Below are 72,089 nucleotides of genomic sequence, written 5' to 3' on the forward strand. Positions count from 1 at the left end.
GAAGGTATTGTGAGAAGTTGTAGGGACTGTGGAGCTGATATCAGCTGTGAAAGACTGCTGAGGAGGGTAAGCTCAGGGAACCAGAAAATGATGTAACAAGAAATGCAAAAAGTATGAGATGAATTCAGAAAGGTCCGTAAAGAAAACCTGAAGGATGTTCTGAAGCAATTTCAAAATGTACAGGGGACATTGTATAAATTCAGAATGAGACCATGCTAGCTCAACAGAATATCTCAGAACCTGAAGAGTTTCTAAGGGGCTATTTTAAGCTGCTTTTGAAAAATTAATTTCAAATGTGTAAGTATAAATCTCTCCAAGATCTGTCTTAATTCCAGCACCACTGGTGCAGACTCACAGTGCAAAGCTCATGTCAGTCTCCAGAAAGAGGCTTCTATGTGCACCTCATGTTCTGGGCAACCAGCAAGACTCATCTGCCACGCAGGGACAATATTTTAAGGTGTACTTTGGTTTCATTTTTATGCCAGCAGGCAGGATGGTGTGGTGCTCTTAACAGCTATGTGTGACAAATTCATCCAAAATTCAGAATCAGCTCTAGATTAACTAGAGCACTCTTGCTCTGCATCACAGAAGAAACACTGCATCTTTAATACTCACCTGACTACAGTGTTATGTGGCAAGAGCAAGAAGCTGACAGTAATGGGAAAAAATTGCAGGGACCCTTTATTTTTTAAAAAAATTAGCTATATGGATGTCTGTTGGGATGAATACACCCACACATGAAGACACAAAAATTGAGTGTTCTGATCCACCAGCTTAAATATGATGACACCTTTACAATGGTTTGTTTAGACATTTTAAATTAGATGATTCTTCCTTTCTCGTACTGTGGGGATCTGGAACTGGAAATAAGATTTTTTTTTAAACTTAGAAATCTAACTAAAATATGAAACATGTTTGGTTAAGGGAAAAGTATTGTGGAAAGAGAATATAGGTAGAAGAATGAAAGTTTTGGCAGAAATTAACTAAGATTCTTTTCCTTGTGTTCAAGTTATTTTTCTCTTCTTTTCCTGTATTTCCTGAAGAAATAGTTAAAATAGATCTAATTAATCTTGAAGAAAGTATGGGCAAGTAATTATAACATGGGGAATGTGTGATTTTCCCATTTGAAAACTGTTTTGGTGCTGTTTCTTCACAAGTGCCAGGTTCTTCTGCAGTTTAATTTCTAACTGAAATTTCTGGTTACATTTTTAATTTAGTCTAAACATGTATTTGAAGACATTGGAATTGTCAGATTTTTTTTTTTTTTTTTTTTTTTTTTAAATGCAAATGATTCATTTCAGTTTGGAAATATGGGATTAGAAAACTATCTGTGGGCAAAAAAAAACTTGAAGAAGAACAATAACTAGATCTTCTGTACCAACCACAGGCTGTTGACTCTGCTCAAAATATGTCAGGCACTATAGGGCTGCTCTCTGAGGGCTGCTGTACCTTTCCTACACCTCAGCCATATGCCATGCATTCCTTTCCACCCTCTTGCATGTGCAGAGCTGATCCTTTTCTGCAAGCTGGTCTGCCCAAAACTTAATCAGCGATTCTGTAAGGTTTCAGCTGGAACTGGCTATTCACTGCTTCACTCTGGCAATAATTGGTTCACACAAGTTCCTTCTCTTACTGTGGGGAGTAAAGACAATTCTAGGTCTTAAAAACTATATTAATCACAGGGAGAAGGAATATTTGGAAAAAGCTGAAAGGACAAATTCCTGATTTCTCCTCTTTACAGCATTTCCTTTTCCAGCATAATCAGACATTTTTGTAGGGTGGAGAGAATGCCACAACACTATACATAGTTCCACTCTGCAGGTGAGCGACATCAATACCAAGCAGTGAGTGGAGTCATTGTCACAAGCTCATTCTTTATCACAGTGGTTTCAGACAAAATGAAACACCTTCAGATGGGGACAGGGGGAAAGCAGTGCCTTAAAGTAAATTGCTAGTTAATGGTTATGATGCTCTTCAGCCAAGTGCAAGCTCTAGCTCACATCCTTCAGGCATGTATTACAGCATGTGGTTGTATAAAATGCCTCATCTCTTCCTAAACAGTGCAAATACAGCAACAATTTTGTTTAGCAACCAAATCCAATGAATTATCCATTATTTCTGAAATAATGGTTGTAATAGGGCTAGGTGGAGAAAAATCTTTGATGTGACTTTTGGATAAATCAGTAGTAAGATTTTTTTTTTCCTTAAAATGCCTATTTTTTCTGTTTCTTTTTTAGTGAAATAGTGGCCTAATAGTGAAAAATGTCAGCCTGAAGGCAAAAAATTAGAGGATTTAAAAAATCAATACTCCCTAAAAGGTAGAAGCGTATCTTGGTGTTAGGAATGACTGCAAGTATTTTCAAGGTATAGTCAGAAAAAGAGGATCCAAATTTTTAAAAAAATAAAAAAAATAAAAAAGGAAACCTATTCCAATGTGAAAGAGATGAGAAATGTAGAATATTTTTCCATTATTTCCAAGGGTGATAGTGAGGAAAGTGACATTAAAAATTATATCCTGCAACAAGAGAAAAATATCTGAGGTGTTTGTGTTCTTCGTCTATTATCCTGTGATCATTAGACTGTGTAGACATGTTTAGGAGATGGTCTAAATTGATTCCTGCTATTTCAAGTATACAGAGGGTAAGAAGGGATGAGTAAGAAGCCAGCTCATCTCAATGGTCAGTGTTCCATTGAGTGCAGTGGCCATCAGATTAAACTCCAATCATTTCTTTAAGACAAAAAAAAAAAAAAAAATCACTTGGTAGGTGTTTTTATCAGTTTAGGTCTATGATGTGTAACCTAACGTTTGTAAGTTATTTGTTACACTAAGGAAATATTTCCCAGGTTGCCTGCAACCTACTCAAAGAAAGACAATGATGTCTTAAGTTTTAGCTTTCATCTTTTCCAGCTTCTGTGCTGCCTAAGTGTGTAGTTCTGAGCCTCCTATTGAGTGTTAGTAAGCTCTCTTCACAGAGTAGGTGGACAAAACAAACCCTTTTCCTGCTGGAGACCAAGGACAACGAGTACAATTTTCAGGCCCAAAAGCATAAACAACGGGGCATGGAAGATGGAAAACAAGGAGGATGAGATCCCACAACCTGAAGCTTCAACTGCACAATTAGCCCCAATATCCAAATGGACCAAAACTTATAAAAGTGTGAGACCTCATGACCAGTTGTCTGTTTTGTGACCATTCTAAGTCCACTTTGGGTGTAGCCCTGGTCAGGCTCTTGTGCTGCCCAAGGTGTATCCTTAAAGGCCTTTCAACAAACACCTACTTTATTCTCTAGCTTTGTTCAGTCTCTCTTTCAGGTCAGCCTTCCCAAGGCATCAACAAGACTTGTACATTCTCTGTGTGTAGTGTTTCCTCTGCATGCTCTGCCCATACAATGTGAAATTAGCCTAAATGATCGGCTGGAACTCTTCACAATTACCCAGAATAACTGCACAGCTCCTCACAAGAGAATGGACTTGGATCTCCCTGCTAAGAAAAATACAGATGCAGTTACATTGCTAGAACTTGGGACCATATAACACATAGCTGGGGTTGATTCTCAACAAAATTGTAATAAAAAAAAATCAGTTTCTAGTTATGTGCTATTTATTGTGATCCTGCTTGATATTTTTTTTTTGTTGGTTCCTAGAGTCATGAGAGTAAAGACAAACATTATTAAATGAGTGCAGATTCTAGTAAACATCAAGGGGGGCCCAAATCCTTTCAACTTTTTCTAATGAAGCCAATTTTAGGCATCTTGGTGGGGCTATTTATTCAAGACTTGCCCCAGAATATATATATATGAAAAATGCAAAATGCAATCTGATTTGAACAAGACATTCCTCCTGGGAGCAGGGAAACAGCAAAATAACTGAAAATTCCATTCTTTGAGGGGAGAAAAACAAAATCTTATGTATTATGTTCTTTAATTTAAATTGCAGTTGTAATTAAAAATTATATTCCTTTAATCTGAAAATGAGTCTCTGTTTCAATAAAATGAGGTGGTGTGTCTTTGAAAGTGTGCACTAAAAGTTTGTTTCGTTGCATCATTTAATGTAAAACCTTACTATGTGTGTCTGTTTACTTCCCATTTGTACTCTTTTCCTTGCCTCTTTTGCATAATATATTGGTAAGTAATAAGAAGCAGCGCTGCAGCTACAATTTAATGGGAAACACAACTGTTTATTGAACCAGATACCCATTATTAATTTAACAACTGAATACAAACGCTTCTGGCAATCAGTGCAATAATTCTGTTTCCTTGATTACTTAGGCTTTGCCATTGGCTCCAGTGGAAGCTTAATCCAACCCTCAGAGGGGAGAAGAGCTGCCTTTTAACACTTGTAAAAAAGAACAAGTACCAGCCTAGTTCAGTTACTGTGCATGCATTTCCCCTGACATATTTTAAAGACACACACATTTCTCATGTAGTTTTAGGAAGACATCAAAACTAGTCTCTTTTTCATATTTTTTCTAATATTTTATGACTCAAAATGAGAAATTTGTGCAGCAAAGAGGCTACAAGTATTTCTTTTTTGCAATGAAGTTATCACAGCTCACAGTAAGTGAGAACATTCCCATCTTTGTCTTGAATTATCTACTTTTTTGAAGTGGCCGTTGTATCATTCAAATTTCAGCAGTGCATAATGAGCCCTGTAAAAATATGTACATTTCAAAGATATTCCGGAGATGTTACACCACAGATTAATTTGGCCCAATGAGACTCTAGAGGGCAGTCTTGGTATAGTGAAAGAAATATATATTTTACTGTCATTAGAAACCTCAATCATGTAGAGTCAGTACAAAATGTTAGTGCTAAAAACACACAAATGTTTTTGAAGATGATCTTAACAAAGCTGTCTAATTTTAGCTGAAATATGAGTATCCTTTGATGTGAGATTATAATTCACTATAATATAATGTAATTTAAAATTCCATGTATTTTTAATATGGCTTAGTTGGATAGCTATGGGGTATAATGGATGCATCAGAACCAAAAGGACAAGAAGTTATGGTTTGCTTCTTAGTTTCAGCAAGAACGCAAAACTACTCAATTCAGACAGTGCATTTCTATCAGCAGTATAAAACTTTACCAAAAGTCCATCAGAAGTCCTTTGCTTAAAGAGAGTAGAATAAAATCCAACACACAGTGAAGATGCAATTTTAATGTCAGTTTTTAAAAGATGTGTTTTACTTTATAAGTAATTAATCTTTATACACAAGTTTTGACTATTGTCGGCAGAAATCAAAATTGCTTGCCTTGTAAATTTTTAATTGAGCAGTTCTTAGATTAAAAAAATGCATTAGTCACTTTGACTGTGTTTAATATTTTAGAAGAAGTTGTTCTGCAAGAAAACAAATCATTGGTAATGAAAAACAATGTGCAGCTTGTAAGTACTTACTGTGCAAACTTTTGAAACATGTAACCTTTGTTTCTTTGCAGGCAAACAATATTGCAGGCTTGTTTTAAAATGGGAACTTACTTCCTGTGCAAGACTTTCATCTGTATGGTTCAAAACATCTAGAAGGGAAAAGAAAGTCGTTATTCCCATTTGATGGAGGGGCATTGCCTTTGTTGGCCACAGCAGATGTACTGTGAACAGGTCAGTGTAACAGCAGTTTCTGGCTTGGGTCACTCACACAAGGAGGATGGAAGATGGGAAAAGGTGTTAGACAGACCACAAGCCAAGATGTAATCCCAAAAACTGATCAGGTGTCCCTCATCTTGAAGCCTTGAAACATCCTTAGTGCCTCTGTCTTTGACTCAGAAAATTTAGAGGAGCAGAGTGTCTTCTGCAGCTTCTCCAGGCAGGAGGGACTTTTCCAAATCTACTTGTTTATACTCATTGTCTTCTCATGCTGAAGCAAGACTGAAATTATCGCTTCTCTGCCCACATCACATGGCTGGTCAGCAGCAGTCTTGGGGACTCGCCATAGACTGGGTTTGGCAGCCAAAAATATAGCCACATCCATTTAAAGCACAGTCAAACAAAAAGAAGCCACATTCAAGAAAAATTACTGCCTGGATACAGACATTTTTATAATCTGCCAAGTAGAACATTTGCTCAGAATATGGAAGTTGGGTTCTGTACCTACACCAGCTGGGGAGGCTTTAAATTAACATTTTGTGCAAAGTTGTTCTCCATACCTCCCTATTTTGTTTGTCTGACAACCTCTGCTTTAAAAAAAAAGAAAAAAAAAAGAAAAAAGATAGAGAGAAAAAAAGAAAGAAAATTGTAGGACTAGTGGGAGAAATAGGGAGGAGCTTAAGAGCTTAAAGAAGGACTCATTGTAGGTGTCTCCACACTAACCATAGGCAGGCTGGCATGCCCTAGCTGTTAGACCAGGTAGCAAATACACGCTGAACATTCTGCATTTTCTACAGTGTTGTCTCCATTTTTAACATTTTGTATCCATCCTTGGCTTTAGCTGATGAAATGCATTAATATTAGAATAATAATGACTTGATCTGTTGGAAACCCTGCTATTTTTCTGTTTGAGGATGTGTCTTTCACCTCTCCCTGAAAGTATGCAAAGAAGCTTCCTCAAGTGACGAGTATGTTTGCTATGGTATTTAAATTTAGACAGTTCCTAGTGATAGTTACTTATGCTATTTTGCAGTCTCTCTGAAACTAAGATTCTTTTTCTGACAAACTGAAAACAAAATACATAAAAAAATCAACAAAGCAAGAACTCTGTTACTCTTTGTGTAACCAGACAATGCCTTCAGAGTCCTATTGAGGAAAAGGGCTTTTAGAGATTCTATTATGATATCTAACTTCTTAATTAAAATTTTTACTGATTTTGTGCAATGCTTGATTAAGATTAATACAGAAGACCATATTTTTTAAAATAAAACAAAACTTACAGTATTCTGTATTCTCAATTTCCTGCAAAGTTTGCTAAGGCATAAACTGTAAAGTGTAAGCAACTTCATATACATTTATGGTTTTGATATACATATATCACATGAAGAACCTAAAGCCTTTGTTGATTTTGTTGTTTTTGAAAAAGTGTTTATTAAAGACCGAGTTACTTTATAATATAAGGATATGAAAATAACGTATCTAAGCCTTCTATGTAAAAGTCTCTTCCAGTGACTAAGGAAAAAAATCTGTAGGAGTATTTATAATTTCCACTAAGACAATCAATAGAATTAAAAAAAAATTCCAGGCAAGAAACACAGAAAATTTACTTTTCTGTTACAATTAATAGAATTATTAATAGTGCTTGTATGCCTAAGTCTCATAGAAACTCAAGGAGTCAAGTACTTAACAACTCTTATTATAGATAAATATAACAGACAGTAGTATATACAGAAAGCAGTTTCCTTTCAACAAACACTCATTCTCATAATGGAAGTCTGCACTTTTAAAGAATGTTAAAACATAGCAATTTCCTTAAAAAAAAATAAAATTATTATCTTACAAGGATGATGTCCTTATCCAAATCAGAGCTCCATGCTTTATTCTCAGTTTCCAAGGCACTTTTGTGAATGACACCATGAATATTATGTGACAATCTCAGTAGAAGAAGTACCTGAATTTCACTGTTGTGAAAATTCAAGTGGAAAAAATATAAACCCTCAGAAATCATTTGATATTCTCTTATGGAGAAACTGTCAGTAAAATGACTGCAATTCTTGTTTTCAGTCTTAAAGTGTAGACTTAGAAGTTTAGACTGTTGTTACCTCTTACAAGCTTGCTGCTGCTCTTTTCCCATCAAATGATCTTTACTGAGCTTGGTGGTAGATCTGTAACAGCAAACTTACACATCAACTCCTCTCTCCTAGACATACATGTAGTTTGCATTAGATATACACATGATATTAAAGTTCATATAATTATTTCACACAGATGCATCCTCAGTTCTTGTAAGCATTTAGAGCACACTAATTTCTAAGGACAAACTTCATGGAAGTCTACAGCCTCCAGGTGCCATAAATTAGTATAGATGGAAACTGAAATGCCCAAATCCTTGTCCACAGTTTATGCCTCTCCAGATGTTCTCCTACCACTTGGAAAAGTATGTGGGAAGGGAAAGTATATATGCTGATAGTCCCTGAAAGGAAAGAAAAATGCATTTAGATACACTGGATTAAGTATAAAAAATGTGAAATAATTTAATCATATCTAAATGAACCTATCTAAATTTTAAAAAAATATATCAATATTATAGTACATCACACTATCTGACAGCACTTCTGTAAAATTAGTGGTGCCCTATGAGGCAGTCAGTCTCTGCTTCAGCTTCTTCTCCAATATGAGAAACAGTCCAGCAAAGTTTGCAGCATTTGCAGATGTTTCTGCTGCTTGCTGGTTTAGCAGCCCATCCTTCCAGAGACACTGTCAGTATCTCCAGGTAAGAGCAACCAGAACTTGGCAGAACTGAGGTGCTGACTGCTGTTTGTGTATGTTATGAGAGTACACTGAATAGTTTTAACCACAAGTGTAACTGTGTAGGTTTTGTCAGAATATCATCAGGCATAGCCTTGAACTTCCAATGTTTTTTTCTAGTCATTATAGAAAAAACACATGAATGTAGATATAGATACTGTTGACTGTCTCATCTGATTGTACATGCATACTTCTCTATAAAGGACAATCATTTGTCTTCTTTCAGGGAAGAAGAGAAAGATTTTAGAGTTCTAGGCCTAAGTGAGAAATGAAAACAATATACAATGCACCTGACTTCTATTACACATGCACCTGGGTACCAACATGGGCAGAAAAAAATGGGTGCTCTTAGGCAAGGTCATTTCCTCAGCTGGATGTGTTGACAGCTTGTGCTGAGGCAACGAGTCCAGGATTTTCCCTCTTGAGTGGAATAACTAACAAATAGCTACAGCTGAAGAATTCCAGTATGAATTAAGAGAGATGTAAATCACTGTCAAATTAACAAGGCTGACAAAGTGGTTCAGAAGTTCAGCAATGCTCTCTGAAAGTGTGAAAGCATAATGTGGAGAATACAAATGAAATCTGCAGGACTCCTCTAAGGGTCATTAATCTTCATGCAGTACTAAAGCTCTACCCAAATTGTGTTTACAAAAACTGCAAACAGACATTGGTTTTGATCAACAAAAAACCTCAATAGTATTTAGATATGCTTTTCTTTTAGCTACTGGGGCAAGGGCACCCAGCAGCCATTTGAGGAGCATTTGAGACTGGGCAAATGGGAAATGCTGGATCTCAAGTGCAAGGGTTATCATTGGTCCAAAGTTAAGATAACTCTAACTGGCTCATTTCTGTACAAGCAAAGTCTTAGCTGGCAAAGGCCTAAAGAACAATCTTTCTGAGCATAAGGGAACTGTCTGTGATAATGATTAATTGGGAAGGAGTGGCAATTCTTCTATCATGAACATGCTAGAGGATTAGGTGTCTTGCTCTTCCCTGTCAGGATGGAAGATTATTTGCGGTTGAAAAGACTTGAGTGCTAGCAAGGTCAGCATTATTACTTTTGTTAATCTTGATGTGGTGTGATGTTTCTTATTTAATGCTTGTTATTTGTATATCTTTATGCTGTGTAAAAAAGAACTGTTGCCTTACCTTCCAATTACAGTGTGTGACTGAGATAATGTGAATGGGACGACAGGAGTGGGAGTAAGGCAGCACTGATGAGTTCTCACTTTCTGCCTTCTGCTACTAAGCAGTTGTAATCTTGTTTATTCTCTAAAATTACTAATTGCCCCACTGCAATCACATAAAAGCCAAATGAAAACACCACCTAAGCACTTCCACAATTTTCTTTTGCTGGTGCATTCAGCAGATGCATGAGTTAGGGCTTAAGGTATTTTGGGGTACTGAACTCCTTGGATCCTGTGCCTCCAAAGAAGAAGTATTTTTAGGGCCAATGACAGATGATGATCATCAGCAGGCATTTACCTGTAGCCATCACTCCTGAAAAGCCTGTAACACCTCACAGTGTGCTGGTCCAAGCAGAAAGTGGACCACATAAAATGTTACATTTAGTTCACTTTACAAATAACAGAAACATCACAACAAAGCTCAAAGCCCTTTTATTAAGGGGAAGTAACTCATACTTTGTATCCAGAATGGGTGATATATCTCCTGTCTAAGTGAACTAAAATGTCTGGACAGCAAGCAGTGGTGTAGCCCATATGAAACAGTAGATCTGTGAAGAAATTCTATTAATAAATTATACTTTTCTAAGGCAGTTATAAATACAAGAACCTATTTCCTTCAATTTCATAGTTGCTGTCCAAAAATAATGGAAACCCACTGTCAACCTTTCAATAAAATCTCATCTTTTTATTTATAAGAATTTTCAAGCATGTATGCAGGAAAGAAAATGTGCTATAAAGTTTAAGAGTGGCTTCAAATAATTAATTTATTAAGTGGAGAAGTTGTGACCTAGGAATTTTTAAAAGTGTATACATATATGTGCGTGTGTAAGTATATAATTTTTGAACCTGCCCAGAAATTAGCTTTATTCATTGATGAATGAATCAGATTTTTAATGCACATTCAAATGCAACTGTTGAACAGTAGGAAAGACACCTGTGGTTATTCCTCATGACGGTGCTGAAGAGAAGCCAAAGGCCTTGGATATGCAGCAATCAGCACTTCCATGGCTGCAAGGGGGAGCACAACCTGTTTGATATTCCATTAAACCAGAGCAGGAGTAGCTGATATGTTAAAAAGGCTAACAGTTAGGGAATTATCTTTCCTTTCATCTTTGTTTTTAATTACTGCTATGGAATGGGGATCAGGGAGAACACATGTGTTTCTTTCTGTTCTATCTTGGTACCATCAGTATAATACCTTCTTTTAATTCTGAAGCAATTAGTTCACACGGCAAAATAAAGATAAAATCTACATTTTCTACAGTCTTGTTCAAAGTATTTCCACTGACAACTAAGATACATATAGCTGGTTTGCTTTTTTATTCTGTTGTATTAAAATAATTTTAGTTTTTTTTAATGTTGTTGTTATTTTTATCTTCACTTCTGTTATTATCAACTTTTATCTCTTTTTTAAATCATTACCTGTTGGGATTCTTGGTGTTTCTTTTTTTTTTTTTAACTGCTTTGTCATTGTTTTCCAGCATGCTCCTCAAAACTCAGATGACAGTATTTCAATAATACCTGCTGGAATTTTATGTGTCATTAAAATACACCTGTGTCAAATATATTCATAAATTTCTTGTAATTCCACTCCAGGAAGAAAATATGCAGGAGCCTTTGGAACTGCCCAGATGAATTCCCCTTCCAGAGGCCTTTAGCTCAAGTGCAGGAGGCTTCTCCATGTCAGACAGGTCCATGGAGACATCACCAACACAGAGGTGTGCTGTGCTGTTCCTCTCAGTGTCTCCCTGGCTAGGACAAGCACAGAGGAGTGCTTGGATCCCAAAAGCATGTGGTAGGGCATTGGCCCATGGATGCCTGCCCTGATGACACCAGGGAAAGAATCATCCTGCACAACAGCTGAGGCTACTTCTGTGCCCTCTGCCACACAGCATGGTGAGATCCACCAGGCCAACCTAGCCCATTGCTGCAGTCCCAGTAAGCTTTGAAGAAGGACTCTCACTGCTGGCTCTTGGTTCCACAGTGACACAGTGTGACCAGACCTACCTGAAATGATGACTTCACTCTCAAGCCTTGGAGGTCGTCTCTTGGGTGCTCACTAGGAAATCCTTGGGCAGTAACCATGGCTCCCCAGTCCTGGGCACTTCATGTCCTGGCTAATTCCTCAGTATTCTGCCCACTGCTCCTCCCACGGAGCTGGGCTGTGCTCACCCTGCAAGTGAAGGTGAGCCTTCATGAGCTGACTGGGTGTCACATGTGACTTCTTGGCATGACTTGTAAAAGCACAGACAAGTCAGGTCACTACAGTGTGAATCCAGTTTGTGGAATGTGATCCATTCAGGTCAAACGTTTACTGTTTTTCCAACTATTATGATGATCTGTGCTGCTTCCAAGATCTCTAATTGACTTGTTGGGATCATAGAGAGGCTGCTCACAATAATCTTTGAAAGGTCATGATGATCAGAGGATGTGCCTGAGGACTGGAAGAAATCAAATGTCATCCCAGTTTTTGGGTGAGCAAGAAGCAGGACCCAGGGAACTACAAGCCTGTCAGCCTAACCTCAACCCCTAGAAAGATGATGGTGTGCCTCATTCTAAATGCAATCTCTATCCACATGGTTGACAAAAAGGTGATCAGGAGGAGTCAGCCCTGGTGAGGCCATATCTGGGATGCTATGTCCAGTTCCGGGCTCCTTAGGACAAGAGAGACACAGAGCTCCTGGAGTGGGTCCAGAGATGGGCAGCAAAGGGTGATTAAAGGACTGGAGCATCTCTCTTATAAGAAAAGGCTGAGGGAACATGGCCTGTTCAGCCTTGAGATAAGACAACAGAGAGGAGACCTCACTGATGTCTAGAAGTATCTGAAGGGAGAGTGTACAAAGGATGGAGCCAGGCTCTTGGTGGTGGCAAGCAATAAAATGGGCAAAACCCAACACACAGGATCTTTTACCTCAATATGAGGAATAATCTCTTCACTGTGAGGGTGACCAAGCACTGGAACAGATTGATGAGAAACAGTGTGGAGTCCCCCTTACTGAAGATATTCAAGAACCATCTGGACACAATCCTGTGCCATGTGTTTCAGGATGACCCTGTTGGAGCAGGGAGGTTGGACCAGACGACTCACTGTGGTTACTTCCAACATGACAACGTCTGTGATTATGGGATTCTAAGAGATCTTTCCAACCTGCTTCACTTTTATTATCACAAATTCTTCAATCCTGGAAAACTTTTTCTGATCAGGTTCACTATGGCAACTGAACCAGAAAATTAAGGATTTTAAAGAAAAAGTAATCTTCAATCTAATAAAGTAATACATTTATTTATCAAAATCCTTGGAAACATAAAATACCTAACAACATGTAGACTTTAGTAAAAATAATATAGCTAACCTTCTGCTTTTTTTTTTTTAAAAATATACTTCTTTATTTCAACAGGAAGGAAATAGGGAGAAAAGAAAATTTCTATTTTAATTTCAGAAATGTGTTGCTGAAATACTTTTTGCCTTGAATGAGTTTTATTTTTCTTGACTGTGGAGTCACAGGATTTGGGGTCAATCAAGTTTCTGAAGGAAGAGAATTCCACATTAAGAAGACTCATCTTTCTCTTAGCTCGAGAAAGGCTTTTAACGCTTCTGTACTTTTGGCTATAAAATATGGAGCAAAAGGGTGGGAACCTTTAATATACTGGAGCTGAAACTAAAACCTGGACAATGAAGCATGAAATGAAGTATGCTTGATATCACAGAGAAACAGAATTAACGAATAGGTAAGACAGAGAAAGTATGTAAAAGAGTAATCGTTATGAATAAAAGGACAGTGGGGTGATTGTAACTTGAAGAGGGCAAAATTAAAGACAGAATGAGTTTATGAAGAAATGGGTTACAGCATGTCTAGTAATCAGAACATTTAAGAATGTATCATAAAAATATCTTTTCTGACCTATTTCAAAACAGATGGATTACTGGATTGCATCAAGAGTGCTTCAGAGGGGTGGGAATTTAAATTATTGTAAAACAATTAAAAATTACATTAATTGCGCTGCTTGAGAGTACTATATACTCGCCTCTTTTGAATGAAGGATGCTCTTATGTTTCCAGTGACAAGCTTTCTTAAGGGGAAACCATAACAACTAGAGAAACATAAAGAGTTTCTATAACCTTGTAATCACACATGTCATACACAATGTACTATTTTCCCTCTTTATAGCAGAAATGCGCAGAAATAAAGTAGATGGTTCAAACTGTGTTTTCTGTGACAGAAGTTAATTCTAAAGTAAGTATTCCATGAAAGAGAAACAGAGAAAACATTTTTACATGTCTATCATTTGTCCTTAGAGGACATAAAACAAATATGTTTTTTAAAGCTTGACACTGGTATTATTCTGCGTGGCCTGCGGCTATATGCTTTTTCCAGTTTGTAGAATTGAAGGATAAGAAAACAGCTTTGCATTAAGAGGAACACATTGTACAGGTTAATCATAACCATGCAGAAATCAAAATGCTGCCAACAAAATAATGGCGTACTAGTGCCAAGGGAGTCACCAGGATGACTGTGAGGGAAGCTGTGGGAGAATAACAACTCCTTTGCATGTGGGGAAGTATTTCAGGCATGTGCTTCTAAATTAATTATTGATGTGGTTGAAACAGAAGTTTTTACTACTGTCGACAATAGCAAATACTCGTAAAAATTTAATTGGCTAAAAGTTAATTTCAGTGTTTCTCAATCATGAAATGCATTAATTGAGAAGAGCCTTTTTTAAGATGTTTAAATTTTAAAAGGAAATAAAGCAGAAAAGCAGAATCAGGCAGGGGAATTTAACAGATGTAAAAATGTTGACAGAAGTGAGAGTCATTACCTAGTCAATATTGTATCAATTAACCAAACTAACTCTAGTCCCCAATGTGAACTAAGTAAAATGGCATGATTTTCTAGTTAGTCTGACTCATTCCCATTATCCATTATGTGTGTACATTAGTGTGTACAAATCAGACAAACTAAAAGGCAGTGCCACATAAAATGTGGAAGAATTAGACAAAATAGTGTTTGTAAGAATTTTAAATGCTCTAAGTCCATTAAATAATAAATAAATCATAATTTGTGCCGGTGACAGTTGCTACTTTTGAAGGAGAGTGGCTAGTCTGCTGCCAGCTACCAGCTCTCCTCAGGCTGCTGTGGGAACATCTGAGAATCACTTATCTATATTGTAAACAAATAGCATCTTGAGACATTGGTAGAAGTACTTTCAGATTTTCAGTTTAGCAAGTTAAAGTGTAATTATAAAAAAAAAAAGTAAACACAATTTTTTTCTGTTAAGATGTGCAACAACAGAATGAGACTGACCTAATTGCAACCATAGACTCTTTTGGTAATACTGACACTGAGATTTTAATTCAGCATAGCTGAATAGCATAATATAGCCATATTTAAATAATTGGAATGGAAAACTACATACACTATCAGAGGGCTAAGCTTATAAAATATTTTCTCTTCATTTACAGAGTTTGTATTTTTAGCCCTAAGCATGTAACATCTCAATACCTCTAAAAAGCTGTTAGAGAGAATCTTTTCAGAGAGGATGACACAAAAAGTAAGCGCATGCAATTTTATCACTGGAGTATCAGGACAGCCTTAAGTTCCCTTTGAGGGACTTGTGGGTAACCCAGGAAAAGCTCGTATATTTGCTATGCCTGTCAAGCGTCTGAACACAGCGGTAAATTCACAGGAATACCTGGGAAGGCCACTTGTCCTACAAATTCCCCATATGAGAAACTGTGTGTTGAAACTTCCTTTGACACTGCTAGGAAATCATGGAAGAGCTTATGAGCCAGTGTTCAGAATTCTGTGAGGTTCACTGTAACCTTTGTATTTTCTCTTTCTGGACAGCAGCGAGACTGAAACATTTCAGTGAGCACCACTATTGGCACACAGGCTCATCTGATGTGTCACCACTGTTTATTACATAAAGTAGCACCCAAGAGAAGAAATAAGTAAAACTTATTTAGTTGTTTTAATACATAAGGAGGCGTTTTTTAAAAGTTAACAATCCTTTCTTATTGAACTTACACTGTTAAAATACCAAATACTGTTGATTGGTAAGGGCTGGTTTTTAGCTCTGAGCTATAATTACACATGAAAAAATTATTTGGATTAAACTGTTCAGGAGGTTGTCCTGAGATAATTTCAGCTATGATGTTTACATATATAAAAGATAACCACCTCTTATGCTGTATTGTTTTGTGACAACAATGGTCATTGACCAGGTTACACAAAGTTCTTTCTCATCATAGTTTATGCAAATAATTACCTGAATGCAATAAATTTGACCAAAATATATCTAGATCCCAGGTGGGTAAAAGTCTCATTTGCTTTCATCCTGCCGCTTGTAGACCTGTACATATAATCACTTGTAAGATAATTAAAAAATTCAAACCAGATAATAAACTACAAAAGATGAACTAGTGGATGATCTTTCATCTGTACAATTTTACCAATACCGATAATACAATACCATTATAGCTAGATCTAATGAACAATATTATCCATTGAAAATACATTACATACTGTGTGAAGTTTGCATTTTTAGGAGCAAATTTTTCTGTTGTGCTAGTGAAAAGGCTGCAACACATATAGCCAGTGGCAAACACTTTAAGAAGTATGTGTTCCTGTTTAACTGAGGCTGGGATAGTTATGAAAAGTCTTATGAAGCAGCTTATTTGTACAGAAGCTCAAGATTTTGTCTGAAAAGGCTGCTTCATGGGTTAATGTATTCACCTATAAATAAAAGCAGTGACAGCTCTCCTGTCAGTACACACTGATGAACGGTTCCTTTTTCCACCATTACAGCCTTGTGAATGTGGGAAAATTAATTTAAGTGGTAGTTAATTTCTAATGAATTCCATTCAAGCGGTTAATATGGTCCCTTGATGTTATGGTAACCTTCATGGATCATTGCATTATGTAAATAAATTCTACTTTATGCTGGTTTATTAAAAAAAGAGGAAGATTGGTGAGTCCAGTCAAACCTTCACGTATACAAACCTGCACAAAATTTCTTAAGAAATTGCTAAAAATAGACTGTTTGAGAAGAATACACTTTATATCCTACGAAGCATACCATTCATCTTTATAAGACATCTAATTTTTATACACTTTTGGCAGGATCATCTATTATTTCGAGCTGAGAATAAGATTTTTGGGAAGGAAATCCTCTTCACTCAAAATGGTATTACAAATGCAGCTTGTGTGTCCTTGAGGGACTCTCCAAGCCCTTAGATCATTTGTTTTGCACAAGCATGAATCACTGGACCGGTTTCACACATCCCAGCTCCTACCTTATTCCCTTTTCTGGGGGAAGACCTCTGACAGGGTGTGCTCCGAGGAGGACATATCCATGGCATCTTACTCCCTGAAGTCATTCAGATGGCCAGTGAGTTGTTCAAAGGCAATCCTGAAATATGTAGGGTGAGGTATGTTTCCAAGAAACATAGGGTAGATGTTAATCCGCCATTCTAGCAAACACAAAATATCTGTGAGGACAGACCTATGTAAAATATATCAGGAAATATTAATTCAAAAGGTGTATGATGTAGCCAATCGTGGCCAAGAATGTATGAGACGGAATGATTGTAGGCAGTATCTTTTAAAAGACAATTGAGACAGCTGGAAAACACAGCTGGTAAGCTTTGGCATATGTGAGAATAACTTGTCTACTCAAAAGCTTTATTATTTTTTTTCTAACAATATCAGTGATCTCATAAAATATACCTTTCTCACAAATTCAAATATTACACTGAAGTGTTATTAGGATGATGAGAGGAGCAGAAAGTCTGTTTCATGAGAAAAGACTAGGACTTATTCAGCTTAGGAATACAAAGATTTGACAAAGGACATGGGAACTACCTAGAAATAAATATCAAGCAGGTAAATTCTCCAGGAACAGAAGTGCTGTTTAACAGAAAATACAATGTTGGCATACGTATAAACAAGTTGTGAATAAATGTAGAGCTGGAGTGAGAAGATTAGGAAGACGAGGGAAGTTCTAGACTGTTTGAAGTGCCATTGTAGCAAAAGACATTTAATATTCAATGCAGAATTCATTGTATATATTTAAATAATATTAAGTAGTTGCCAGCATAACAGGGATTTGTAGTTTATCCATTGCCTTCATGACTTTTTCCATTGATCACCATTCTGTGGACAAAGTGTCCTAGAGCTGATTGTCACCATAATCCTCACAGGCAGCACTTTCCATGCCTTCAGAGACTACAGCTATGTCATGGTTAAGGAGACCTTAAATGATGGATATTTCAAAGGCCTGAACACCAATGGCTCCTACTTTATGGCCCTGCCATCACAGCTCTCTGCCCTCCTGCTCATGGCACACAGAGAGATTTTCTGATTCACACTTGGCACCCAGCTAAGCCACCTCTTCCTGTGAGCCTTACTGTCAGATCCACTGAGTTTTGCTCTTCACTTTTTCAAGCAGTATCAAGGGGTGCACCTTAAACTCTCCAGAAAGGATCTTTCATAAAAAATGTTTTTGCCTTTCCTCGCCTGTTTTTCCTCCTGTAGTGGTCTGAAAGTAAAACGAGTGAGAGGCTACAAGTCAGAATTTAATGGGAAGAATTAATGCAATTTAATGGGAAGAAAAGGCGTGGGGGGGGGGGGGGAAGGTAAAATAAAATAAATGCAATAATACAAAAAGACCACTGACAGAGTCAGAATACAACCTGAGCAGGGTGATGGAAGCAGTCCAGGTGAGGTGGTCTTCCTTAAGCAGTGATCTTGTAGAAAAGGTCTGGTAGCTCTGGTCCTCTGGGAATCCAGTGGGTAAGAGCTGCCTGTACTGTCCCAAATCCCAGCTTATATCCAGGTGAGAATGTTTGGCTCCTCCCCCTGGGTGGAGCATCTCACAATGGGAAGATGAGTCATACAGGAGGTCCTTGATGGCCCATTAAAGAGAGATAGCTCCTGGAGGGAGTTATCTATAAGTCATGCAGCAAGGCATTGATGGGCCATTAACAGAAGGCTCCCCAGAGGGAGGGGGACCTGGGAAGAGCACTGCTCCAACAATTGGATTCATCAGTTCATGAAGATGGTGATGGAATACATCCTATACTACAACCCAAGACACCTCCTGACCATTCTTTGAACATTACACATTATAAATCTTAAGTCCTTTAAAAGCCAGCATTCTTTTCAAGGTGCCCAATACAGTGAGATGGGCAACTTGCAGCCTTCCATGGCTGTGCTTTTGTTGGATAATTTGCTGGATAACACTGAGAATGTATACTGTGTGCAGAAGGCCATGGTATGAAGTAATGTGAGACATCAAGGCCAGCTGGAGTAGTACTGGAGACCTGGGATGGGCTGAAGGAATCAGCCATACTGAATATAAGACTATGACACTAGTCTTGAACACTGCTAATGTCTAGACTATGTGAGTCTAGACACTGAACTGTTTCTGAGTCTGGATTTTGTCTGAAGAAAGCACCTCGGTCACAGATGCAGGGCAGATGATCAAGTGAACAAGATGCAGGAGCAAAACCAAAGTGGTTCAAACTGACTCATGATATGCCTTATGTTTCAAAACTAACTAACTAACTAATCCTAGTATACATGTATGAATTCACAACTGTTTGAGAAATTTGTCAAAATACAACTGCAAATGGGAACCACCATGAAATTTGAATGTCTTTCACTGTGGTTTCAGGGGTATCAAGACAATAATAGATACTCTGTTTTTTTATGAGTGATTCAGTAGTTATTTAGATCAAACACCCATAAGTTCAGGTTAAAAAAATCAGCAAAGTAGTAATAATGATAATGCAGCAATGGGTAAAATTTTGTGACGTTTAACATACTGAACCAATTTTCATTTTGTTACCTTCAAATGCAAAATCATACACCTAGAAATCAGATATTGCAGCTACACCTGCAGAAGTGAGGACTGTGGTAAGCAGAGGGGAAGTGTTAAGCAGAGGGGAAGTGTTAAGCAATGTAAATCTTTTAAGGTCATTAAAAAATCACAGCAAACAATTTCTTTACAGAAATCCATAGCAATGACATGATCTTCAAATGAAGGAAGCAGAAGGTTACTGAGAACAAAATCCAGGAGCATTTTAATCTCAGTGAGCAGTATCACTAAGGTAGATTCTACCTATGGTTCCTGTGTCCATATTTTTAAAAAGAAATCAGAGGAGGGTACAGGAAACAGAAATATCCAAAGGTTAGACAAAGTATTTTATACTGAGAAAGATGATTAATCCGATTATTTTAACAAAAGATAAAAAGGGTGATTGAAATTTAGTGACTGTCTTTTGAAGGAAAAAAATAAGAATCTAAGAATGAAAGGCTTAACAAAATTCGGTAACTGCAAATTAAAGCAAACAAACCTTTTTAAAGTGAAGTGATGCTATTTTGTAACATAATCATAGCTGTGTGACTGGCTGCTGTGGTCTCTGGCTGCAGCTGTGTTTTAGGTTTCATGTCCTACCTCTGGCAGAACAGAATTCTTAAGCCTATAGATCAAGTCCCAAGTTACCATTTCATATTTACTGTATTTTCATTCATTTAAATATATCAGATAAGTTATTTTTTTTCTGTGACTATGCAATTGGCGATTAGGATGAATGCCCAGATGACATAAAACCAACTTGTTATTTAATAGCCAGATGAGCAATCAAAGCAAAACCAAAGTAGTTGGCACACAATATAAATGCCGCTCTTACCTAAAGCCTGAAAATCCTACGAAAGTGACCTATTTTAGATATCCCAGTCACTGCTTTTATACATATTACCCTCCTAGTATAAGTCACTTCTAAAACTGTATAGACTCTGGGACTGCTTGCTACCAGTCTTTTCATCATTTAGGCACTGTTCATTACCAATCTTTAATCATGTACAACAGAGAGACTTGCATTATTCCCTGCCTTTTCTTTTACTTACTTTCAACCACTAAACAAAATCAATCTATTTTTAGATCAAATGACTGCAGAAAGTTCACTTTTTATTTCTTTTTGCACAATGTGGCACATAAGCACAGGTGGCTTCTTGAAAAATACTACTTGTTTTCAACATTTTATTCATATTTACAGACAACAGATTTCAAAGACTGATGCACAAACTTCTAGATCAAACAGCAAATTTTTCATTCCTGGAGGCAGGTGGATAACTCCAGCAAGTGACAGCTTCATCTTGGGTGCCAATATTCTCTCTGTACCAACTTTCATCATTTTTAGATCAGGTTCAGTGTCTTCACTGTGATGAAGCTCTTATAAAGATTGCTGCCTCCACTATGAGTGGGATACGGAGCAATAACGAAACTGCTGCAGTTTATCTCCCAGAGGTATAGAAGTAAAACACCACTACTTACCTAAATAAACTGGGCTGTAAAGTGTGACAGTTCAATAACAGCTTCATGGGCAGCTCACCTATTCCTACAAGGAAGATAAATTCAGCCCCAGAAAGCAGAGGAGACTGGATTGGTGAGGGCATGGTCCCTCATAGGTGTGGTGAGCTAAACCGTCCCAGCTAGTTGGAAAGAATCCAGCCCCTTCTCAGCCTCTGGGACTAACTGGCACAGATTTCAAACTCCAAATTAATAATCTGGTGAGCTGTAATAGAAAGAATGCAAGTACTTAAATGCAGAATCAGTTTTATTGACCTGAATGGGATTAAACTTTATCCTTAACTTCCATTTTAAAAGTAATTGGATAGCTTTCAGCAGTGTGTATCAAGGTGTGTCCACCCTTGCTGATTCAGAACTTTGCAATATGGTGATGCTGCAGATAAACATAAATCAATTTTTGTATCAGGTGCATGGAGCTCACTGAAACCATATAAAGACCCTGGTGTTATACAGAAGATACTCTGAACAGTGCTAGCAGTAGCATGTTGTGTTTGTTCGCACTGTTAAACAAAGAGGAGAAAGCAGACTGGCTTCTCACTTTCTTATTTATTTTTAAGAATATTTACATTTTTGCTTTATAGTTTTATTTATATTTTTAAATTTTACCTACTTCATTTCTACAATTAACGAAAAAAATCCAATTGTTAATACTTGGCAAAAGCATTAGCAATTGCTCGGAAATATCACTCTTTCCTGTACTTTGTGGGTTTTTTTTTTTGCTTTTGTGGATGGTATAATAGAATAATTGGAAGAACTATATGGTGTCTAAATTACTCAAAAATAGCTGTTATTTTAACTGAGTGCAAGAAACTGACTGTGGTGGTGTTAGAATCTGGAACAGTCACCTGTCAGTCAGCTAACCTCAAGGTGTACTGCCTCCATCTGAGCAGACATGGCTTCTCGGTACTATAATTCCTAAAGACTCCCCCCTCACCTGTCATTTTTGAACAGCTGTTGTCCTGAATTCAGCAACCAATACTGTAATGCCCATATACACAACCACAGACAAAGTCTGACAGTCATTAATATACATGAGCTCTAAGATTTATCCTCCAGTTGACCTAAATACATCTCTACCTGTTGAGTATCAGGAATCTGACAATCTTATTCCCTAGAACAGTTCTGAGGAGTTAAGCAAGTTCAGTCACTCACACTGTAAATTATTTTGATAATTGTACAATGGAGACAGTCACAGAAGACATTAGGTGTCACATTACCACTCCACTGAGGGGATTTAAAGAAGAATGAAGATTTTCTGGAGGGGGTAACCTAGACATGTAAGCAGTAAGAAGCCAAAAGCTGAAAATGTAATTTGAGGCCGAGTCTTACTTCAGTCTTGTGTATGGATTCTTCTTCCTGTATTACTGGGCACTCTTTTTCTCCCTAAAACATTTTATGTTCTAGCTGCTCTCTCCTTATCAGTCCTCTCCCTTTCAGCCTCTAGGGGAAAAATAATAAAAAAAAAAAACATACACAATTAAAGAACTAACATAGATTTGCATTTTTAATATTCCAGGACTAAATTTTTGGCCTGGGTAACGTTAAGTAGTTGTTGTGTACCCCCTCCTTTGCCAACAGCTGTTTAAGTAGCACAACATTCAGAAGGTCTGTAATGAAGGATGTGGACCCCTAGCCACGAGGCTACTGGCTGACATTATTTCACCTGCTCCTTTTGCAGTTGCTGTAAACAAACATGCATCACCCCCAGCTATAATCACCTTCCTCATGTCATTCAAATTATAGAAAGCTACAGGATCCGATTTTTTAAAACACCTCTATAACAGTTTGTAGACATCAACTAAAAAACAGTACTTACAAGTGTGAGATTCAGTACTCCTGTCTAACAGATGGAAAAATTGAGACAAAGGCAAAATTACCTATTCAAGATTATACAGCGAGTCAGTGGCAGAGCACAATTACAATTCAGAGCCTCCTAGTTTCTAATCCTATAATCCTCTTTCCAAAATCTATTAAGCACAATCAAATATGCTGTTTCAGTGATGGCCATGAATGCTCCATTCTTTTGAATGCTCCACCCCAGGTACCACAAACTGACTGTTCAGAAGATACATGAATTGTTTAAAGCTATAATAAACACTTGAATTCAAATTACTTCACATCTAAAGTTTCTGACCAGCAGCCCTACATTCAAAGGGTTTAATTAGGAAAATTTTTTTCCACATTGTAAGTTGTTGAAATAAGATGCTGAGTCAGCACTATATAAAGGCTTGTCTTAGGCTTAAGGGAGAGATGAAAACAGTAATTTATGCCCCTCTGTGCTGCACAGTAATCCTAGCCCGAAATTTCACTCTTGAGTGCAGACTGTATTTCACACCAGCCTGGCAGTGTACCTGTCTCAGGTCCCACACACTGCTGAATTCAAAGGTCTGGCCAGCAATCAAATGATTGCTGCTCCTCCCCCTGGCAATTTACACTTGCAGGTGTCTCTTAACCATCCGACACTGCTCCTGGCAAGAGAGCCCTTGTTTGAATACCTCCTCAGTAACCCACCAGCAGCATTTGTTTTGTACCAGTGAGCTGCCTTTTTCTGACTGAACCAAGGAGTTGGATGAACTTTTCTGAGGCAGTAAGACCACCTGCCCACGATCTTTCCTAAAAAGCCCAACCAACCAACAGACCCTCACTTCATCTCATGCCCAACCCACAGGTCCATCCTTATTTGCACTGGAAAAGTGGGTAGGCCTGGAATCATTGGTTTTTTGGTCATACAGACACTGTTTACTTTCAAGGTGTATTAATAGCTAAACTCGCAAGGTGTCACAGAGGTTCACAGCACACAGGCCTTTTCTTCTGCTGGAATAAAACACAGCTACAAATGTGTACCATGAACACTAAGGATCTGAGCTTTTAAAATCTTCAGGTCCCATCAAAGCACATTAAAGGTGTAAAATATTTCCAATAAATTTCTCTGCTTACATTTTGCTTTCATGCACAAGCTGTGGGTATTTAGAAGGTAGAAGTTCTTTCTCATGAGCACCCAAATTTCAATCGAACCTTCTGAAGTACAGCAAGTTTTCCACTACTTCAAGGTTCTTTGATTTTGAGGAGCCTTACACATTTTTGAATATGTCTCTCTTTAGTCAGAGGAAACTAGCCTGTTCTCTCTCCCTCATTGCAATGAATTCATTTAAATGCCCCCTAAGATGAATGTGTATTTTAACTAACCTGCTCCTCTCTCTCTCTCCAAACCCTCACTTTGTGATGAGACAGATGAGTGAAAAGACAAATTACCCATCATATGCAAAACCAATAATTATTGCCTGTGGAATGCTAAGCCATAGCTTTACAGGCTTAGAATCTCACTGTCTACAAGCACTGAGTAAAAATAAATATAAATAATAAATATAATAAATACCATAATTTATAGAAGTTATTGCAATTGTAAAGTTGTGGAATTATAACTGGGCAGAAACCATCTTCAAGTCATCATACTATCCAATGTCACAGCAACTTTAAATACAACTCAACCAACTTCACCTTTTCCAAGTTGGGAACACTTTCTCACAGTACTCTGGCAAACTTGTAGCCGTAACAGGATGGTTTTCCAAAAGTTTACTTAGGTACTGTTTGCTAAGAACTTGCCGTTCAGAGCATGATCAAACACTCCTGCCTCAAGCAGAGTCATATTGAGAAGTGTGAGGAATACGACTGATGACTGAAGCGATTTTGGCTCTAATTAATCCACGGACACCAATCTACTAGTTTGCATTCAACATTAAGCTTGGCTATATGACCCCAGAGGCATTACTGGTTTCAGTCATTCTCTCCACTCTTTGTTAGGAAAGAGCTCTTTCAAGGGACATAAGAAAAAAAAAAAAGAATATTCATAAGTCTCACCTATCTATGAGAGTGAGCCTAAAGCTTTGCAGAATTTTAAGGCAAGTTAGATGGAATCTGAAACCGCCCACCTGAGTTTCCAACTATTGTTCCTGTTACCAACATCTTGGGGGGAAGAAGAGTGTTTAAGGAAAAAAACCATGGTGTTTGTAGTAATGAACATCAATGCAGTTTATTTTCATTTTGCTTTAATTAAACCCAAAGGCACCTCAGAGTCCAGTGATACCGCTTCACCCTCACTAATTTAACAGCGCGGTGATTGTAAGGCTTCACGCTGAAGACGACAAGAGGTCCTGAAGGCTGTCGTTTCCCACTTCAGTTCTCCGCACCCAGGGCCGGGCATTCCCCCACGGGCCGTCAAGGCGTTCCAAAGAGGAAACACTGCCACGCACGCGGTGTGGCGACTCGTGTCCCCAGCTGAAGCCCGGGAGGCGGCGGGGCAGCCCGGCCACGGGGCACAGGGCCTCGGGGCGCTCCGGGCCCCGCAGCCGAGCACGGCGCCAGCTCTGCGCGCTGCGGGCTCCGGCCGGCGCTACCCCTTGCGCTGCTTGTGCCGGGGGTTGCTCTTGCAGCACACGTAGAGCCGGCCCCGCCGCCGGACGATGTAGCAGTCCTTGCAGCGCCTCTTCAGCGCCGTCTTCGTCTTCAGCCCGGCCGGCAGCGGCGGCCCGGGCGGCGGCAGCACGGCCAGCAGCCCGCGGGGCGCCCTCCAGGGCGGCGGGGCCCAGCTCCCGCAGGCCGCGGGCAGCCCCGCCGCCCGTCCCCACGGGGCCAGCGAGCACAAGGACGAGCGGCACAGCGAGCGCAGCGGGGCGGCCGTGGCGGCGGCCCTGACCAGGAGGGACAGCATGCTCGGCTCCCTGCGGGGACAGCGCGCAGATCAGCACACCCGCACCGCCCCCGCTCCCCTCCTCCCCTCCCGCCGCCCCCGGCCCGGGAGGCCGCGCCGCCCGCTGACCTCAGCCCGCCGAAGGCGCCGCTCCCCGCCCGCGGCCACGCGACCCCCGCCGCCGGAAGCGCGCGCAGGCTCCGGGGCGGGGCGAGCCCCGCGCCCGCCGGGAGTCACGTGGGCGGCGGGAAGATGGCGGCGCCCGCCGCGACCTTCCGCTGGCTGCTGCCGCGGAGCCGCCCGCTGCTGTCCCGCCCGGGGCTGGCCGCCGCCGCCGCCCGGCCCTACGGTGTGCGGGTCTCCGACACCGGCGAGCTGGTGACGCACACGGGGCAGGTGAGCGCGCGGGGCCCGGTGCTGCGCTGCTCGACGGGCGCGTCCCCCGGCGCCTGCGGGAAATCGGGGCCGCGAGCGGCTGGTGCGGTGTGATGTAACGTAACGGGGGCGCTCAGGTCGGACATCAGGAGGAATTTATTCACACAAACAGTGGTTAGATACTGGAACAGGCTGCCCAGGGAGGCGGTGGAGTGTCTGTCCCTGGAGGTGTTCAGGAAACGGCTGGGTTTAGTGTCACGGTCAGTATACTTGCCGTGGTGGAGTCCGGGCGCTGGGTGGATCTGGTGATCTCAGAGGTCTTTTCCAACAGAATTTATTCTCTTTTGCTCTGTGATTCTCCGTTCAGCGCGCACGGTGGAAATTCGTGCTCCTAGATGATACGTACACAGGAAATGCGCGAAGTTTCGGAAAAAGCCTCAAAACATACAAACAAAACCCCGCTGTTATTCAGGGTCAGGGTCATCGGCCATCGAGCGCTCCGGTCCGAACCCGGCCTGGGAGCCAGCCAAGAGCTGCAGCGGGAGGAGGCTCCCTCCTGGAACTCGGTCTCTGTTCGGTGCCGGAGCCGAGGCTCCTGTGGTGCCTTGAGGAGATGCGAGAGGGCGGCGGGTGGAGGGAGCTGGCTTGGGAAAGCTCGCACTGTGGCTACTTATTACAGAAATATTACTTACTTCTGTAATTACTATTATAATAATATTATTATATACTTATTATTACTTATTACAGAAATAAATACAAAGCCTGAATTTTCCAGTTTAGTTCACCGCCTAGGTGAGATCAGGGAACAGCATTACAAATATTACGTTTGTGATCACCTCTGTGATCATGCTCTTCTGCTTGCTGGATTTCACGTCACCCCCGACACCAGCAGTGCACTGTCTGTTGTACTATCCGATGTGCAATTTAGTTACTTGTGTGAGAGAAGTGGAATCTAATTTTTCTGTATGGTACATGCTTGTAAGGTGATAAAATTTGAAACTAAGTAAACAGTTCAAGCTATTTATTTTTAAAGTCTTTGTGTTCTATGTTTATAGTTGTTGCTCTGTGAGTAAGATTAAGTTTATTTTACATCTAGGTATATGACGAGAAGGATTATCGAAGAGTTAGATTTGTTGGACGACAAAAGGAGGTAACTCATTCTACTTTTTCTCATGGGAGAGGGGGTAGTTTATGGGTTTTTTTCTTTACCTTATAGAAGTGTCCTCAACCTCATTGTCATTAAAAAAACCCAAACCAGAAAAGCCCAAAAAACCCCAACAAGCAAGAAACCGACTAAACCCAAACTCCACAGCCAAAACTAACTAACCAATGCCTCCCCCCCCAAAAAAACCCAAAACCAAACCACCAAAACAAACCCCCCAAAACAACACCTACCAAAACCAAACTGGTTTGGATTTGAGGTTTCAGTGGGGTTTTTCTTCACTATGGTGAAATTCTTCTGAGGCAGCTTGTAGTGTTTGTAATTGCTTCTGTCTCACCTCCCTTGAAAAACTGAAAAATTGAAGAACTCAAGGCTTCCTCTGTGTTAAGTGCTGCATTTAGGATGTTAGAGTTGTAGGCATTTGAACATCTTAAACTTGGAACAGCTTTTGTTTGAAGCATGTGTTTTCAGAAGTTGTTAGTATGTTTTTAGCACATTTACCTTCAGAAAAATCACATAATTAAATACTCTGCTGAATTGTTGATCTGTTTATATATCTGTTTACATCTGTTTTGAAGCTTAATTTGCTTCTGTGTAGTTAAAATTCTGATCTTTACCCAAATTATGTTTTTAATGAGCCTGAAAAGCGTTTGCCGAAAGAGTGATGAAACAAGTAAAATGTAGACTATTCTGAAATAATGAAGCCTCAAATGCAAAGTCTCGTAATACCAGCATCTTCCAAGTGCAGTGCTGTAAAGGTGGCCCTGTTGCTGCTGCTTAAAATTTCACATACACACTCTGTGTGAAGTCCTTTAGCACTGAATTTTCTCTAATGATCCAGCAGCACAGCTCCATGAGGGATCTGCTGGCCTTTGGGATAGAAATAGAATTATTTCCACTAAAATGAATTTCTCAATGCCTGAGCCTTTGAATAGTGCCTTGATGTTAATGCTCTAAATGTTTATGTATAGCAGAGACATTAAATATAAGGCGCGGTAGATTTTTTATCTGGTTGCATATCATTTTTCTTTTCCTAAATTAACCTGAAATAATTAGCTGGTTTCCAAGTTTTCATGTTGAGTTTACCTCACTGTGTGACGGATACAATTTAACTCATGCTGTGTGGCAAAAATGGGGATTCTGCAGGTGAAGTAATTAAATGAAAATGTCACTTAAAATGCAGAATTAGCTTAATTCAGGGAGGATAGTTGGCAAAGTAAGTCTCTCCCAAGTGTATTGCCCACATCTCTGCTACTTCTGTAACTTTGTAGGAAATGCTCCTTAAGCCTAATTCTCCATGGGGCAGTGGTCACTCTAACGTGCCTTTGCTATCAGGTAATTTCAAACTCTGTGTGATGTGGAACACCCAAGTTCAGTCCAGTTCTTTCTTCTTCAGCAGAAGCCAAGCTCTTTGTCTGCTGACCAAGGTTTGATGATAAATTTTAATAGTAAAACTGGAACAAAATTTGCATGTTAAATACTTAAAACAATCTGTGCTTATTACTAGGATCTCTCTCTTTAGGGGCTTTGCCATTATCCCAGTGTGTTTCAGCTGCCTATATTAGGGTTGACAGCTGTGTCTGTAGTCTGAATGTTGTCATATTTCTGAAGCAGAAAGTTCTCCTGGTGATTGTTCTTTCCTGGTCACTTCTTCCCTTTGCCTTCCATATGGTCCAGGTGGTTGAATGCTGCTCAGGATGGTCGCAGTCCAGCCACCACAGCTTTCCTGTCTGGTGGGGACACAGCCTCTGGACTCTTCCCCAGCCAGGGTGTCTGGGCGTGTGCGCTTCAGGTGGCCAGGCCCAGGGGCACACATACAGCCTGTGTGTGTGTGCTTATTGTCCCCTTGGTTCTGCCGAGCTGTTAGTGACATCCATGTGTTTTAGCTAAAGTCAGTGGTTCTCTGTGGAGAACTGGGGATTAGTGCTCTCAGGCAAGGGCCTAAAGCAGGAAGCTGTGAGAAAACTGAGCATGGCAACTGCTAAACTGCACCTGCCACAGTCCAACCAGGTCATCCTGCCCTCCTGTAATCCCTAAGGTAGAGCAGGACCTATTTCAACACGGCCTTTCCCACTTCAGTTCTACCCTTTCTATTGGCCTGGTGCAGCAGCTGAAGGTGTGAGGATGACCCATCTCAGTGCTGGTCTGTTTTAAATATTCTTTCCTGCCTTGCCTCTACATCTTTGGCCTGGGATAAAATCCAAGTTTAGTTTTCTCTCTTTGGTCTTTGTCCTAGACCATGCACTGGGACAGGTGGATAGGTGGGAAGAAGCAGAAATGAAATTGTCAAACTGACACTATGGCAGGAAAAAATAGCCCAGTGATTTATGCTTGGAGCGAGGCACATCTGGATGTGCTGAGGGAACCAGCCCTTTCCTGCTGAGTACTGCTGTGCCTTAGTCAAAGGGATATGTTGTAACTACAACCACTTGGGGTTTTTTGGGGTCTTTTTGTGGTGTATTTTCCTGGTGAATTCCTAGACTGTGTCTTGTTTAGTTGGCTGAAACATAGACAAGTCTTAGCTATGCAGTGGATGAGAGGTCTCTCTCTCTCTCTCTCCCCACAAGTACCTCTTGTGGTTAAGAAAAGTTGGGATGAGTGGAGTTCTTGCTTCTAATCTTGAGGCAAAGGTGTACAGTGGTTTTATCTCCCTCCTCCTGTAGCACAAAATGCAAAATGAAGGCTGCACAATTTTGAGTGTTATTAAAAACAGTAGTAAAAGTTCTTGCTGTTTGGCAAAAATTACATGGCTTATGGACACAGCCCAAGACAGTGGAGTTCTTGATATTGCCATTTTCTTTCAATACCAAAACTTAATTTTTTGCTAACTTTTTTACCTATCATCTTCTTTTGGTAAGAACAAATTCTTAGGTGGCAAAACTGACTTTTCCATTACTGTACAAAAAATGCAGATTTTGGGGAGACTTAATGGGAGGTTTGGTGAAAGATGCTAAGTTGTATGTACTAGGATTGTATAAAAGCACCACTGTAGTTCCAAGGGATTTACGTAGTGGACGCATAGCTGTTTTTTCCCCAGGAATCTCATCTTTATTCCAATACCAGTATGTTTATACACAGAGCAGTAGATAGTGCCTCCTTTGGGTGTGCATATTATTTGATATTTAGTATGTGTAACATGGCCTTTGGAAAACGTAGCCCCTCCTGGAGTACTTTCCCTGAACTGTAGCAGTAGTTGTCTACTCAGTGCAGACTTGGAGAGTATTGGATTGCCGTAGGTCCTACTGAGGCACAAGCTGCTATGTCACCAGCCTGTCCAGACATGGATATGTTTTCCATGGATATATGTGCTCTAGGAAGAAGCCCTACTTGTCAGTGATGTGCATATTCAGGAAGCGTGTATGATGGATTTACAGAGTAGAGTAGTGGCATTTAGAGGTTTTTCCTTTGTTCTGATGCTGAACAATTTGTCTTTCTGACTGTTGTTATGCACCACATTCATGTTTTCGTGAGATTCCTGTGCAGTGATAGAATAAGGTACATGGCTAGAAGCTCTAAATTGCCAGCAGTTGTTTTATCTCATGCCTGACCTTACTTGTCTCACTATTATTTTTGAGTTTATCAGCAGAGATTCATCTGCAATTTTATCATATAGTCACTAAAGCAAAATGCAGTGTTGGTTAAATATCTTCTGTTCTTGCCTACTTGTTTCTGCTCACCTCCCTGCTGAATCTACTGAAACCTGAGCACTGATGTGGCCTGTATTTCAGGGGAAAGGGATTGCTTTTGCAGAGTTTAGTGTGTAGTTCATTGATCTGGCTTGTAGCAGAGCCTAAGAGTTGGTGGAGGAGCTGGGAGGAAGGCTAAACAGGAGCTTCTTAAAATGGCTGTAAGTGGAGCTACCTAAGGAGGCAGCAAGTAGCAATTGCTTTCTTTTGCTTGGGGATGGTATCTGAAAGTTTCCCTCTTTTTCTTACAGGTGAACAAGAATTTTGCCATCGATTTGATAGCGGAGCAGCCTGTGAGTCAAGTTGAAAGCAGAGTGGTATCATGCGATGGTGGTGGTGGAGCTTTGGGACATCCCAAAGTATACATAAACTTGGTAATGTCATTATTCTGCATATAGCACGTGTTGCCTGTGCATTCTTTTTTGTAAGATTACCTGGTTTTTGCAATGCTAGTTTAACAAAATTAAAGAAGTAAGCACCTGAGGTGCTCGTTTTGTTTTGTGCTGATATAAATCAGAAAAATTAAGAGGACTCCACTTGAAGTTATAGAAATTAGTTTTTGAAATTTTGGTTTGTTTAGTAGGACAGTATTTTTTTAAAGAGGAAATCAGGTGAAGTATTAAGAACGACCGCCGAGAGCAAAAATTAACGTCCTTGCTGCATTTTGGAACTCTCACTCTAATTATTTAAATACCACCATATAGTTTGACCATACATTTATAGTATTGTTAGGAATATGCAATTTATTTTCAATCTTGCAAGTTCAAGGGAAAAAAAGGGAGGCAAACCAAACAAATCAAACCCTCTTTCAGTCTTTGGGAATCTTGGTTGTTCTGAAGACTGAATATTTCAGTCATGGTCAGAGAATGAAGAACAAATGTTGTCTTATTCTCCTGTTGACAGTAGTGATATTTTCCGGTGTATTCTTATTCTAGAGAGTAAAAATATTGAGACTGCTTTCCTGTGACCTTAGTTGATGCAGCTGTTGCTTAAGTGCTGTTCTCAGGTAGAGCCTGATTGCACGTGTTTTAACATCTTTGCTTGCTCACCTAAACTTTGATATTTCCTAATGCCCAAAAGAATGGTGGGGAAGAGCTGAGATGTTTTGTGTGTGTGTGTTCACAGTCAAGTTACAATTTGTCTGATTTAGTTCTTGAAAAATAAAGTTTGCAAACAGAATGGTATTAAATTAGCTTCTTTTCCCTGGTCCTAACAACTGAAATCCAGGCTTTTGGGAATGGAGGGTAGTTTGGATTTTTCAATTCTAATCCTTTATTAAGGGGAACCGTGAATTTAACTTTGTTTCATGAGTAGAAGCAGTTATGTTGCTAAATAACAGAAGATCCCCGAATATTTAGCTATAGTGTGTTTGTCATGTCAGGAAGGACTGCAATGACACTTCGCAGTCATCATCAGTGATGATGCGAAATTTTAGAATATTTCAAAATTCTAAAAAAACCCCTATCTTCTGGAGAAAATAATGAAATTTTATACAGCAGTAATTCCTCCTTTTCTCCAAAATACTTTCTTCCACCATTTCTAATGGATTCCTACAGAAATTTCCTCCTTCCTGCAACTAACTCTATTACTGACCAAAATTCCTGTCTAGGGAGTGCCAAATCCTATTCTGTATTGAAATAATTGTGAAATGATCTTTTCAGAACATTGCAACAGATATGACCAAATTGACTTAAGATGTCCAGTTTGGTAAGAGGATCTTATATTTCTGAAGAGCTATCACTTTGTTTGGCTTTAAAATTATATAGTTGAATTTAGGCCTGGCAGCTGAAAGTCTGGCACAAGGGAAGATACATAGGATACAGAAATAAAGCAGGAACCTCATGATATCATCTTTGCTTCCAATGTTTCAAGTAAGACTAAACTCTGTAAAGACTAAACAATTTGGCAATATGGATTGGTTTTAAGATGGCACAAATAAGTACAAGAAAAGTTGTAATTTCTTAAAGTTTTATAGAGTGAAACTAGCAGCTGTTGTGTTTTTGTATTTTTGCAGGACAAAGAGACAAAGACCGGAACATGTGGCTACTGTGGACTTCAGTTTAAACAGAAACATCACTGAAAGATTATCCCTGTGTGCTTGCAAATTTCTGTTCCGATGTTAATGTTCAATTATAAATAAACAATATATTTAGAAAGCCAAGATTTGTGTTTATCTTAACTATGGAAAATCTGTATGCTTTTAAAACCCAGCTTGTGGAGTATTTGAGAGCTGAATGTTATTACAATATCTGCCTAGTAGTTAATGTAGTTTTCATGTTTGACAGACTTCTTGCAGGCTTAGAAGTGGTGTTTGGCTGTAGATAGGTCTGGTTTGTACTGAGTAGATGTGTATTCTTTTCAACACTGAATGCCTGTAATTGTTTCCTGGGTGATTAATTATCCTAGGTGTTTGTCTTTTGTCACTATGTGACACTCTTAATTGGTTCATGGTCCAGTATCCATAGCTAGATTCACAAATGGAGGTGCAAAGATACTATGATACTCAGCATTACCGTACTCACTCCTGGTAGCGAGATTGTCAGCCCTGAGTTGAGTAGCTGCTCTTGCTACTTGTTTAAAAGAAGCCACCAGTGTCTGGTAGGGTGATCAGTGTGAGCTGGAGAACTATCTAAGATAGAATGTGTGAAAGGTGAGGACATTATAACCATTTGCCCTTCATTTGTAGGGGTGAGAGTGTGTCTGGTTCTGCTTGGGATTCGCACCCAAAGCCTTTGTAGGAACTGGGTGTTGTCAGACTCAGAGTAGGCATTGCTCCATTTCACGTGGTGGCTTCTGCTCCTTTAATACAGGTAATTTGACATTGAGAACATCTACCTAGGCTGTGTGAGGCTGGTTATGGGACATATCTACCCACTTGCTTAATTTCACTTAGGAAGCATTCTGTCATGTGAGCATGGCTTTCAAACACCCTCTGCCTGGAGCAGGAGGGTCTGAGTTTGGTTTGGTCTGTGCTCCACAAAGCATTTTAGTCTGTTGTCAGTAAATTCCTTTTTTTTTTTTTTTTTTACAAAATTCTGGTGATGGGACATGGTCCCAGGGAGTAATTGCTTCTTGTCTAAAGTTTAGCTGAGTAGGATTCTAAACCTGCAGTTTACCTGTGGTTAGACTGATGTGGTCATATCAAGTTGAACCAAATCATGTGGGCCTAAAGCTGCTTAACTTGCTTGTGTCAACTTACAGGCAAAGATGGACCAACTCAGGCTTAAAGCAAGGTCTGAATGGTTCTCTCTGTACAAGTTGTGTTTAGAGGCTGTACTGCAGGTGAGTGATTGCATGGACACCCCTCCTCTTTTTTCATTCACTCCATCTATAAAAGCTTTACCTCTCTTTCTGTCTCTTCCTCTTACTTTTCTCCTCACTTTTTCTCCTTTCCATTACTGCTGGTTTCAGTGATCTTCTGGCTGTCAATTTATTCTTTGTAATGACCTAGATTTAGGAAGTACTAATTAGAGTTCTGCATTGTTGTGCAGTGTAGGCTACTGAGCACTGACCTTTCTATGAGGCCAGGGTCTGTTATGAAGGTTGTGATTTTGTAATGTTAGTGCTGGGGCCAAGTTAACATAATGTTGTGTTTAGAGTAGCTCTTGAGCACGTACAAAGATGGCAACAGATCCTTCCATGAAACTGAATAATTTGCAGTCTGACCTTATGCAAATGATCTGTCAACTGAGCATAAATGGGACATTATGAACAGTCTTCTGATAAGTCTTATGCTTGAACTATCAGTGTCTGTCTTGAAGCGTAAATCTGGTTGCATTTTACTCTGGCTCTCTACCAGCTTGTAGGGTATTTTGTCTGGCAGAGTTCTCTCATGGTGCAGTCATCTCTACAAAGAGACCTGAAACAAATGATTGTATGCGGTCCTCTTCCTTGGACCTTTGATGTTCCAATGAATAATATATCTGCTTGGATCACTGCTGCTCATAATAAATTAACAATGTTTAAATTGGCACGGCATCTGCTGAGGACCCAGACAAATCCCATCCCACTGGTCTGAACTATGGAATGCTGTTCTTGGATGTTCTCCCTAAAGTACTTGTGCTGTGTGAAGCTGTTGACACCCGTGAAATGAAGGCTTCTGCTTTGCTCTGGGGATCTCCATAGGAAGACTTTAGACTTTGCTTCTTATCAGTTCCTGCGTGCTAGGTTCATGTATCTACTTCGGAATGACTGTTTGTGTGAAATCTTGCACTTTGAACTATACCATCCACATACCTGTGGAAAGGCCAGCCTTGATTTGCAGGAAAAAGCAGTGGGGAAAAGCAAGAACTTAACTTTATTGGTTTCCCCAAGCAGACACATGGAAATGGATGTGTAAGGATAGACCAGAATACATCAGTATCAAAGTAAGGGTAGACTAAACCAGGTAAGTATCAAAGCAGCTTTGCAGTTCTCAGGCCACAAATTCAGACTCAAAACTAGTATGGAATAAAACTTTCAGACTTAGATTTTATCAGTCACTGTTTTGTTCCTCATAGATAATTCATCCCAGGCTGGAACTACAGTCTCTGATTAGTGGAGTACAGACCATAGTTTATACTCTGTCACTGGGGAAGTGTGAAGTACCAACACATGATCATGGTCACAACCTTATCTTGTTTTACCTAGGAAAACCAGATAGGCTTTTTCCCCCTTTATTGCTGCATGTATTAAGGTTGGTGAAAATCACTATGTTTTTAAACTTCGAAAATAAATAAGGACCATCCATCCCCATATTACTTGGTAGCTCTCTGCCCTCTAATTAAAAATTAACTGAAATGTATTTTCAAGGCAAGTTCTGTTTACAAAGGCAAAATTCATTACAATTCCATTGACCATGGCACAATACGCAAAAGCTGTTTTTCTAAAATTTTTCAGTTGTATGGCATCTGCTTGTGCTCTGAAAGTTGCTCTTGTAAAAGTCTTCTCTCAATCAGCCCACAGTATCCTTAAATTCCTCACCCTCTGACCTGTCATTAATAGTTGCCCTTTTTATTTAATACTCTTGCAAGTGTCAGACAAAATACAGCATGCTGTAATAGCAATAGAAATGTGTGCTTTTGTAATACCCACATTGTTGGCATTGTTTGGCGTGTTCCCTGCTAGTGGTACGCATTGTTTTGAGAGGCAATACTTGTTGGCTTAAAGCCAGTGCTAAAGGATGGGTTAAAACCTTATCCCAGTGTTCCATGGACAGCTAGGAGAGCTGTAAAGTTCAGTAATATGTACGTTGTAAATGGTTGAAGGAAAATGGGAACAGAAGACTGATAGAACTCATAACAGAGGCTGTGGAGCACTGAATTACTTTAGAATCAAGCAGGTGTGTTGGTCTAAAATGAGAGGGATGTGGTGGAATTGTAAAGTGGTGTAAAAAGATTGGCAAATTAAAAGATGTATGTGTTATATTAAGTAATTGTACAGTAGGAAGTCAATGCAATAATTTCCAGTAATAGGCACTCAAGGGGTTGCTCTTTAGTAGCAGTGAAATTTAGCCATTTTTAAATTGGCATGCTCAGATAATGGGTTTCAACAGGACTGTCCAATGAGCTTCCTGGAGCATTAATGCTGATTTTTTATAAGCTTTGAGATACTGAAGGAAGAGCACAAAAATGGCTAATGTGCCAACATTCAAAGAGGGTAAAAGGCATGACCTGGATAATTACATGTCTGTCAGTTTGACATCACTTCTGGGTAAAATAATAAGGGACCTAATTAATAATGAATTAAAGAAGTGTTGTATAATTAGTGCCAATCAACATGAGTTATAGGAAAGCCAGACCATGTCAAGTTAGATATATTTTTGATGAAATTAGAAGAAAGAAAAAGCGGTTGATAAAGCTGAAAGTGTTAATGTAATGTTCTCTGATTTCTTTGAAGATTAAGTTAGTAGTCCATATTTTGATTCAGAAATGAAAGTCTTGTGTAATCAACCAGAAACACTTTACATATTTTACATGTGTTAAAGGGTAGATAATTCTTAAGTGTGTAACTGTCAGTGTAAAATGAGACTCCTTGCTGAAAGGATGCATTCTTCTTGGACCCCTCATGGCATCCTTTCTCAGTCCTGTGCCACTTAGCTTCTTAGGGGTGTCCTAAAAAACCATGAAATAGCTACTGATGGTTCGCTGAGGATTGAAAGGTTGAAGCATTGTTAAGGGAGAGGATTCAGCAGTGATTCTATTCACTGCCACTTTGACAGCCAAGGCTTGCACAAAGCTGAATGTGTTTCAATGCAATGAATGGTACAGGAAAAATTAAATGCTGTCTATATTTATTGTAAAAAATGTATTTCTTTGAAATTGTATCAGCCTGATTTGCAATTTATCCTGTGTGAGTAGCAGCCCTTAATAACTTCAGGTAACAGGAAATACTTACTACTGCATTTGACTGGGGAGTTTGTTGATCATCAAATGCTATGAATTTCCAGTCCAATTATGGACTTAAATAACTTTTATGAACTTTGGAGGAAGAAATAGAGACGTGTTCGGCAGATACATCTTTCTGAATTTTGCATGAGTTTGTTTCTTGAATACTGAGTCCAGTTTGAAATCTGTGGTTCATTAATTAATATGGCTAAGTTAGAGGAAGTTCAGAGAAAGCTATGGCACTAATTAAAAAAAAAGAAATTGTATAGTGTAGTGAAAGATCTAACAAGCTTTGTCTTTGCATTTCCTTGTAAATGAGGTTAAGGGGATGACTTGAGCAGGGTCTACCAGTACAAATGCAGGGAACAAAACCTTGATAATAGGATCTTTAGTCTGGCTAAAAATGATTAGCTCTAGTGGCTGGAAGCTATAGACAAACAGATTCAGACCAGGGGAAAGGAGGCATCACAGTCTGAGATTCACCAAGCATTGCAGTAAAGTCTGAAGCGTTCCTGACTCTACTTTTAGTAGAGTAGCTTGGTATTTTCTAAAATGTGTATTAATTGAAAGTATTTAGCTTGGTATTTTCTAAAATGTGTATTAATTGAAACAAGACTGGAATCTGAAAACCATTATGGACTGTGTTCCAAAGGTAATTATATCCTTGCAGTGGTCCATTCTCAATCTTTGAAATGAAATATGTATCAGGCCAGAGATAGTGGTTCCATTGGTGCTGTTAAAAAATGCCTTCCAGACCTTGTTCTGAATAACATTCAGAAAGGACTTGAACTTTGTTTTCCCACAGAAAGTATTCTAGTGGTCTGAGTGATGGGGACTTGAACTTTGCTGTTGCAAAATAATATTTGGCTTTGTAGCAATGTGGAAAAAGACCAAACCTCAAATGCTGATATCAATCATGATGAGGAATTGTCATCATCTACTCAGTATCTAACAAAACCAGACAAACTAAAATAAAAAAAAGTCCGTGCTTCAGGACATGGACAATTAGAGGACTTCGGATCTGTTCTCACTTTCTCATTTAAGAGAACATATGTGAAATCTGCACTACCTTTTGGGATGAAAATGTAAGAGGATTGTTTCCATTCAAACTGAAGTCACAGATTCCAAAGGTTTATTGTAATTTTATTTTTGGCAGTATTGCTCTTGTGGTGCTCTTGATGCTTATAGCAGATTCTGGATTGAAGAGACTTGTACTTTTCGGAGTTTTGCTTACCCATTTGAATGCCACTCTGGATTGCAGTGCTTTCTCACATTTTCCATGGCTTTGATGAAGTAGCTAGCAATCAGCATCTCCTGTGCTGGATAATAGCATCTTCCTCAAGAATAGCCGTGGAATAAAGCATTTACTGTTTAATCATGAAATGTCTGATTTTTATGCCATTTAGCATAAATTAGATGTGAGATTCAGACATATTTGAGAAGCCCGAGACAATATTAGAAAAATCTGTACTTATTGGTAAAACATCTCTCTTTATTAATGATAAGAACAATTGAAAGGATTTTAAAGGAGTATTAAAAACCAAAAATAAATCCCAGCACTACCTCTCCTGCTCTAAAAAAAAGCCCCAAAACACCCCAGACAATGATCTTTGATAGTGGTTATGTTAAAGAGGTAGAAACCCCAGGAATTTTTGAAAGAGAGAAAATATTTAACTATTTATGTCCAATGGGTTGGAAAAGAGCTGATACTTATATTAAACAGTTGTGAAATATGTTCTGTTCCAATGATTAATGGAAGGGATATTAGGCATATACTCCCAGTAAAGACCTTTAGACCTGCAGGACTGGATAACTTTGAAAGTAGTTGGCTGAAAACCTTTCCTTGTTATCTCCATTGATAGATCTAACCTCTTGGAACACAGGTGAACATTCAGAAAACTGAAGAAATACATTTAGTACAGCAATATTTAAAGATGCTGTTGATGACAGCATCTTGTTGCTCATTCTGGCTGTTTCCTACTCCATTAAAAGACTGATTTGCTTCTGTTACTTCACCTCCATAGAGGTTCTTATACACTGTGTCCTGTAACCTTTGTTTTCTTTTGCTAAGAAGCGCAGGACAAGTTTGCATTTCTTTTGTGACTGAACTCTCAGAAATTTTTCAACACGTTAAAATATTCCTAGCTACAGTGAATATAATAACTTAGCATTAAGAACATTGCGGCTGCATGTAGAAATAAAATAGCAGGAAGGGAATCCCCATTTTAATCAATTGAATGCATTCACCTTCTTGCATAGCACAGTGTTGGAAACTTACGCAGCCTTGGTTGTCTGCTGTCCCCTCTAGACTTGTGTCTCCTGTGCTACATATTTGTTCTGGATGCTCTGGATTTGTTCTGTTCCTTACTCTGTTACTTTGCACTTGAGCGTATGAGATTTTGTTGAGCTCGGGGGCACTCAGCTGAGTGGTTCAGAACACTTTGTAAGCAGTTCTATCTCTGTCTTTTACAATCTTCTGCAAATATTTGCATAACTAAACATGATTTTGTATTTCTTTGTAATTCTGAGAAACAGTTTTGCTTGGTGTCAGACCTTGCCTAATGAGAAATATCCTTGTTTGACAAGAATTTCCTCATTTGGAACAACTTTTTGTAATCTGCCACCTACCCATTTCTAATTTCACCCAGTAGTAGAACTATAACAAGAGTGTAAAACTTTCCCTAACACACTTGAGCATTTAGGGGCCTTGCATCTTACAGTACAGATTTTTCCTAATGTCCTATCTTCTATAAGTTGTGATAAATTTATCTTTTTCTGCATTCCCTATTTTTTATTGGTGTTAGTATTTAGTTTCAGTTCTTCTGATAAGATTGTATGCATCAGTAGCTTATGTAGTTATTCATTACTTTGATCTGTATTCCATCTTAAAGCAGGATCTTACCTAAAGTTAACTGACTGAAAAGTGCTGAAAACTTCAGAACAATAGTAACTTTCTTTCCGTGTATTTTTTTTTTCTTTGCAAATATTGGGATGAGTATGTTGTGTTTGTGGTGGAGGAATGCCCAAACCAGGAATTATTTATTTATTCAATTAATGAAAATTGAAACCCCTAATTTTCTAGTTTGTGATTAAGATTTTTGGTTCTCAAGTTCCGTCTGAATACTTGAAAAATACCTTGTGAAACAGGAGCATTTGGAGGAAAATAACCCCCATTCCATTAAGAATTTTCTTTCAACCTCCCATATTTTAAGAGTGTTTTATCAGTTCTAGTAACATTTCTGCTTACTATTTAATGAACAGAATAATGGTGGGTTAGCACTGTTCACTTTATTTGGTGAAGTTGATCACTTCTCCATTTGAAATTGCTGTTATGAGCTCTGTAACTCTGTATTGCTGTTGGAACAGAAAAAAATTCATTGAAATAAAACATGTGAATCAAGTCTGCTGTGCTGTACCCATTCAATTCAGAGAGGAATAAGGATGTCAGACTTTCTGTATTGAAATTGCTTGTGCTTCATCTAAGGTCAGAATTAGGAATGACCTGACTTCTGATGACCTGTGTAGTTGTAATTTATAACCTGTTGTTTTCTCCTTTCAAAAAGGATACAAAGCTTTATACTCCATGAAGTATTAAGCTCAAATTCTTGTGTTGCTCAAGCAGATTGTCTTACTAGCCAATGAAAGCTCCTTGTCAGGTAGTTTATTGGTGTTTTAGTGAACTTTCATTTTATTTGCCTATTTTTAAATTTTATATAAATCCTTTTTTTAAATTTTTCATATAACCTGAGAAAAGTCTATTTGGAAGCTGAAGATAAGCTGATATTATAAAATTGTTGTGATCTGAATACTAGTCTTTTCCTCCATTTCTGCATTCATAGAGTACCTCTGGTTAAGTCACCTCTTTTTGGGGTATTCCATACAATTACATGTATGCAGGTGATATGTCAGGTAATACATACCTTTCACCTCTCAAATATGTAATAACCAAGGCTGTGCTCCTGCCTGGGAGCTCGTGATGAGTGCCCATAAGGATGACTTCTCTCAAAGAATTGCAGAACCCCATGAGCAATTTAGGGCGAAGTTTGGAACCTATATTCACAGTCAAGGGGAAATGGTGTGGGAATACATTCTATGTGGAATAATTCAGTGTAAAGCTTTTGTGGATTTTGGTGTTAGACTAGTTAAGGTTCTGTATGTCTGGACCTCTGAAGAAGTGACCTTGCCTATGAATCATATTTGTGTAGGTAGGAAAGAACTCCATAATTTGTAGGAACCATTTTATTTCATTTTATACCCTATCATCCATAGAGTATTCTGTTCTCCAGACTGTCTGGTTTGGTGGAGGGGATTTTTCTGATTCATGAAGCATCTAAAACAATGTAAAGAAGCATGAACTAGAATCCTAATCCATTTTGCATCTAGCTGAGTCTTATAGACTCTTAAGCTAGCATCTGCTTTTTTCCTGTCTGCATGTTTTCTTTTGAGGGCATGAATTTCTGCTGAGTTGATTAGGTGATGGCAGAATGTTAGCAGGAGAATGGACCTGGCTGTTTCCCTGCACTTAGAGAACTGTTGTATAGGGTGTGCTTAGTATTTCAAGGGGCTGGTGGTGCAAACTTTCAAATAATGGGCACAGGCATCAGTGCTTTGGTTAAAAGTAGTATAGAAAAAAATCCCCTTCTTCCTCTCCTTTATAACTACTTAATATAATTTAGAAGTTAGAACTGGAGCATCTGCAAGAAAACCAAACTATTCAGTGTGAGAGAGAAGCTTAGATTATTTCCCCCTTTTATACCTACTTTTTTCATTCTGTGCAGTCCTCACTGAGTTGTATTCATTACCTAAGGATTTCACTTAATGGATCTTTAAGATACTTTTGCAAGTATATGGATACCATTCCATGCTGGTAAATCTTAAATTAGTGACAAAGCAAATATGATGCAGCACTTCCTTCAGTATGAAAGGTAAGTGAACAGAGCCTCATGTTGAGTAAAAATATACACGTGTGTGTTAGGGAGTTGGAAAACTTTGGGGGAAAAAAAGAAACCCACAATAATTTAATACTTCTTTTTGATGGCTTGCCAGTGAAGCCAAGGAAAGTCACGCTGTCAGCTCATCACTCTGAACCCCATGGTACTATCTGAAGTGCTTCATGTATCATTCATTACAGCAGGTAGAGGGACAGTGAAATGTGGTTCACTTTAGCAGGAAACTCCTTTAGGACTGTTTGGTTAAGTGACTTAATGGCTTATTCTTAATGTTCTTTTCTTTTATCTTGAGACCTTATAACTCAAAATGACCGAAAATAATTCAAATTCTTCTTGGCAGCAGGTCACCTGTGAAATATTTTCTGTCCAACTTTATTACTTTTGAATACAAAATGCCAAGAAAAACATGTGTGTGTGTCTGGGTGTATGAAAAACTTACAGATATATACATCTTATATGTACATCTATGGCTCCTTTTCATCTTCTGTATACTTATGTGGGCATTTACAAAGGCAACAAAGAAAAAGTGTTTTAAATCAGATAACCTGTACCTCGTAATCTGCTCCATTTTAAAAGCACTTAAGTTTTGACATGAGCCACTGATACGTGACATAAAAGCAGAAACAAGGGAGAACTAGAAGCAGTGGAACTTAATGGGAAAGATGTAGTGAAGCAATGATGAGAGCTAGTGAGGAAAAGAGGGGAATTCAGAGGAAAAAAAACTTTGGTCTAAATTTTTTTCTCAATTCTCTTTTTGTAATGCAGAAAATATCTATATATGTTACACAGAGGAATTTTTAGAAATCATTCAATCTACATACAAATAGAAGAACATGGAAACTCTGTTTAAAAATAAAATACCTCAGAACTTCTTAGAAGGGTAATTACATTCATTCTCCATACATCTTTTAAGTTTCATTATCAGAAAACTAAAAATGGACACCAAAAATGAACATTTTATGTGGATAGAATTTTCCCAGAAAAAATTAAAAATCCTTTCTTAGGTATACTGTGGTTTTGTGCAGATGTAGAAAAAAAATGATAATTTCAAGGGTAGTGGTGTCTTGGGCTGTGATCAGAGAAATCCTATTTAACAGTCCCTCTCGGTAAGATTCTGATCTAAGCAGAACAAAACAGATTAAATACAAATCTGAAAAGAGGAAGTGAATCCAATGAATCCAAACACCACGTACATCAGGTGTCAATAGCAAGGATCTAAGTAACCGTTTTCCAGCTTATGTTTTATAATTGGCCGAGCAAAATGGAGTTTATTAATTAACATTTTGTGATCTATTAGGCAGTGAATGGGAGAGGTAACAGGCAGCTGCTGGAGGCAGAGAGGACTGCTGCTCTGCTCTTGTACTCCTCTCCCTTAAGGCACAAACCATCCTCCACAGGTACTAGAGGAAGACTCCGATTTACATTTAAAAAACCTGACCAAAGCAGGGGCAATATCAGTTTGAATCTGGTCTTCTTGGAACCTATGCATTTCTAACTTCTTCTTAAAAAAGATGGTAGTTTACTACCATTACTACTATAAAATTAGGTAATTTATTTTAATAATAAAAGCCTAAAGAGAAAGTATTAACTGTGAATCTACAGATGAGTCAAAACATCCTTTTACTTTCCAATTTTTTTCAGTGTATCTGTAGAACTGCTTCTTGTTGTTTCCTTTAATATTCATTGTTAACCAAATCTTGCTTTGTGTCTTGTCTTTCTGGCTATCTCTCTAGACACGTTTATGCTCTTGCTGTATATTATTTTTTCCTTACATATCCCTAACATCACTTCCTGTGTAAATCCTTTCACAGAACAGATTGTTCACTGAAGATTTCTATAACTGGTGTGCCACTACCAAGAACTCCTACTGAGAACTTCATGCAATGTAGCCATGTCTGCTCAGGTGTAAAATACTTCTTGAAAACTGCTTCCAATGTTTTATTATTCTCAAAGCATCTTAAAACCAATATTTGTTCTAATCTTGCATTGTAACTGCCCCCATGTAAGTTTGCTTGGTTTAAATGAAATAAAATGAAATAAAAAATGGAAGAATGTATTGTTATGGCCTCTTCCACACATCCACATCCAAAGATGTACCTTCTGAACAGACCATGGGAACAAGTAGATCGAAGTACCAGTTTGTGGCACTGTACTGATGTAGAATTTTGGAGTAGGAGAGAATTATTTTCTTATTTCCAGGAAAACTATTTGACAGGTGCTTTCATTTTCTTGGCAGGCAGTACTTCAGTTACTGTTGAGGCATTTTTTCCACCCCCATGACAAATAATGTCTCTCAGAAAGGCTGATCTGTACGTCTCATAATGCATAAAGCTTGTTAAAGAATTTGTGTTGGGTGTGAAAAGTCATAACTGTTGACCCTGTTGTCATAAGGACCCATCATTCTTCTTCAATATTGGACACTTGTGGATGCCAACCCCTTTCCTTTTTCACTGTCTACTGAAACTACTGAAACAGGCAGGCTGCCTGGAATCTCATCTTCCTGAGCATTTTGCACAGCCTTAGAAAAAAACAAAAGCCAAACCCAAAGCAGAAACCTCAGAGATTTCCCTTCCTGTGTCTTTTTCATAGCAGTAACTCCAATCAGTATTTGAAGGTGTGAAACTATTTAGGTGCTGTGTAGGGATGATCAGTGCCCTTCATCCCACAAGACTTTCTTAACCATGACTTAAATCCATGTTGAAAAATTAAAGAATAAGATCATTATCTTATACCTACTATTTTTTAAACTAATATTTAAAGTTCTAGGTCATTTTATTGTTTCTATATGCTTCTTGAAACCTGCTAAGACTGAAGAGTTTTTGGAGTCTTGCAATAGTTCCTCAATTCACACACATTTTATGGGGAAAAGTTGTATTTTTGGGAGATTGTGTTTTCTATTTTTTTATCTTGATTGCCTTGTTGTAATAGGTCCTGAAAATCTTCTGTATATGCGTTACCAAGAAGAATCAATCAATATCCTGTATTTTAGGATAGCTATTTCTTGAATTTTTAAAGGTAGATTTTAAGTATCTGAAAATTATATGTTGCTACTGGGTGAAGTAAAGATTTGGATATTTTTCATGTTGAAGTGATTTTGGTTGTAGAAGTGCCTTTTTAGTTGTCCTGGAAATTTTTCTTCCCATACAGTGCTAAGATTCCCCTTTCATTTGCCCTTCTTAGGGATATCCAGTCTGTCAGCATCTGATGAACATCTGAAGAACCCAGGTTGTGCTACTGCCAAGGGAGTAACAGCTGCTGCTACAGCAGCCAAAACTGCAGCTGCAGTGGCTACCTCTGTGCTGAAAATGCTGACATGTCACTATAGTAGAGCTTGGGGTGGTGGCTTCTGCTGCTGCAGTTCTGCAGAGTACTGTTCAATTTTGGTGGTAGTTTTCTTAGAGGTTCAGACAAACAAATCAATTTTAAGATTTTTTTTAAGGAATTACATTAGAATAATGTTTCTGTTGTAATCTTCTGAAGCACTCAGAATCTAGAACTAACCCTTTAATCATCTGCATATGCTTCCTGTCTTTTCTGGATCTGCATTTGCATTCTTAATGGTCATATACAATTTTTTCAACATAAACCTTGCCTTATTTAGACTCTGGAGTAAAAGCATCCAGGTGTGGAAGGCTGGTTGTGTGAGCAGCAGTGAAATTGCTCTTTTGAATATTTCACTTTTCAGTAACAGCTTCCTGATGTCACTTGCATGCAAATTGATGTGGTTGATTATGTATCCCTTCTTACTTACCTGTTTGCTATTTTAGTGATTCCAGTCATGGAATTATAGGATGGCTTGGATTGAAAAGGATCTTTAAAGTTCATCTAGTTTCAATCTTCCATCAAAGGTCTGGAAGATCTTCCACTAGATCAGCCTGGCATTGAACACTTCTAGGTATGGGGCATTCACAGCTTCTGTGGGCAACATGTACCAGAGTCAAAACAATGCAATCATACAAAGTTTCTTACTTATATCTATTCTAAACCTACCCTCTTTCAATCTGAAACCATTTGCCCTTGTCTTTCTCTACAGGCTCTGGTTAAAATAACCTGTCTGTCTGTCTGTCATCTATCTTTCTTTCTTTCTTTCTTTCTTTCTTTCTTTCTTTCTTTCTTTCTTTCTTTCTTCTTTCTTTCTTTCTTTCTTTCTTTCTTTCTTTCTTTCTTTCTTTCTTTCTTTCTTTCTTTCTTTCTTTCTTTCTTTCTTTCTTTCTTTCTTTCTTTCTTTCTTTCTTTCTTTCTTTCTTTCTTTCTTTCTATCTTTCTTTCTATCTTTCTTTCTTTCTTTCTTTCTTTCTATCATCTCCCCTAAAAGTCCCCTTACAGTATTCCAAGGCCACAATTAGGTCTCTCCAGATCATTCTTTTCATGCTGAACACCCTGACTCTCTCAGTCTGTCTTCACAGGACAGGTGTTCCAGCCCATTAGTTCATTTTCCTGACCCTACTCTGGACCCACCCCAAGAGGCTCCTTGTACTGGGGTCTCCAGGAATGGATGCAGTGCTCTGGATGGGCTTTCATGAGCGTGGAGTAAAGGGGAGAACCACCTCCCTTAACGTGCTGGCCGCATTTCTCTTTATGCAGCCCAGGACACAGATGGCTTTCAGGGATTCAAGAGCACACTGCTGGATCATATAAACTTGTATTTTCACCAGTATCCCCATGTCCTTTTCAGCTCTGCTTGCAGTCCATTCATCACTCAGCCTGTACTGATACTGGTGATTGCAGCCACATAAGTGCAAGACTGCACATGGCCTTGTTTAACCTCCTGAGGTTTAGTGACCTACTTCTCAAGCCTGTCAAAATCCCTCTGGATTGCATCCCTTTCCTATGCAACCGAGTTTATTTTTAAAAATTACTAGTCAGACCTCTTAATAAATAAATGTCTTTGGAAACAAGAAGTTCCTATGATTCCATGGATTTTCTGATGATAATTTTACTCCATTTTAGAAACTATTATCAACTTATTGATGTTAAAGTCTAAAAATACACTGCCAAAGCACAAAGGTGGGCTTGGAAATGGAAAGTTTTCAGAAAGAGCCTCCTCCTCAAAGAGAGTCCAGGAGGAGACATGGGAGTGCAGAAGTTGCCAAAATGTCAGAGAAAAGAGGGTGAGAGCATTTTTTTTTTCCATTTGTTTTTTATTGTCCAGTGGTGAAGGGTCAGAGACTTGGCCACCAGTATGGAGCAAGACATGCACTCCAGCAGGAGGGAGGAGAGAATCAAAAGACGAAAAGTGAGAAAACTCATGGGTTGAGATAGAGTTTAATAGGGAAAGCAAAAGTTGCACACTCCAGGAAAGCAAAACAAGGCATTCATTCACCATTTCCAATGGTGTTAATTTCCCTAGGGTGTTCAGCCATCCCCAGGAGAGCCAAGCCTCATCATGTCATGTGATTTGAAAAGACAAAACATCATTGCTCCAAATTTGCCCCTTTCCTCCTTCTTCCCCCCACTTTGTACATGGAGCATGACACCATATGCTGTGGGATAGCCCCTTGGTTAGTTGGGGTTAGCCATGTGCCAGCTGTGTCCCTTTCCAACTCCTTGTGCACCCCCAACCTCGTCACTGCTGGGGCAGAGTGAGAAGCAGAAGATCTCTTGGTGCTGTGCAAGTGCTGCTCAGCAGTAATGAAACCAGCTCTATGCCATCAATGCTGTTTTCAGCCCCATACAAGCTACTGTGAGAAAATGGACTCTATCCGAGCCAAAAAAACCTGCAGCATCTTTTAAAGGAATTCCAGATAGTTCCATCACTACAGGCCTCTGATTGATGAATTTGTTGTGTGGTCTTCTCATGTACTAATAACTGTCTATGGGATGAGGGAAAAGTTATGTTTTTAAGAGATCGATTTTTGTGGCAGGATACATCAGGAATCTGTAATTGCATTCAGTGTATGCATGCAACATCTGGGAAAGAAGATAACAACTATTGTTCAAATATGATACCAAATTACTGAGGGCAGCAACAAGAGTCACAGGAGAATTTCACGGTACATATTACCAGAATTGTAAAATGGTTTAGGAATTCAATATTAGTAAATAAATAATGCACACAAAGGAAGAATATATGCAATGAAGAACTTGGCAGATAATTCTATTAAAAAATTGATTATGTGATTATTGATGCTAAGTAGGTAAATCTGAAAAGGATTAATTAAGGATGAGGAAGGAAAACTGAAATATCATTATGACCCCATATAAAATGGATGCACTTGTCTCTGGAATAGTGATAATTATTATTACTCCCCATTCCCTCTGAAAGAAAGACATAATAAAACTGTGGAAACAAAGAGTAAGGCATAAAAATGTACAAACTGCTTGGGTAGGACATACCAAAGAACAAGTAACCTGTTTCTCACAGCTGGGAATGGTGGGTGCCCAAGAGGGATGCCAGGCTACATGAAGTGATGTTTCATTCACATAGCTTAGCAAATTCCTGGTGTCATATCTTTGTAACTAGTAGCACTGAACAGATTTTTTTCCCCTCACTGAGTTCAGTTCAGATTTGATCCTTGAAATGTCTGCAGAACCCTGTACCAAGGCATTTCACAGCAGCACTGATCAGAGGTACAGAAGTTCAGCATGAGGCAAAACTTAACAGATTGACTCTTTGGCCTGGATGAAAGATGAGTGAGAGAGGACATGACAGGCCTACAGAAGAAGACAATCAACTGGCTGTTATGGAAGGTAACTGAAAACAAAGGGATTGGAAAAAGGGCTTAGAAAAAGGCTAAAAAGCCTGAAGCATATAAAGAGGACATGGATGCCAGCAAAGGCTTCCTGACAGTGTCTGGTGCTGTAATCATCCAAGGTGGCAACAGGGACTGTTCATTGCTGCTTTGCCTGGAAACATCAGCCAGGACATACACTGGCACAACATAGACCTGTTGGACTGTATCATGAAAGAAAGGGTCATGAATTTGGTTTATGAGTCTGGTTTTACCCCTAGACCAAAACAAGTTTCTCCAAATGTGCTTTAGGATTTAGAAGAAAACAACTGATTTTTTCAGTAGAATAATGCAGCTGGTAGAGGGAGTCCTGGTGTTGTTGGTGAAGACTCAGACTCTGTGACACCAATTTCCAACCAGGATATTTTCTCTCATGGCAATGTAACTTGTAATGGCAGGAGAGCAAGTAGCAGAGTGTGAAAGTGGTACAGCCCAGTGGGAGATCAGTATCCTGGGGCAGATGAGTAGTAGGATTTACAGATATCCCTTGTGCTCAAAGGTGACTGAACAACTGGATTCTTGTTCTCCATCATGTCTATTAGGGTTCCTTCAGTACCAGGGAAAAAAAGCCATATATCTCTGTCTGTCAGAGAATGTTACCATGACCAGAGTTCTTATCTCTAATTCCCAAGTATACATTTTCAAATTGGATAATCTGGCAACCAGGAGACCACAGACTTGGGGTAAGGATGGTGGAGATTCTGGAATTTCTAGATGATCTGTTGAGAGATGTCACTGCAAATATGGGCTCTGCCAGGGAGCAACATGTCACAACATCACATCAGCATCAGCAACATGTGATGCACACCATAGGAACTGATTCCCCTGTGTTCACAGGAAGACCAAGAAGAAATAGGTGCATGGCCAGCATCAGGGCTGAGTGGAGCTGGATAGATGTGTTTGGTCTTGTATCCACAGCTTATGCCCCTGTTTTCCCATCACTCCATTCTGCTGGATGAGGGGACTGGAGGAAGTACAATGGTGAAGTCAACAGCAGACCTTCACTTGTCCAGTTTTTTCTCTGAACTGTCTGTGGTGGTGATGGTGATACTGATAGCTCCAATGGGGAGAATGCAGTCAGAGTGTGTCTGTTTGTAAGGGAAGTGAAAACCATATTTTGGTAGCATCTACTATGTGCTACAAGAGAGAAAGCAAAAGGAAACTGCTAAAGTGAGGAGAAAAGGTGTGTGGGTTAAAAGGTGTTGGAGTGTAAGGCATTCATGCTAGAGAGGGAAGATAGATGCAGTAGAAATTGAGGAAGAGGGAGGGAAAATTAAGGAGAAATGTTGAAGTTATCAATGTCTGTAAAACTCTTAGAGGCTTGGTCTCCCACTGAGAGGTAGAGGGACAGCAGTAGGGACACTCTCATGTCCTTTTAAGAATTCCTTGGGGCAAACATAGTATTGGTGTATGTAAAGGTTTGGAAAGGCTTTGTCTGTGTGGCCAAGTGGTAGAAAGCTGTAACTTTACACTAAGAACAAATAAAATTTCATTCAAACTTCCCGTTTCATAAAATGCTTAAAAAGACAACACAAATATTATTTCATCCATGCAGTTTAGAATACACCCTTCAAGCAGAAATATGAATTAATGGGGTTTGCATTAATATACTGGTGTGATTTGGCATTTCTGGTGGGGATTAGTAATTTCTTGGATGAAAAATTACTTTAACTCTAAAATAGGACACAATACCCCTTTAAAAAAAGAGAAGTCTAACAAGTCATTTTTGCATGCCAGTATGTAGTAAAGTACAACTACACTAGACAGATGTTGGTGTGCAGTGTATGGGGTCACCAGTGGTGTTCACAAACCACTTTGAGTGTAGTCTCAGTATTGGTTTAGAAGCATGTGGGGTTCAACTCACAGAAGCATCAGGAAAAAAAAATCAGAGAAGGGATTAAGAAAATGAACACACCAGAGGTGAAACACGTGATGTATGGAAAGCCAGATGCAGATTTTCATTGTTAATCTTAGAAAAAATGAGCAAGCATGAGGAGTTTAAAGGTGGAGGAAAAATATTTTCATACACAATGTATAGTGAACTCATATAAGTGCTCAATATGTATTAAAGAATTAAAGGCAGAAGACCTTTTCTGTAGAAATTACTCTTCATTCAAAAGCTGATTTATCATTATTTTGTTATGAAAAATGTAAATGCTTATATTTCCTCTTCAAAAATATATTCTCCAGAACTTTTTTCCCGTTCTTGCCTTTTCAGCTCTTTCCCAGAACTGGTAGTTCCCTGAGTCCCTGCTAGATGGCATGGCAAGCCACCACAATAATAATGATGTGATAAGGCAGATGTACTGGTATGTTCTGTGCAGTAGCCAAGAGAACTGCTCAGCCAACATTTTTCCATTCCCTTTTCCTTCCTATATTTTCATCATGTTTTCTTACTTCTATATGGGAGATCACATCTTGGCTTTTAGTTTCTTAATTATTAAAGCAATTATAAGCAAAGGTAAGGTTCTCTTTCTCCTATAAAGATGAAAGGAGATAAAATCAATACTGCTTGTAGCTGTATTTCATAAAGCACACTTGAGCCTTAATAGATGTTCTTTCTGATTTTTCTGTCTTTCCTGCTGTAGAAATGGTGTGATCCAAACTTTAGCAATGTGCCATTCCTTCCCTCACACCCAACAGCAGGTGAAACTTTCTCCTTGGTCCCACAGGATCTTGTGACTCACTATTACACTGTCCTGCTGCACGTTTCACTTTGGCTGCACAAGGACTATGCTGGGTTGAGGGCATAATGTTTGAATGCTGCCACTAACAAAGCAAATATTCAGTTTTGCCTTCAGTGTTTTTCTCCCTCTGAGTGTGTTAAAACCCAATTTGGAAGGCCTGGTTCTCCTGCTACTTTGTTAAGTGGAAATTAAGAGTAATTCTAAACAACTCACTGAGGTGACACTGTTGTAACTGCTGTTAGCAAAAGCACAACTGGTGTGAAAAAGATTTACAGGGGATAGTTTTTAAAATTGCCATTTTGAACGGATTTTAGAAATGGTGTTTTAATAGCTGCTGCCTTACACAGTAATTGTTTTTAAAACAAAGGATAGATGCAATGGGGAAGGACCAAAGGTAGATGATATAAGCACGGATTAGCTATGGGCATGTTATCTGTAGTAGAATGCAGCCAATATTTGCAGGTGCAGATTTACAGAGGGGGGTAAGAGCACAGGAGTCTTCATCTCCTGGTCCTTGCTGCAGCACTGGGAGACTGGCTATACATAGCACTGCACTGCCATTTCTCCTTGGCATTTTGGTCACAGGAGGCAGATGTAGGTCACTGAACGGGATCTGTGACTCCAGGCAGCAGCTGGTGAGTGGAAGCCTTGTGCTGGGTACTGCATGGTGGGGGAAGAAGGATCATGCCTCAGCATGTGATCAGGTGTGCAAGGGGAAAAGCTCATCTGGTGCCCCATGCCTCTCCCAGTCACATGGGCACTGCACTGGTCCCTGCTGCAGCTTGACTTGCCAAAGCCCTCAGACACTAAAGAGACAGGCTACAGTATTCAAGAGGTTAATGTGTAAAGCTATCATGTAAAAAAAAAAAAATAATCCATGCTCTCTTTTTACAGGCTTTAATAGAAAAAGCTTTTCTACACTGTAGGGTTAGTAATTCTGCACACACAGACGGTGAACAGAACTAATAATAGTGAGTCTATCATAAATAGTGCTAAGTTCATCTGTTATAATCTCATTTGTTTTCCTGTAGAAAAGGTGAGCATTAACAGACTCTTAATTTGTGATAAACGAATTCTCTTGTGCTGCATTTCAGGAAGGATCTGGCAATGGAAAACTCTGGGGAAACACCTGCTTAGTGTAGTATAAGCAGCCTGTTTAAAGCCTGCACAAGTAATTTCAGCAGTGTTAGTGCTGAAAGTATTACAGAGAATGTGAGTAATGGATATGAAAATATAGTATTGCATTGTAGAAAATGCCCTGGAGAGGCAATATGTGATTATAGACTCTGAAAGATCTTTTGTGTGAGTCTTAATGTGAAATCTTTATGTTGTTCGAGTCAGTGGCAAGGGCTGTGGAATGACACCTGAAGGAAGAGGAGCACAGAGCCACTATATTGATTATTGATACTGTCTTTCATTAGAAAGTTATTTGAAGCAATGTATACCTCTGCAGGTAATCCTGAAGATAATAAGGGTTAGATGTGTGGAAAGACCTAAGCATCCATGCATTCTTTTTGGTGGACAGCTCTAATCTTTAGGAAGCAGCACGGATGTTAAAGCCCTAGTTCAGTGTCTAATGGGCATGCCCAAACACATACCCACAGCCAGGATCCTTCTTCTTAATGATCCCAGCTGAATTCCTACCAGAATCAGTTCCATTTAGCTTAGCCCAAGGAGGAGTCTTTGAGGACTGCCTTGCAATGACTATTGCTGTTCCCCATGCACCTCTTCTCAGATTCATTACTTTGTGTAATTCGAGAAGACTTGAACCTGTCTCTTCATCTGTGCCAGAAAGAGTATTGCAGCCTCTTGGCTGTCAGATATTCAGAGGGGAGGGGAAGAGGGAGGAGAGCTATCTCCTGTTAAAACTCTTCCAGTATATACAAATAATGACAATTCATTACAGCAGAGACAGAGATTGATGACATAGGCATATAATTAGGGCTATCACCTGGGAAGTGGGAGAGTCAGGTTCTGGTCCATGCTCCAATGAATATTTAATTATTAACACGAGATGGAACAGCTCTGTCAAGCCTGGGTAGGCTGCACCTGCAGTTCTTCAATGGTTTTCTGCTGCAGGCAGTCTCCTGGCTAGTAGGAGAACTGGACTGAGCTCCTTGTTTTCAAATTAATAGGTCTCTTAGAGCAGATCTTTCACCTTCTATGAACATTCACCACTGAACAATTCTAGAAGACAGCAAAGATTTTGGTAGCTTTTATTTACTTTCGTGATGGGTCACATGTCTTGGGCATTTAATTTGAAAAGAGAATGAGAATTTTTAGGATGCTCTCATATCTCCAGGATAGGTTTCTTTGTGCTCTGCCTAGGTGGCCAGAAGTGAGGTGTGAGGACTGAATGCAGGTAGTGCATTCAATAATTTATATGAACTCCTAAAGAGTAAAAACGAAAACATCTTGGTCCTTTCCCAGATGAAAATCTGGGGAATCAACATCTTAGTGTGTAAGGTTCAGTTTCAGTGAAGACCCTGGAGAAACTCAGTTTTCTGGTAGGAGTGGAGTGAAAGGCAAACTACAGCGCCAGGCCCTACAAGGAGGTCCAGCTTAGGAACACTGAAGGAGGAGAGGAAGATTCAATTGCTGAAACAGGATCACTTTTGGTGTTGGCTCTGATATTTTAAACCTGCCTGACCTCATGCTGGTTTGCAAGGGAGCAGATCTCCCTAAAGTCCTTCCTCAGACCTGCTGGCCACCTGCAGATATTGTGGTGGCCAGCAAGGCCGGTGACTACTAATGTGAAAATCTGTCTCAATCTATGCAGTGGCTAAAATTGTTCTATCTTGCAAAAAAAAGGACAAAAATGGTCAGTTTGAATCTCCTTGTCATGGCATAGCTGGTCCAGTTTTTCACAGATACAATACATCACTCTTTCCTTATTATTGCTTAAAAGTAACTTCACAGTCCACAGGACAACTTTTAAGACATGATTTTCAAAGACTGACTGTATTTTAAAAGATGTCTATTGGAAATTTGTAGTAGTTTTATTTGCTATTAGTATCTTCCTCGCTAGTTTTATCAATATTTTTGTAACTAATTTTAGAAGGTTATTTTGTAGTAAAAAAATTGGGAAATTCAGTTCTAAGAGATCAAAAAAACCTGAAATATGTCCATAACTTCCCATTGAAAAATAATAAGATAAGAACTACACAAGGAAGTTTATAATGGAGAAAGATGCAGATTAAGTACATTCTGCAAGATGTGTAATACAATGTATGCCAGTAACAGTTTCTGTTTTCAAAGACATGCAGCTTTGCATCTTATATTGTCTGATTTTTAATTCATCTTGATTGTCTTATATTTGAGATGCTCTTTGCCCTTAATATAATCAGATTTGGTAAGATTTGCTGTCTCACTGGATTTCACAGTCTAGGTTTCATGACCTTGACTGACATATATGTGGATATCAATTACATTTTATTAAAAAATATACCCATTGTAATATCAGCATTTCCTCCCTCCTGCTTGGTTCGATAACACTTACTGAGAACCAGGGGAAAAAATTGCTGGTCACACTGATACAAAAAGGCAAGACTGACTGAGCTTTTCTGCAAACAGTGTTCTACTGAGTGTTCTGTTTCTACTCAGTGTGAACTGAGTAGAAACAGACCAATTCAACACTGATTTTTTTAAAGTTGTTGTGTGTGACCACTTGTTACCAGTAGTTTCACTTGGAGATGGTGCCCAAGCCTTTGGCCTTGTGTGCCAGATCTCTTTTGACTGTGTCTGTTGGCTGATGAGCTTATTCCAGTCTGAGGATACTGCTGAGCGCAAACCTTGCCTGTCCTTCTCAGCATCATTTTCAACACTTGGCTGTCAGTTTTGTGTTCCAAAATGCTGTGCAGTGAGCCAGCTAATTGCACTGCAGAAGGCCAAGTCTGGAGACTGGCTGGCAATGAGCTTGCACTCAAGTGCTGTCCTATGATCAGTACAGCTCAAGCCCTGCCTACACTCTTGCTATTACAGTCCTTCTTTGGAAACTGGCTTTCTTTTCCAGGAAAGCAGCCACAGGTGCACCAGATATACAGAGTGCTCCAGTCTGGTGCTCTAAAGGAAAGAAAGTATTTATTAACGCCTTGAGAAAATATTTTCTGACACAGAATTTAAGCAGGAGGTTTAGGAAGCTCATTGATAAGTTGGCAAGAGAACAGCGGCAGATTATGGATTACTGCTAACCACTGCCAGGGTTCAGGAGAATAAAAGGTTGGTGTGAGCTGGTGATGGCATCATGACAAGTTTTTGACGTTTGACATTAGAAGAGTGGAAGGACCAACGGCCTACCAACCATGGAGCTACTCAGGTAATGAGACAAAGAACCTTCTCCCAGTGACATACACAGAACCAAAACCAAAGCAAAAAAAAAAAAAAAAAGGGAACAGCACCATGGGTTTTGGAGGAGTCTGTGGATGGCGTGTGCCAACAGTACAATAACCAGTAAACAACAGGACCACTGAAATGATGTTTTCACAAATATATTAATGGCAAAAGGCTAACCTTTGTTCTCTGCTAGGTGCAGGAGGGAATTTAGTAACTGCAGATGAGGAGAAGGCAGAAGTGCCTAATGCCTTCTTTGCCTCAGTCTTTAGTGGGAAAATGGCTTGTACTCAGGACAGTTGTCCTCCTGGACTTGCGGATGGTGTCAGGGAGCAGAATGGTCTCCCCGTTATCAAGGAGTAGGCAGTCAGAGAACTGCTGAGCTGCTTGGATGTTCATAAATCTATGGGCCCAGATGGGATCCATCCCAGTGTGATGAGGGAGCTGGTAGACTGTTGCCTCAAGTTTGTCTGCTTTTCACTGTTTGCATTTTGTTCTCACGTAACTTCAAGTAAACTATGTCTATTTTTAGAATTTATCTATTTGTTTATATATTTCTCCTCTGGGAGGAGAAAGATGATTGATGGTGATGTCCACCAATGAGGTTGAAGAGGTGGCTACCTGTGTAGCCAATCTTTGGCCTGCTTGTCAAAGTGTATATATATATATATATATGGAGTCAGAAAAATAAAGTAGAGAGCTTTTCCTGCTGACCTTTCTTCTGCCTGCTTTGTTCTTTCATGTCTCTAACAGCGACAGCAGACGAGCTTGTGAAGACACTCTCCATCATTTACCAACAGTTCTGGCTCACTGGTGAGGTTCCAGATGACTGGAATCTGGCCAATGTGATGCCCATTCACAAAAAGGGTGGGAAGGAGGATTCTGGTAATTACAGGCCAGTTATTAGCCTGACCTCAGTACCCAGTAAGGTAATGGAGCAGTTTATACTGAGTGTCATCATGCAGCACTTACAGGATGGCCAGGGTCTCAGAACCAGCCGGCACGGGTTTAGGAGGGGTAGGTCCTGTTTGACCAACCTGATCTCCTTCTATGACCAGGTGACCTGCCTGGTGGATGCAGGAAGGGCTGTGGATGTTGTCTATTTGAAGTTCAGCAAGGCTTTTGACACTGTTTCCCACAGCACACTCCTGGATAAGCTGGCAGCCCGGGGTTTGGACAGGAGCAGTCTTTGCTGGGTTAGGAACTGGCTGCATGGCCAGGCCCAGAGAGTGGTGGGGAATGGCGCTGCATCCAGCTGTGGACAGTCACCAGTGGTGTTCCTCAGGGGTCTGTGCTGGGGACAGTTCTGTTCAATATTTTTATTGAGGACATAGAAGAGGGTATTGAGACTTTCATTAGTAAATTTGCAGATGACACTAAGTTAGGAGTGTGTGTCGATCTGTTGGAAGGTCACAGGGCTCTGCAGAGAGACCTGGAACAGTTGGATGGATGGGAAGAGTCCAATAAGATGAAGTTTAATAAGTCCAAGTGCTGAGTCCTGCATTTTGGCCCAATAACCTCCTGCAACATTACAGGCTGGAGACGGTGTGGCTGGACAGTGCCCAGGCAGAAAGGGACCTGGGGGTTCTGGTGACAGCAGCTGAACAGGAGCCAGCAGTGTGCCCTGGTGGCCAAGAAGGCCAGTGGCATCCTGGCCTGGATCAGGAATGGTGTGTCCAGCAGGAGCAGGGAGGTCATTCCTCCCCTGTCCTGGGCACTGGTGAGGCCACACCTCGAGTGCTGTGTCCAGCTCTGGGCCCTCAGTTTAGGAAGGACATTGAGACACTTGAGCATGTCCAGAGGAGGCAACGAGGCTGGGGAGGGGCTGGAACACAAACCCTGTGATGAACCACTGAGGGAGCTGGGGGTGTTCAGCCTGGAGAAAAGGAGACTCAGAAGTGACCTTATCACTCTCTACAACTCCCTGAAAGGTGGCTGTAGTTAGATGGGGGTTGGTCTCCTTCTCCAGGCAGCAACTGACAGAATGGGAGGACACAGTCTTAAGCTGCACCAAGGGAAATTTAGGTTGGATATTAGGAAAAAGTTTTTTTATGGAAAGGCTGATAAAGTACTGGAATTGTCTGCCCGGGGAGGTGGTGCAGTCTCCATCCCTGGATGTGTTTAAAAAAAGACTGGATGTGGCACTTGGTGCCATGGTTTGGTTGAGGTGCTAGGGCTGGGTTGGACTTGATGATCTTAAAGGTCTCTTTCAACCTACACATTCTATGATTCTGTGATCATTAAAATTTACCTCATCAGGGATGAACTAGGCATGATCAGAGCGAGACCTTCTGAGAAGAATGTCAGCTACAGGAGTGCAGGAGTGCATCTTCTGGCATCATCACTGAATGGAGGGGTTTGAACAAGCATCACAGTAATTTTGCTCATCTTACTCTTAGAATAAGCTGTTTTCTTTACTGAAAATCTCTTTTCTAGCAAGTTAAAATGATCTGACCCTATATGGACAACTTCAGACCAAAATGTTAAGATGTTCACACAAATTATTGTTGCTGAAAAACACTTTTATAATGAGAAGTATTTTGCAAAGGCAATGGCCCTCCTCTGCTTATTTATTTAAGTGATTTCAGAAAACAAATTATAGGCTGTGAAGATAAAATGCTGTAGAGGGCCCTAAGTCCTCATATAAATCTGAAGTTTTTCTCATTACTGGACAGAGTATTTAGTGAAGGAGTAAGGATCCAGGCAAGTGGTAGATTCTGGAGTCAGTGCAGATGTGGGACTTCTTTCTGGGGGTAACAGGGGGTAAAAACTGTTGGTGATTTTTTTTTTTTAATTTTTTTTTTCTCCGAAAATAAAAGAGAAGCTTTAATCTGTGATCGGAAACATGGAAACGTAAGAAAAGACAACTCTACAGGCTAATAATTGATGATTTTATCAGTTTGAGAAACCACTCAATGGGGTTTGAGTAGGAAAGAATATATTCAGAGAATCTTTTCTGCATGCTTCTCCTTTTTAGCATGTAATCAGAGACCTTGTGCTCTGCAAACTCTTCCGCTACTGATAACAAGTTAGTACTTAGGTTTCAGAATGCACCCACAAACTGTGAATGAAAACTAGAGAAGGAAGAAAAATCCAGTCTGGTGCGAGGCTTTTCTGTTTGTCTCCTGATTTTACACAAAAGGAACATCTGTGTGCAATTGTGTTGTGCATTTTTAGGCAAAATAACAGTATAGAAAAGAAGCAATTTGAAGAATCAAACTTTAGTGCAATATAATTTCAGATAAGCAGACAGTATTTTTTATTCATATACTTTAAATTTTTTAAATATTTTTTCTTTACAATGAATAATCCAGTTTTCATACTTTTGTATTTATAACCTTTCTAATATCCCAGTACTCCTTTACTTATTGTCAATTAATTTCTCTCATTCCTAAGGATTTACAGTATTCAAATATTTATAAAGAATTAATGTTTCACCTTGATCATGGTAAGTAATATTTTTTTAAATTTGTCTTGGAAGGAAATCCTTTCATGTTCCTAATCTTAGTTCTTGCTCTTCTCTGGACTCCAAAAAATCTGTTAGTGAAATTTTCTTCAGAGATAGGATTCTAGCCTGAAGATTGTCTTTGGAGTGAACAAAAACCCCCATACCTTAATCCAAACAATAGTAATGCAGTGTCAGTAGGAAAAAATAGTCTATAAACATGGCGTTGTTTTATCTCAGAAAATTACTATCAACAGGTAATAAAAACATATAACTACAATAGTTTCCCTGCAATATTTTCTCCCACATAGTTTAATTTATAAGAAAGATAGATTACCTTTGTAGAGCATTTATTTATGCATACTTCTTTTCTATAATGTGCGTCATTTTTATGGGGTGTTTTGTTATTCCACCTCTACAGAAAGCAGGATTTTTTTTAATCCCCTCCGGACCGAAAAATACTTTGCTTAGGTTGAAGGTCTTCTGGTTTGTCACTGGAAGGCCCCTTTACTTGCTGATTTCTACTCATTAAAGTGGTAGTTTATCCACCTTCAAATGTCTCTGCTCTGTGTCACAGACACTTATTTGTTCTCTAGCCATCAAAGTGTATTAAAATTAACAGCAGTCATCACATGAGTGGAGGGTAGCCATTCTCAGACACACAGATAGTTATATACTCACAGCAGGAAACTTGCAATCAAATTCTAACAAAAGGTCACATTTGCAATAAGTAAAGGAAAATGTAGGTAATTGGTTATGGAATCAGTTAATATCTTTGCAGGCCTTGAAAGGCACTCTGACGGACTTGAAACCTTTTTGTTCAAGTAATTAAAAGTGAGGTATTGTGATAGTATTAAAAAAACTCAGAAAATTCTTGGTGTGCTGTAAAATGATGTCGCTACAATGGCAAACAAATTTAAGAGGGAAAATTATTTGTGATTTGTTTGAAAAGACCTACAGACCCGGATTCTGGCTGAAATGCAGAAAAAGAATAAGGAGTGAAGTGCAGGAAAACATGAAGATTAACCCTATAAAATATGTTTTTATGCCTGGCTTCAAGACATGCCCACTCTTTCCTTCAGCTGATTTAGTTTCACGGTCATTTTAGAAATACTGGGCTGTGGTGTTTTCCCAGGCTTCCCAGAGACTTCAGGATATCTGCTGATTTGGAAAGCAGTGACTGACTTTCTGAGGCTGCAAAGCATTTCAGCGTTGGCTGGAATTCTGTTTCTTGTAGTGTTACAATGCAGTCCTGAGCCACATCTACAGTTTAACTGTGTCCTAGGTTGGGCAGGTCCCTGGGCCTCCTGCCACAAAAGGCAAAGCACAAAGCAAGGACCTGTCAGGAGGCAGACTGTGGAAATGCACTGTTGTTTTCTTTCTGTTGAGAGTCCAGCAAACTCTTCATCTAATTCAAGCTAGGAGTTTCTGACAGTTTTTGGTGTGACTGGGGACAATCTTTAGGGCATCTGGTGTGACACGCTTCCTCTGCCTGTAGAAAATCAAAGTTGGCACCTGAGGGCCCTCAGCAGGAGGCTGGACGCTGCCTTGATTGAACAGAGGGTGGTGCATCCCATATCTTCCCATTTATGTTCTGGTGCTTTGAGTTGTGAAAAACAGACATCGTCTGGATCAAACGGAAACGGTGTGTGACCTGGGCATATTCCTGAATTCGTGCCTTGGCAAGAAGAGGGAAGGCATGATTTAAAGCTTTTGCTTGAATAAAAGATTTAAATAACTAAACAGCCATTTAATATACTCAAAGAGTTCTTTTCTGCCCACCGAGTGGTCTGACAGCAAAACTGGGCTGTGACATTCCCATCGACTTCTCTGTGTCCTAATCCAGGTTTCATGGAACCAGTATTCAAGTTCTGACCCCTTCTGCATATATGAGCTCAGGCTGGTTTTGCTCCAGAATAGCCCCGAATCTGACATTCAGGAAAAACCATCACTGAGCCCTGGTCTCTTCAACTATCAGTGAGTCCTTCCCTTGCTGAGAAAACAGAAGGTGGAACTGGCCCAACAAGAATTTGGTGGAGGAACTCCATGTAGCACAACTTTGGGTCTCCCAGAGATCCCCAAAGAAGTCCCAGGGAATTTCTTAGCTATGACTGGCAAGGGGGATAGAACCAGATATGTGGATGAGATACCTGTGGAATTTCAGATTGCTTCCAAGCAATCTAGGTGTGACTGTGTTGTCCCAGATGAGAAAGAGGTAGAGCATTGTAATTCTGACTCCCTTAAATGAAAATAAAAGCTCACCTAACAGGAAGCTTTTCCCTCCATTCAGCAATACTCTCTGCAAAAGTTCTCAAGGAATTGATAGTTTTCAACAGGAAAACTTAATATCTTTTCCTGTGTTATTTTCTAATAGCTAAATTATCCTAACAAAGGCAACTCAGGCCTGATCTTGGAGTGGTGTGTGGATTCTCCCAAAAAGAAATTTGGGAAGGGGAAGAGAACTTCCAAGGCAGAATCAAAAACTCATTAAAATGAATTAATTCAGAGGAAGACCACAGACTGTGCTTCCTGAAGGAAAAACTGTCCCAGTGTTAGTCCCTCTCTCCAGGCTCATTTTTCCACTTCCCTCATGTCTATGGCTCACGTTATCTTACCTCTGCACTACTTTTAGTGATTCTCCAACAAAGGTGAGGCTGAGAATGGCCAAGTCTCAGTTTTCTGTGTTGTCCAAGAATAAGCAGACAAAGAAATGCCTTTTAATTTTTTCCTTCCTTTTCTTTCTCATGCTGGTGTCTGAAGTGACCGTCACCACTTAGACCAAAGCTGGCATGGAAAGTGGTTTGCCTTGTATTAGAAAGAGTGACAAGTGTCATTTCAAATATGTGCTCCTTAAGCTCTGCTGCTGTGCTAATGCTGCAGATAGGAGGAAGGAAGAGCTGGTTAAAGTTTTCTCACTGTCAGGTTTTTGATTGTGCCAGTGCTGCCTGGACATTGTGTTCAACCAATTCAGCATTATAATGAAGTTGTGAAAACTAGTGACAAAATTCAAAAGACTTTGAATTTTGAATATTGAGTATTCCAGAGGACTGGAATGTAATCTGTAAACTGTATGAGCGAGGGAAGTAGGGGAAGAGCAACTCTTACTAGCAACACATCGATTTTATTCGAGGATCTTTCCCCAGAGAGTTACCAAGAAGGAAAATAATAAAGCATTTCCTGAATTGCTAGGTGGAGACTGTTTGCTCAGTTCTAATTGAAATTGTTGTGGGAAACTCTTAGCAAATTTGCAAGTCTTCCAATTAATTGGAAGGGAGAAAATACCCAAACATCTTGTATTTAAGTAGTCAATCATAGGTGGAAATTAGAAGTTTGAATAAGACAATACTTGAATCAATTATTGCAGTAGGTAAGTGTTACTTTATAGGTTGAAATACCTTTGCCTAAGCTATGTTACAAAATTTCAAATAGCAGACATTAAAAAAATAAAAAGACATAGCTAAGGATCAAGTTATTTCAGTTAATTAATGAATTTATCCAGCTAAAAGGCAAGAAAATGGAAATGCTGAATAAATGAACCTCTCAACCTTTTGCTCTTTCAAGGCTAATGTGTGGGAAAAATATCTAGTCTAAAGCAATTTTCATGGAAGTTATATTTTTTAATCTAAGGTATTGTTTGGGAAACAGTGTGGAACTTATTTTAGGACATTCTCTTTCAAACTAGCTGACCATGTGAGATCAAAATATTCTAGCCTCGTGGTATGAGGCCTTCAGAGCTCATCTTGCTCAGCTTGTTTGAAAGAAGATCAAGATGTAACCTGATCACTGGTAACAGGAATTTCATAGTGGAAAAAACATCTGACAGTAGGGGATTACAATCTTGTTGACACAAACATCCAGAGATGCTACTGAAGGTAGATGGCATTTCTTGAAATACAATACTGTTTCCTTGCTGTGAGGGTAACAGAGCTTTTGTTGCCTATACATCTAATCAGGTTCCCATCCTGGAAGTGTCTTGGCCTCTGCTGTCCTCTGCCTCTGATTGACTGAAATGTCACAGCCCCGGGGCTTGAGAGAAGGTATTTGATTGATTAAGGATGTATGAAATTTAACTTCCCTGAGAAGATGATATGACAGGCCTTTCAAAGCCTATAAAAGGTACCAAAAATTCTTGTTGGACAGGTTTGGGCTTGCTTGGGTTTTTTTTCCCCTAAAATTTTGAATTAGCGGTTTGTTTTTGGGTTTTGGAGGTTTCATTTGATGTAATTACTTTTATGTACTAAAATTCTATTTATTTTCTTTTCTGCTTAACAAAATCCCCCAGGAATATTCACACCACATTTCAAAACTGATCTCTGTCCTCTTATGAACCTGAAATATCTACTGTCATATTGTCCACTTTGCTTCTGCAGTTGTTTTCCAGTGTCATACTGGAAATGATGTTTCACCATCTGAAGATTGAGTCAGATATAGATTAAATGTAGGAGGTTTTTTTAACTGGAATTAGTTTTGTAGGATTTACCTTTGATATTCTCCTCATGCAAATTCCCCATGTATCTTTCAATGACCAAAATAACTGGCTGGCATCCCAATAAACTTTGAAAAATAACAGTATTTAAAAATGTATGGTAAGTTTGAAGGCTGAGAGGCCACACCGATCGGGCTGATACTTACAGAGTGCACGCTGTCAATCTGAGCAGACCTTCAGCTGCTCCTGTTGGTTCCAGCCATGGCTGCACAGTCTGTGCTGTGGCTGGAGCAGCCAGTCTGCCCTCGGGTTGGAGGTGTAAGGAACAATTGCTCTCCTGTGTAGCAGAGTTTCTAAGAGATGGAGGACATGATTTGTATTTGGAGGGAGGTGTGAGCAATTCCAGACTGGGCCCTTGGGTCTGCGGGACCTGTGGGCTTTGGTGGCGCAGTGGCAATTCAGGTTGTGGCGCAGCAAAAATTCACCTCTCTTTCTTAAGGTATTTCGGGTACTAACGGGTGTTCACATGTAGATGTATGGTGCTAATAACTTAAGGTGGCAAATGTGTACATTCTTCGTGTGCCTTGTAATGTCAGTAAAGTTGTAAGAGGATAAATATGAATGCACAAACAATAAACGTTAGTATGACATTTATCACTGCATCAGTGTGGACGTGTCGTAACTAGGTCCAACCTCTCAAAGAGACCCTAACTTTACCCCTGAGTGAGGAGATCATAATTTTGCAGTACAGAGCCTTGCACCCCCAGGGTATCTGGGTACTTGCTGGGAAGCCTGGTAGAGACAAAAGGCTCAAAAGGAGGGATCACAGCAGTTTTCTGGATGGCTGTTCGGAGCAGCCACTTTGAGCAGTAAGCCAAACTCCTGGCCTGGCTTCCTGACTCTCATTGATTTTCTGGGGAAAAGATGGTTTTTCTGGTCTTCCTGATGTCACCCTGCAAGGAGGGGAGGGACTGTGCTGAGAGCTTGACAAAGGATCTTTTTCCTTTCTGCATTTTCATGAAGAGAGGTTGGGAGGACACAGAAGGCTTGGTTCATGGTAGATAGAGCAGCTCATTGTATGCATTTTGTAAATATTAGAGGGTTCAGAGAACAGAATAATAATGCTTAGCAATAAAATATTTATAATTTATCTATTTATAAAGCGGATAAACAAGTAGTATCATGAAACCAATTTAAAATGTCCTTTTATTTTTTAAAATCTCAAATTGGTTCAGCTCTCAGGGTAATTTCCTCTGTAAATTTTATGTTGCATATTTAATACTATTTGGTTTCAAGTAATTATCTGTTTTAAATCTTACTGTTGCAGTTTCCTTGTATGCCCTAGGGCAACTGTGTATAAAGTTATCAAAAAGATACTATATTCAAAAAGAACAAAATATGTAAAGCTTTGTCATATTTTTACAATCCCATGTATATTTATCATAGTTTCTAATTATTCTTTTTGCTTTACTGCATATTATTAGTTTAATTGAACCATAAACTTTAGACTAATAACACCAATTTGTCTTTCATTATACTTTGCTCTATTAACTTTTACAAATGGGTTCATCTCAGCCCCTGATTGATGGGCTCACAGCAACTGTGCTAGATTTCTTGCCCAAACAGCCACGTTGCATTTTCTGTTCTTGGAAGATGCTTTTTCCTTTTTTTTTTCTTCCTTCCTCCCTCCCCCAGATAGATTTTATTCTTGATCCTCAGGATTTTAATACAAGATGTATTTTGTAACTTGCCTCTTCCAAAAAATTAGCCCTTCTGGCAGAAACCACCAGCAGCAAAAATATCTGGAATTCTCAACTACTTTGAGAGATCCTTTTTAAAGTAAAATGTTTGGTTCAGAGTCCCAGTAAAGCCCTTTACTCTTCTCTTCAGAATCTGAGGAATTTGAATCTCCTAGTGATCTTCATAGGCAGGCATTTCTCTGTTAAGTGGAGGGAGTATCACAAAAATATAAAACCATAAATATTTTGGAAAAAAAATCCCCTCATAATTATAAAATCACACAAAAATATTAAGAAAACCTACCAAAAAAAGAAAAAAAAAGTATAATGTGAAAAGCTAATATAGGGCCACTTAGATGATTCATAGTTTGGTTAGGACCAAGACTTTTTAACAGCACAGTTTTCATATCCCCTTCTACTCAATTCACAAATCTAATTAATCTGCAGGGTGAAAAATTAGCATTGAAAATAAGCTGGTCTCTCCCAGCTGGGTCAACTCTTATCCCTCTCAGCTTCACAGGCTTAATGATGCTCTGCCTTGCAGTGTCCTGTCACTACAGGTCAATTCCTTGATCACTGCCCATGTCCTGTCAAGACCTCTGGTCCAACTGTCACATCTTTGAAAATTACAGAAGCAGACAAATCCCTATTTTTGCTAGTGTTACTGAGGTTCTGTTTCTCAAATATCTTGCGACACAGCTTTCCCTCACTCATGTTTTTCTTCCACTTGGAAAAACATTTTCTCTTTTGTACTGTCTGTTCTTCTATTTTCATGCAGGCCCCAAATACAGTTGTCTCCCAAGATTCTTTCCAGGAAGAGAAAAAAGGAGCTCAAATTAATCTTTAGCCAGGCAGACAACATTTGCAGTGTCACCTAAACATGCAGGGAAAACACAGTCACTGCCAAAGAGACCTCCTGGAGTCCAAGTCCCACAGAAAACTATGTGTTTTGTTGATTAAGGGAATATGTGTCACAAGTTGGAGCAACATCTAAAGTTTGCTGTGTATCCACATGTGTACGTGTGTGAATGTGTACCACATTCATGATAAAATTAAGGCAAGCTGAGGGAAAAAAGGTGGAGAATGGATGAAAACAAGGACAGTTTGAGGGACAATCAGGCAGAATGAGAAGAGCACAGGAACAGTGAGGAGACCTGCATGAGGAAATTCAGAAGGAAGAAGAAAGAGGATGGAAGTTAAACTCTCACGTCCAAAAGATGTGAGAAGATACCAGCGAGAAGAAGCAGAGTGAGCTGCAAGCCCAGCAGTATTATGGTATCCAAAGATCTTCTTCTGCAATAGAAATATTGCAGTTCCTTACTATGGAAATACCTTTTTGTAGGTTTTGGTCAGTAGAAAGTGAAGTGTGCTTATTCCAAAGCCATGGCACCTCAGAAGGAGTGTCCCTAAACAGCAGCCTTTCTGAGGGAGAAAGATCCTTGGAATTTGATAATCCAAACAGTAATATCCTACTCAAAGCCAGTGTCTCACCAGATAGAGAAAGGTGACCTGCTTTTCAATTCAGCTTTTACATGTTGTGGGGTACTAGCAATCGTTAAAGATATGGGAAAGTGAGGTTGAAGCTGTAAATGTACAGCAAGAAATAGAAGAAACGTAGTATGGAAGGTGCTGCATTTTCCCATGTCTCCATCACAGTGTTTCAGTGTATTCTTCTTTCCTGCACAGCTCTTGCTAGAACCTGTCTGGAGTTCCAGAGTTTGAGAATTTCCAGTTGGTTTCCAGTGTTTCAAGGAAATGTTGTAATGACTGGGCTAATAGATAGAAAAGAACATACCTTCTCTCTTGTTGGATGGTGTTTTCTGTAACTTCAAGCAGCATTAGTCTCAGTTTAGTGCAGAATGTAGGGATAATGAAGAGGAGAGCAAGGGAGAGCTGTGTACTGCCTACAGTAATTGCTGTGGCACAGTAAAGCACAATAGTGGCATTTTATTAGGTTAATTTCCATGTCACTACACTCAGATATTCACAAATGACGACCCAGGCTTGTAAAACAATTACATCATTAAATGAATTATGAGACCTGGTAATAAATAATGCATCTAGAGACTCTGCATTTGCCATCTGTGTTTTGAAAATACTCATGGAATACTGTGAGGCTTCATTTTCACATACCCTCAGAAAAAACAAGTTAGGCTGCTACCTGCTTGTCTAAGCTAGGGCAGAGATTCTCCAATAATCACATATCTTTATAGATCATGGCTTCAGAGTAAATTTCAACTATATTATGTTTCTAGAGAAAGCTGTGATAGCTGTCAAGGTTTCTAATCTCCCACAAAACATTTTTTTTACGTATATGGTATATCATCACTGTTTTGTAGCCTCTGCTCAGATTTTGAAATCTGGCACATTATTTTGATATTTTAGTGGATTCTTAAATTACCTTATATGCTTCTATTCTTTGGTGGCTTTTAATTAGGGAAACAACTATAACTTTCATGAAGACAAAGAGGCTTCCTTTGTCTACAAAAGTCACCACACCCTGTATGTGACATAAAGGGACACCTAGTGAGTGTATAACCTTCTGCAACAAAACATATCCTTACTGTATCATTGAACATCAGATCATGTGGTTTATCAAGCTGCACCTGCATGTAGATTATCCTGTGACTATCTAATTTTTATGTGAAGAAATTATATCTTCACTACCTTTACATCAGAAATTACAATAAACTTTTTACCAGGCAGTTCTTATCTTCTGATTGTGTTTTCAGTATCTATTTTTGAATGGAAGACTGTGAATATTTTTCAATAAATCAGTTAGCTATTTTTTATTTTATCTACAGGATCTGCAAATACTATTTACAGTAGAAAATATAAATGTTTCTTCTTCCCCTTGAAAGAAACTGTGTTTCTTTATGGTATGTCATAATATCCCTGTGTTTTTTCTGACATTCGCAATGATGAATCAGTTCAGCTTTACCATATGTAAACTTTTATTCTGTTCCTAATCTTATCTGATCAAAATAAAAATATTAAATGGGATAAAGCACTCACTGTATCATTCTGAATGAAATTACTGAAATCACAGTAAATTATTTATTTCTTTGTTTTTTTTTAATTTCTCATATTCTCTGCCTCAGTTTCTGTGTCATTCTTCCTAGTGGCAGTGGCAGAGGCAGAAAATGGAAAGTGTCATTTTTGCTGGAACAGAACACACAATTTTCTGATTGAACTGCTCACTGCAGCCATCCATGTCCTTATTAGTAAGTAATGCAAAGTTCTTACAAAAGCTTATTCTGAGTTTTTGAAAGGGCAATATGGGTAATCATTGTTAATAAACAGAATTTTGATCCATGCTACATTAAAGTGAGCAGGAGGAATTAAGCATCAGGAAAAAAACCCACATTATAATAAGTGAAATATCTATGTCCTTAGTTCTTATTGGAATAGATACTTAATTCCTATTCTTGTTCGTGAGAGTGTATTTGTATCAATTGTTTAAAGTGTAAGCAAAGCTTATTGCTGAATTTTCCCCCCAAAAATGTGTACCTATTTACTTTTAAGCTGGCACAAAGTTTTTCACATGTGCAATTAGGAGAGAGGTAGATTACTTTTTACCATGGAAAGAGCGTTTTTTACTACGCATCATTTAAACAATTATTTTTTGGACATAGGCTTTTTGACTCAAAAAATTCTGCAGCTTATGAAGTTGTTTGTTATTTTGCTGTGATTTTATACACAATGGAAGGGTGAGAAAAAGGTCAGCAATAACTCTGCTGTTGCATTTTCACTGGGAAAAACATAATATTGATCGATAAGAAAATGGAAAAAGCACAACTATTAGCGTCTTACTTGATCTTCTCCGACCTTTACCCTGCCATGTTGATTTTATTCTTAAATGTTATGTCTGTTGCTCCAAAGGTTTGTCCTGTTTAGTCTTTTATTTAATTAATACATGATCTTGTTTACTCTTTCTAATGTTAAAACATGAAATTCATTTTTATTCCTTGTTGAACCATTGTCCTCTTTACACTCAGCAATCCACACTGGATAATAACTCCATGTAGAAATTGGCCTGCTTAAAACTACTCTTGAATCATAATCGATGGGTACTTAAGTTCACAAAACTGTTTTTCAGGTTCATAGGATAATTATATTTAAGGATGTGTAAGTTCTTTAGAAGGAAAATTTAAATCTCATGCTCTGAATCTTCTTGGGTGTAGACTGACAAGCAGAATATATGGTATTGAGCCTCAGTACTTTGCTAAACATTGATGCATCTGCTGGTAGTGACTCCAAAAATGTGCTCAAGGAGGCTTTACACTGTGAGGACAGTCTGCATATATTGTTATATTTGGTACATGTGTAGTAAAGTACACACTTCCAGGGATGGGGTATCCAGCACTTCTCTGAGCATCTTGTGCCAGGGTCACAGAGAATTCCTTCCTGATATCGAATCTAAATCTACCCGCTTTGCATTTAAACATGCAGATGTTGGGCTTTTGGGTTGCACCCCTTGCTGAGGAGCAAGTAGTGGCAGGATGGATCTCATGCTTGCTGGGAGGAGGGCACACTTGTGTCGCTGCACTGCAGGAAGATGGGCATCCTTGTCCCAGCCCCTGGCCTGTCTGACACCTTCTTTTTCTCTCACTCCTTCAGCCCATGAAACAACCACTGTGTTTGGCAGTACTTACAGAGATAAACAAAGCAACCAAAACCTCAGATGGTGAAAGTTGTGGTTCATTTTCTTCCCTCTCTTCTCCCACTTCTTCTTATATAAAGGGACAGAAACCCAGCCTCAAACTGACCTGAGTCTGAGGCCATGCCAATTTGTAGGTTCAAACAACAATACGGGTAATTCCATATGTCAGTTAGCTGGGCTTATAGCTATGTACTAAATTGGGATTATAACTTCTTACTTCAGGTGTTCTGTACTGGAAAAAAACCCCTGGTCACAAAGTCATTTGCACTGTTAGAAATAAATGGGCTTCAGAAACAAGTTACACATCTATCACAAGGGCTTTTTACAAATGAATCTTTATCATTTAAGTCCAAGAGTTTTAAAATAATTTTGGAGGTTATTCCTGGTAACATTTTAAAATTTTAGAATGGCAGCGAAATTCTAAAGGGTGACAAGTAAATTTGTACTTTAAAATTATCATTAGAATAAACCTGTAAAGATGATTTGGAGTTTATCAAAATAATAAGATAACTGATATGAAAAATAAAGGATGAGATTACAGTTCCTTCCAATTGACTTTTTTTTTCACATAAAACGGTTTTTGCTGGCCTCCTTTCTTAAGAGATGAAGAGCTGATTAAAGGTACATTTATTATTCTGTTCAAGCTGAATATCTATACAGTTTTTCACATATTACCATGCAAATTTCTCACTATCATAAGACTATATGATATGTGATATGTGACTGACAGATATCAAACAGAGTAATTACCAGAGTATCACAATCAAGTATACTTCCACTGAGGTCTCACACAGACCAGTTCTTGCTCTAGTGCAGCCACAAATAATTGAAAAAAAAATATAAGAAATATAAAAGAATTGTTGATAAGTATTTCAGGTGCCACAAAACCAGAACTTGTGGTAAAAAACCCCATGGTGCTGGGTTGTCTCTACATGATCCTCTTAATTTTTTAATGAGCTGGGGAAAAATAATACTTGTTTTGATATAGCCAAATGTAAGGCCCCCACACAGGGAAAAAACCTGCAAGATTTAACATCGAGGAGAGAATACTTTGAGAAGCACTGAGGCTGGAAAGGTAATAATACTTTCTCAGCGGAAATATTTTCTCATCTGGTGCTACAGCAAAGAGGATTGGCGTAAGTCTATGGATTTACAAACAAGAAATCATGGAACAGGGGAAGAGAGCTGTGTTCTGTCTGTCCACAAAGTTATCAACACCATTGCCGAAATACAGTCTGATAGCTATTCTTCAAAAAAGATTTAAAAATCTGGCATAGTGCTCAAACAAGAGCTATAGGAATGATTTTACAGACAGAAAATTCCCCTTTGCAACCAAACCTACAGAAAGCTTAGAGTTTTTAGCTCCTCTTAAAGAATCATACTCAAGGGTTGTATGTGCTCTGTATACTACCAAAAGTATTTCCTTTCAGTAAAGCACTTGCATTCAGAAGACAGAAGTACTCATTCCAGTAATCAGAATATAAAGTGACAACACTGTGTATGGAAAGATTATTTAATTTTTTTAAATTTAGGCTTGTACATCAAAACTGAATGTTGAGGGTTTTTCTCTTTCCTAAATGATATTTTGCAGTCAGTCACAAACCTTTAAACACAACACAATGCTAGATGAAATTAAACTGATAAATCATAGAGAAAAAGAGATGATATTCTGTTTTTAAAATCTGTTAACCTCTATGAATCTTGCATATACCAACACTTCTCTGTAAAATCTTTGGCATAATGCCAGAATAAAAGGCTGGGCTTATCATCCATATTTGTTCACAATATCTTTTTCTCAAAGGTGAACAGTTGTTAAACAAATACCACGGGCTTTTTTTGTTGAAGTGTACTCTTCTGTCATCATATCATTATTTCCCCAGCTCTCTCTTTTTAA

At 39.1% G+C, this 72,089-nt stretch overlaps 2 protein-coding genes across 2 annotated transcripts; one reads left to right on the forward strand and one right to left on the reverse strand.

Moving 5' to 3' along the window:
• Positions 1 to 24,955: 24,955 nt before the first annotated feature.
• Positions 24,956 to 25,845, reverse strand: MRPL36 (mitochondrial ribosomal protein L36). Its single transcript, XM_066327539.1, has 2 exons — positions 25,768 to 25,845; positions 24,956 to 25,669 (listed from the first exon to the last, which is right to left on the reverse strand). The coding sequence occupies exon 2, from the start codon at positions 25,657 to 25,659 to the stop codon at positions 25,342 to 25,344; it is 318 nt and encodes a 105-aa protein (XP_066183636.1). The 5' UTR covers positions 25,660 to 25,669; positions 25,768 to 25,845; the 3' UTR covers positions 24,956 to 25,341.
• Positions 25,846 to 25,848: 3 nt separating this feature from the next.
• Positions 25,849 to 33,022, forward strand: NDUFS6 (NADH:ubiquinone oxidoreductase subunit S6). Its single transcript, XM_066327527.1, has 4 exons — positions 25,849 to 26,034; positions 27,110 to 27,163; positions 31,113 to 31,235; positions 32,876 to 33,022. Exons 1-4 carry the CDS (start codon positions 25,891 to 25,893, stop codon positions 32,939 to 32,941), a joined length of 387 nt encoding a protein of 128 aa, XP_066183624.1. The 5' UTR covers positions 25,849 to 25,890; the 3' UTR covers positions 32,942 to 33,022.
• The last annotated feature ends 39,067 nt before the right edge of the window (positions 33,023 to 72,089 follow it).

Source organism: Sylvia atricapilla, chromosome 1, assembly GCF_009819655.1.
Source record: "Sylvia atricapilla isolate bSylAtr1 chromosome 1, bSylAtr1.pri, whole genome shotgun sequence".
NCBI lineage: Eukaryota > Metazoa > Chordata > Aves > Passeriformes > Sylviidae > Sylvia > Sylvia atricapilla.

What these genes read in the sequence shown, in the direction of transcription:
- MRPL36 (XM_066327539.1), bottom strand. Translation starts at nt 25,659, where the DNA reads ATGCTGTCCCTCCTGGTCAGGGCCGCCGCCACGGCCGCCCCGCTGCGC.
- NDUFS6 (XM_066327527.1), top strand. Translation starts at nt 25,891, where the DNA reads ATGGCGGCGCCCGCCGCGACCTTCCGCTGGCTGCTGCCGCGGAGCCGC. An exon ending in TGGTGACGCACACGGGGCAG is followed by an intron (nt 26,035 to 27,109) that starts GTGAGCGCGCGG and finishes TTTTACATCTAG; the next exon opens with GTATATGACGAGAAGGATTA. An exon ending in TTGTTGGACGACAAAAGGAG is followed by an intron (nt 27,164 to 31,112) that starts GTAACTCATTCT and finishes TTTTTCTTACAG; the next exon opens with GTGAACAAGAATTTTGCCAT.